Raw genomic sequence first — 71,571 nt, forward strand, 5'->3', positions numbered from 1 at the left:
AATAACAGCAGAGGTATGGATGAGGTCAGTTACACTCTTATAGTAAGGGTTCAACCTGAGGGGCTGAGGTTCTGCTCAGAACCATTTGCTTTTGAAGAAAACTTTTTTGATGAAAACTTTTTTTTAAGGATAGTTGGAGGTGTGAGTTTTAAAAGAGAACACACAAATTCACAGATTGTGAACCATGATTGTTGTGGGTTGCATTGCATCACATCAGCCCCCCTTTAGGGTTCTAGATGAACCCTGGGAATGTAAAAAGGGTTCTCTATAGAACCCCCTGTGTGGGTTGTAGATGAAATCCTTGCGATACAAAAGGGTTCTTGGATGGGTTCTTGTTACCACCCTTAGAAGATGGAAAGGTTCTGGATATAACCTTCCAGGGTTATGGTTTGAAACCTTAAATCATAGAAGGGTTCTCTGTAGAACCTCTCATAGGGAGTTCTGGGTGGAACCTTTCACAGATGTGTCTAGTTTTAACCCTTGATGTTGGGCTCTAGGTTAAACCCTCTGGAAGGGTTTAAGGTGGAACCTTTATAAAAGGTTATACCAGGAACCCAAAACAGGTTCTCTTAAACTGAAACACCCTATACAGTTCTAGTTAGTATACCTTTCTTTTTAGAGTGTATACACAGCGTCTCTGATACAGTTTGTCCACCAGAGAGCACTGTACATGTTTTGGTCAGTCACTATCTTGGTCACATTTGTTTTGTTAAAAACACCTAAAAACAATAATCCAATTTAAAAGGTCAACGCAAACACAAGTTGGTCCTGTCTGGGCTTTTCTGCTGTCCACCCTGTTCACACAGTAGATTCGGTAAAGACCCGTCTCTCCTCCCTGTGTTGGTGTGTGTGTGTGTGTGTGTGCTGTGTCCTTGCTACATGTGGAGACTCACTCATGTGGAACAGATGGGCTATTTCATGTAAACCATCAGAAAACAAACAAATGATCATCAGATGCTCCGTCCCCACCATCAGACGGCACACTACGGCTTCCCCCCCCCCCCCCCGCTACACCCAAACAATTCCCCAACTGCTGCTCATTCTCCCCTCTGTGCATCTGAATCTGTCCATCACACCGTCTTCTGCTCGAATGGCCTTTTCTTTCCCTCTTTTTCTCCTCTTCCTCTTCTCCTCCTGGCGCTTTCAAACTCAGAGCAGCTCTGGTCGATGTTCACTCAAAAACACTCTGTTTGAAATAAAGTCTGTTTGAGTAAAAGAATTGGAAAATCATCAGTGTGGGATATTACTGGAGAGTTTGGATGTCTCATCGTGGCCTCACTGCTGTTTCTGACTGGACTACATTTCTTCAGGAAGCATTTAGGTTGAACATTATATGCCTGAATGGAAAATCAGCCTCTTCATTACTCCACTTTGTCACCTGTGGCTCTTGGAATATTGTCATAAGTTTTTACTATTTCATCACACAATATAGACTAAATGAGTCAATATTTTTTTAATGAATTGTTTAATGACCAAACACAATAATCTATAACTGAAAAAACATCATTAGATGCAGCCCGCAAGTGTTTAACAGCAGCTACAACATTGCAGAATTAAGTTCCATTTGTTTATTGTAATGACAAAAATAGTTAAAGTACTGCAAGGGTTCCACTCAGAACTGGGTCCTTATCACGACAGCATCTAAACGCTGGAATTATAGGATAATTCAAATTCATTCAACTTGGGTGTATTTTCAGCATTTGGGCCATCATTTGTGATGGTGATAATAACATCATTTTCACTTTGCTATTATCTGAGGACTGGGAACACAGTGACATAGATTTTAAAAAAGAAAGAAATCCAATGGGGGCGCAAAACAGTCAGTCAGAAGACCAGACAGGGTTCAGACCAAAACCCTGCCAACACTTTAAAGGGAAAGTTCACCCCAAACTCAAAAATACATAATACGTACCCTCCTAACTGTAGCGCTATTTATCAACCTAGATTGTTTTTGTGCACGAGTCTCTCATCCATGAGCAGACGCATGTTTCCATCTGATCCAAAATAATCACCGTCATTTAAAGAACACATCAGAGGTGGATGACACCGGCTGTCGTGTGATTTTTTTAATCAAAAGCCAACAAACTGATGCATCAATCTCCCCCTAGCTCACGCATCATGAGAAGAACTCCCAGCATTCATGCTTCTCTTCCCTCCTCCCTCCCACAGTGCCTCTCTTTTCTCACATACTTAACTTTCCTCTCTTTCTTTCCCCTCTCTGGTGTCTTACAGCACTTTTACTTACACTTTTTACTCTTTCTGCACATTGCACTATATGTCTTCACTGCTCCCTGGCTTTCTTCCAATCGCTGCTCCCCCTCCAGTGTTTGTGGAGCTCTTCTGGACCGTATAGCTGTATTAATGGCCCCTCCGGCTTCAAACCGCTCCGTGCTACCTGTCACCGCTCCGTTTCTGCAACCCATCATTGCCGAAGCATCCCACTGACACTGTTACGCTCATTATCGCAGGGCCCGGCCACCCGGCTCAGCTCAGCGTATTCACAACAACAATCCTGCCAGTGTGTTTTTGAGAGCTCAGGTCTTATGGAGCCTATTTACTGTATGTAAGTGTGACACATATGCGGCGTGAAGAGGGTGCACTGAGGAGATCATTAGCAGCAGTCTGTGCAATGACAAAAGTAGCTGCCTCTTCGCCTGACGCCTGGCTCTCTGTTCGTGTGGGTTTGAATATGTGTGTGTGTGTGTGTGTGCGTGTGTATGTGTTGCAGAACTCGAGTGCAGACCACCGTGTGAGGCTGGACCTGGGCCTGTGGGACAAGTTCAGCGAGCTGGCCACCAAGTGCATTATCAAGATCGTGGAATTTGCCAAACGAGTGCCTGGCTTCACAGCGCTGACCATCGCGGACCAGATCACGCTCCTGAAAGCTGCCTGCCTGGACATTCTGGTGGGTGTTGGTGCTTTTATTTTGGAGGCATTATTGTTTCGGGGATGAGACTGTTGTTGAAGTGGTTACACGATTACATCAATTTCTTTACCAATTAATTTCCAAAATGACGTCTTTTAGAGCATTGTTGCAGACATCTCAAAACGTGGCATGCATCATCTCTGGGTAACTTCAGTTTATTCTAATATTTATTTTCTCTTTTCCCTGTTGTTCCTGGTTGTGTAAGAATCCATTAATTCATTTGAATGTGTGGCGAGTCGATAGCCTGGGATCTCTGGGGGACTGGTGGGTTGAACCTGCTCTCACTAGACCAATCCCCAAACCTTATTGGATGACCTACTCAGCTGGCCAAATGGGCGCAAGGAAGATCCGATTAATTGATCGTGCCAGTCAACTCGATTCTTCACGTGGAGTAGCTGTCTGTAGCGGAGATTAGATTATACGCACGCAGGAACATTTTTCAGCCTCTAATCTACAGATGCAGAATGATGCAGAAATATCTGCAGAGTCGGCCGGCTGCCGCGGCTGAATGTTTGTTTGTTATTTAGGAGTAGTTAAGTGGAGCAATGTACTGTACTAATGTAGCCGCAGTAATGAGATGGAAAGAAAAAAAGGCAAATGGCTGCCTCTCTTCCTCTTCTGTCTCCCTCATGCATGCTTGGCTGTTGGAGGGGAGGGGGGGGGATTTGATTAGCATTCATTGCTCAGAGGGAGAGGAAGGAAGAGAAAGTGATGACAGGCTTGTTGTGTGTCATCTGGTCATAATTTGTGACCTGGAGTATAATTCACAGTTCAGCACCCAATAGTAGTTTTGAGCCCAGGGTGGCTTTAGACAGCTGGCTTAAACACTTGACAGAACTATGACACTATTAACTGTAGTAACAACGAGCGTAGACTGTCAAGTGGGCGTCGCCACCGTGACCTCACCCATTGGTTTGTAGACTTCCTTTTTGAAGCCAATAATTCGTCATTTTAGCCATCTTTACAATATAACTTATTTTTGCAACCAGAGGAGTTGCCCCCTGCTGGCAATTAGAAATACTGCAAGTTTAAGAGACTTCCACACTGTCTTCACTTTTCAGAACCGAAGTGTTGCCCCCTGGTAACAAGGTACCCAGTGTGTCCAGCACACTAAAGCTGAAGATAGCACACACATGTTTGTACACTATACATGAAGCTAGAGCAAGTAGACGATTAGGTTAGCTTAGCATGCAGGTTGAAAGCGGCGGAAACAGCCTGGCTCTAGTTATTCAATTTCAATATCTCAGTAATCTGAGAAAATGAGTAGAACGCTAAACCTTGATTGTTTTTTAGTCCACTACTACGGTCACAGTCTTTGCAATGGCAAAGTTACACTCCGACCATCCTGCTATGTTGATTTGAACGTGAATGTCCGCTTTACTCTCATTCTGTTTCTATTATTGTAACTAATGGCTTTATTAATAATTAATAAATCATTTGCTAATGCTTTATAATCAGTTTCTGTTATAAGCCATTGAGAATAACTACTTTAGAGGAGCCGGGTTTTGCAATGTTCGTCATCAATTGCTTATAACTGAGTTATAAAGCATAATGAAATGATTTGTTAACAGTATACAGACTTTAGTTACAACTAATAAAAACTTTATAATGAGTACCTTATTAGAAGGTGGTACTTAAACCTGCCACGTCTGTTTCTCGCTTGTTCTATATTTTGGACTAAATGAAGTGTAACTAGTTAAAGTAAAGACAGACTGCAGTTTTTGCATAATGATGGAGCTCGCAGCAGCTGCTCACTTGTCAGTTGCTAATAGTTCTGTGGAGAACCAGCCAGCATGCTGTAGTCCAAACACGTTCTCTCCAAACAGCTGTCTTACATTTTGAGCCAATATAGCAGTTTTCTTTTCTCTTGTTCTCCTCACCTCTTTATGACGAACAGAAAACACGGTGGTTAAAACAGTTAGTCTGGAATCGGCAGGTTTAGACTTTGAAAGAAATTGGAATCGGCCAAGAAAATTGCAATCTGTGCCTCTCTGTTATTGCAACAGCATGACAAAAAAACAGCAAAGGATAAACACAGTCGAAATGGATTTATTACAACTTGGCAACCCAAATGTTATTATTTTTCCTGGCTTATTACTGATATATTCAAGTAACATGCTAGTATAAGTATTAGGGAATTATTTATTAACCATACATTTTTTTATAAAAGGTACCTTTTTACAAAATGGTAAATGCTCCCTGCAGCCTGGTGTATGTGTCATTAAAGTGACAGAGAGGAAGTGACATCCAGGTTCATCTGCATTTTGGTAAGGGAATGCAAAATCAAGGATTTATGCATGAAGATGCATATTTATGTGAGTTGTAAATGCAAAGTAGCTTAATCATATCCGGACACAACCTGGATAAATGAATGCTGATGAAAGTGAGCATTAGTTTGCTGTACGTACACTATTTGTTATTCAGTGTGTGTGTGTGTGTGTGTGTGTGTGTGTGTGTGTGTGTGTGTGTGTGTGTCTGGCTCAGATTCAGTGGCAGTGCCATACTAATAGATGGATTTTTGGAGTTTGTATTGGCTATAAGTCACATTGTCACAAGTGACAAAGCAGTGGAGGGGAACTCCCAGGGACGCAGAGGTGAGAAGTTGAAGGCCGGCTGTGATGACATTCTGGCTCTCGCTCAGCCATCAACATCCGCTCACCAGCACATTTCTATGGTGAAGGGCGTAGATATTGTGCACGGGCCGTGTGAGGGAGTGTCAGAGGAAAGATCAAACACTGTGTGTGTGTGTATATATATATATATATGTGCGCGTGTGTGTGTGTCTAAGCGTAGGCCTGGCCAGCCGGTGCGAGTCACCGCCAGTAGCCATGTTTTATTCTGTTTCATGTTGCAGACACGCCTGCCACTCACTGTCAGAGCCAGCCCACTCAAATAGCTTCAAAGGCTACTGTCGGCTTCACATCCACCATCAGTGGCTTCATTAGGTGTACACACACACACACCACACACACACACACAAACACACACATGCAGTGCAGCAGGAGACTCAAAGGTTATTTTCTTTGAGCGTGAGGAAGGTCATTGTTTTGGATATGCTTGTTGTCTCTGCTGCTCTTTATTATAAACTTGTTGTGAGCCTGTTTAGGACTTAAGAGTCTCATTCTAGAGTCTACCTGCCCAGGTTAGCAGGTTATCATCAGTCATTGGTGCGGTTACAGTGATACAGCAGTTAAAGAATGGTGTTTTTTGTGCATTTTTGATTAAAGGGTTGGTCCACCCGAAACTACACAGCCTATTTACCAATATTGTCTCACTTTCAAAGCTACATTAGCTGATCTTTTTGGGCCACTTGGGGGCTATGTAAAAAAGCTGAAAACATATCACCTGATATATTGTCACCAGCAGGGTTTATCAGATCGTTTTCAATGAAAACAGCTGCCTGCTGCTGGAAGGAACATACAGGAAAACGAACTAAAAAGAGGCTGCATGAGTGATAATTCCCTTTGGGTCTGTCACCATGAGTGACACCTTAGACATTACACATAGTTCTGTGATCAATTGTTATTAGAAAACTATTGAATAGTGCAGCATTACATTTATTTATTTATTCAATACAAACGAGTGGTGAAGGCAAAATCTCAAAGACCTGGAGAAATAAAATAAAGAATTTGTATGGTTAGCTACCTTTACTAAAACTGTTTCTAAAAACATGAACCTATTACGTATTTTACAGCTTGTGATGTTAAATTTGAGTAGAAGTTGGATGATATCACTGACTGTATCTCTAGTCTTGTTAACATCAAAAATACACCTTTCTGATCTTGAGGAAGTCCAGAGGGCAGAAAGAATGCAAATGAAACTACAGTGTGGGGTTTTTTTTGTTGAAACTTAAGTAATGGCTTTGTTAATGGTTTATAAATAATTTATTCATGCTTTATAGATGAGTTATAAACAATTAAGTTGTTCTGTGTTCTTGTATTTGGTTCAAATCCATTAATAATTGATGAATAAATTGTTAATAAATGTACTTCCGCGCAGATCCTCTGCAGCCCTTTTCGGAAAGTACATGGCCATATGGTCCAAACAGTGAAAGGGATTCTTCACAACCTGGCAACTGATGATTTAGTGCTTTTCTGGAACATTTTCCACACTGACAATAGCCTTAGGTAGACACTCAATCTGTCAGTTTTTGCAATAAAACTGCTCAACTTAAAGATGTTCAAAGCCAAACTCTATAAATCAAGCCCAACTGTACATCACTTAAAGTTTGCTGCACACTAAATCCCTGCTGACTAATCTTTTCCCTGCCTTCCTTCCCTCCATATCAGATCCTGCGCATCTGTACGCGGTACACCCCCGAGAAGGACACCATGACCTTTTCAGATGGGCTGACTCTCAACCGGACGCAGATGCACAACGCTGGCTTCGGCCCGCTCACCGAATTGGTGTTCACTTTTGCCAACCAGCTGCTGCCCATCGAGATGGACGACACGGAGACAGGCCTCCTCAGCGCCATCTGTCTCATCTCCGGAGGTGGGCGAGCCGGGGCAAGGCGCTGGGCATTTAGTGAGGGGAGGGGAGAGAAGGGGAGAGCAGCTTTGTTAAGGAAAGGAATAAGTAAGGTCTCTGGGGATAAAGCAGAAAGTTCGCCAAGCCTCTGAGTGGGCGAACATGAATACATGGTTGATTGACAACTGAGCTGGGAGGGCCAGGGAGAGACAACTAGTGTTGGTAGTGTTGTTTAGGAATAAGAACCACATCATTTAGCAAGTGAAAAGACAGCCGTCGACCTTCGCAGGTACGTTCTAAAGCTTTTCAATGTGCTACAGCTGACGAGCTAATTAGCTACCTGACGTGATGTTCTTTTGGTGGCTTGTTTGACGAGCTGAGGTGCAGGACAAAGGACAAAGGACGTGTCACTGAGGCATTAGGCTCTTCTTGTGTTGTGTCACAGCTGTTGGCAAAGATAGAACGATGGCCAGGCAAGAACTTCAACAGGATACAACCCAATTTTCTCTCATTAATGAAAAGACAAATTCATAAGCAATCAAATACCCTTGCTCTATGTTGCAGTCTTACTTTTACGAGCAAACTTTGGATAGATATTCTGTTACATAACATTTCAGATGAATATAAAAAAAGAAGAAAAAACCTCACCAGGAGGAGACATGTTTGTTGTTTCCTGTATGTGGTCCCACCCCACTTGCTTTGTCAGCTCACCAAATAAAATTTGCTCACCAATTAAAAGGAACTGATTAAAGAGAATCTTGGGACATGATGGGGTTTTTTTCATTTGTGGCCAATGTGGCAGCTGTTCAGCAAATGTTACATCTACTTGCTTTAAGTTGAAAAGACTTGATTGCCGATATGGAAAGAATCTGCTATATGCACGGACAGTGAACATTTAAGAAATATACAATTTAAATCAAATCTGTATGTTATACCTGAATTACAACATATATTTAGCATAAATTCTGATTTAAAGATATAAACAGAGTTGATAGTGTAATCTTTGAGTACATCAAGTGGAATGAATAAATTGATCCGACTCCACATCCAAACCATGTTTGACTGCTTTCCATTTAACACAGTCAGCCCGTACTCATTCCTCCGGATAATTATTGAGTGCAGCCCAGTTTGTGATGAAAGTAAGCCAGAATCCACAGGAGTCTGAAACCAGGTCAACCACAGGTTGCCATCAGTGAGGAAGCACTATCCCGTCTGCCAAACATGGGTGTGTGTGTGGGGGGGGGGAGGGTGAATAGCGGTGACGTACAGGTATGTCACAACAGCGTCAGAGCTGAGTGAGATGTTTGAACCGCCTTCCCAGAGGAAATAAGCCCACTCTGGTTGTTTTCCACGGAGATACCCGAGGCATGACTAACTCCCTCATGTCAGGCTACACACACATTAACACACAAGTCTCTGTCCTCTTCCCCCTCTCACACACACACAAAGTTTTACTGTACATTATATGGCCAATATAACGATACATTTCGATATGAAAATGCCTATCTTTGATCGTTCTTTCTATATCAATGTGGAAAACCCAGCAGCCGACCTGCATTATGGCAACATTTTAACCTCAGTTGGACGACGCTTTATGTTCTGAAAATAATCTATGGAGAAGCCGTGCACTCCCCGGATAGTAATTAGACACTACAAGTCCATTACACGTACAGTGCAATGACACCGAATGTAAAGAAAGCAGGTATCAAATCTGTCATGAAAACTACTTTCTACACATTCTAACCTCAGTTATTATAACCAGTGATATAATAATCAGTGGGTTATATACACCTAACACACAGTTCATTCAGATCAATCAGTATATGAATTATTATGGACCCTGATGTCCGCCACCTGTCCTGTAAAATGCATCAGCTGTTATTAATTAATATCACATTTGGGTTGTTGGGTTCACTTGAAACGGTTATGTTAATTTCTCAAGTACTTAAGTCACAGAGGAGTATACAAAAAATTGGTTTTACCATGTGTTCATGGATACTATTTATTTATTGAATTACCAGAAAACATGCTATATCGTGATGTAAAAGACCTATATCGCCCAGCCCTACTGTATGTCCACCACAAGTTACACCGTTCCCACTACCATGCTCCTCTCTCCCCTCGACCTTTCATTGTCATTGTTGCTCAGGCTCTTTCACTGCTGGGGTTTCATTCAGCAATATATATTTATATACTCAATCCCCAGAGGCTTGGCAAATATTACAGGCTCTTGCATAATCCATGGACAGTGCACACCTTTGATTGCATCCATTATCACACAGCAGCAGCTGATCTCATGTGCACACACTGCCACCTCGTGGCTCCATGGTGTAGTGCGTGTTCCTCAATGTGTTACTGGCCATTCGCATGTCTAACGATCTATCTGTCTCTTGTCACTTTGAAAACTGCGAGAACATCAGTCTACTTTGTCTAAAGAAGGGTTGTAACCAACAATTATTTGCACCATGTATTTTACCTGCTGATATTCTTTTTTTCTATTAATTAATCCTGTAGTCCATATGTTTAGAAACAGTGAAATATTACCAATCACAATTAATCAGCTCCAAAGGGTGACGTCTTCAGTTGTCTCGTTTTGTCGAACCAACAGTCAAACACCCCGAAATATTACAGGTTACAGTCAAACAGAGAAAAGCAGCAAACAAGCTAATGTTTGGCATGTATGCTTAATAAGTGACTGATAATATGATGACTTAAGGACCGCTTAGTTTGTCATTTTAACTGTTGTTTAAACCAACAATTCCCTCAGTTGTGGAGGAAGCTTACAATAAAAAAAAGGTAGTTTTGCACTAACTTTGGAAGATACGCACTTGATTGGACTAACTCGGACCGCTGAAGACTCTTATCGTGAGTATCAGACAAAAGACTCAATTGCGAAGGATCACACGAGAGTAAAGTGAAGCCAGTTTTGCACTGTGAAGTACTGCAAAAGTGAGGCTATATGACAATTCTAGCTCTGAAAAAACTAATTAAGACACTACTCCAGCATAAGCAATTCAAAAAGCATCTCTAACAGCAAAACAAAAAGCAGCTCATTTCTTTAGCAAAATGCAAATCCTACACACAAATAGTCCCATCATCACACAAACTGTGTGTGCACTTCAGCGGGATGTGTTCACAACGTGCTGGGGTGCAAAGCCAACCCCACCTAACACACAAAACCAACAACACTTCATGTAAGCCTGCCATAATACATCCATGAAGCCTACACGTCGTGACAGCACACAGCCAAGCTACTATTAGGGACAGACACTTCAGAACCACGGACAGTGAACAACGAGCATCGCACTTCGAATCCACCACCATCACAAGCGAGCAATATTGTTAATGAATAATAGGCTGTTATTAGACTGGCAAAGCGGTATTATGTTATGGTATATATTTAGGGAAACTGTCATATAACAAAGCGCAAACATTTAGAGTGAAGGTATGATTGGTTCATTGAACTGGCCACGGCAGCTTTTTGCTGTGTCGAGCAAAGCGTGGACGCAATCTGCGCTGAAGCCAGAGGTGAGCGCTGCGTAAACCGCGTCGTCTAATAATCCTTGATTTCACAGTGAAAACTTTAGTGTGTACAAACGTGGCAAGTTGTAACAGGAAGTCGGTCTGTAACACTACCAGCCTCCTTTGTTTTTCTCTTCCAGATATCGGATACTGCTCAGATGTCAGCGATTACTTAGGTCCTTACAGTACTACAGTGCTATACTGCAGGCCTGCCACTATGCTATTGTGAGGACTGCTTGAAGATGTTATTTTGCCTCAAGGGAAGTTTAAAATGCACACACCTGCAACAGTTAGCCAGGTTTGTGTAATCACCTGGACTCTGTCAATAGTAGAGAGATTATCTTGTACAACTCAAATTAAGTTTGGTCTTCTCCACGTTGCCAATGGCTGAATACAATATATAATAAAAGCAGATTAAATATATTGACAAAATGAATGCACAAGGACTCTAAGAAAGCTGGAGTCAAAAAGAAAAACTGCCAACTACAAGGTCCAAAAAAGATTATGGTGGATCAGAGAGGAGAGCCGCTGGTTCAACGAGTCTTCCTAATAATCACTGAGTGCAGAAATGTGGTCTGTGAATAGATGCAAAGCTTTGAATATCACGTCTGCTGATTAGTTTGAATGCGTTCAGTTGTTGCTTCCCTGCTGTGTGAGACTTTTAAAAAAAAAACGTTATCAGAGCTTAACACTGCGACTGAAAAGAAAGGATTCAAATTAGTTTTCTGCTTTAGTTATCTTATTGTAACCATCTCTGCAGTCTCTTCTCTGCAGCAAATGAGTTGACACAAAGAGATAAACTCTTCCTTCTTAATCAAACCCGGCTTCATGCTGTGATACATGTATTAGCCTCTAGCTTGTCTACATCAGATAAAGCCAACACATGGATTTGTCATAGCTGAGCCTTAAGTCTGACTTGATTTGTGTGTTTGTGTGCGTGTGTGTGTGTGTGTGTGTGTGTGTGTGTGTGTGTGTGTGTGTGTGTGTGTGTGTGTGTGTTTTCGTGTGTCAGACCGTCAGGACCTGGAGGAGCCCTCAAAGGTGGACAAGCTCCAGGAACCGCTCCTGGAAGCTCTGAAGATCTACGTGAGGAAGCGTCGGCCCAGCAAACCGCACATGTTCCCCAAAACCCTGATGAAGATCACAGACCTGCGCAGCATCAGCGCTAAAGGTAGGAGGGGATATCAACTCAAAGTTATGGTATGTATGTCTGCTGCCTTGACAACTCTTGCTATGGAAGAAGAAGCCAGTCAGAGGCGCGAATCACAGCATCAGAAAATTAAAAACGTTCACTGTGGCAAAAAATGGATCCAAAATGGAATCCAGCATGTGAAAGTGAATTGTTTTAAGATGCAGATCATCAGATGTCGGTGTTTTCTAACACTGTTTTTGCACTGATGATTAAAACAGGAGAGTTTCAGTGCTCAACCTGTGAGTCACCTGGAATTTTCAAAGGAAAGAATGACTATGATACTTCCAGAAATAGGTGTCCCCGAAATAGCTGCTCCCAGAGAGTTGTTTCAGACGCTGCTAGACGAGCCACAAGTGCTTCAGTTGATGCACACTGAGGTTTCGCACAGCCGTGTTCTGCCACGAGAACCACAATTCTTGTATATTATCCTCCTTCTTCTTTTGTCCATCTCAAGGCAGCAGACACGTGTATCAAGCTGCAGTTCAGGTAATGGCCACTAGATGCTGGATCCAAGAAAGTGTGATGAAGTCAATATATAGGAAAATGCTCTAACGTCTATCTTGAAATACATGATCGGTACACTACTTCAAAAAGAAATTCAAGTCTCAGCTGCTAACTTCACTTATTCTAATGTGTGTCTGGAATAAGATAATAAGTGTTGCATTAACAACATACTGTGTGTAGGCTACACTTCCTACCGAGGAGGTTAGCGACTAGCTGGTGAAGAACGTGAAACATCTAGCAGCTAAAGAGCCAGATACGTTTTCTCAGGAGTTAGTGGAGACCAAAACAGAGCTAAAAGGAGAGAGAATATTGCACTTATATTCATCAGGTGAGCTGAAATGCGGCTACATGAATGCTAAAGGCCTCAGTGTGCAGTAACCACACAAACTAGGTTGTGCGGCACGTCGCGGCAAACAACTTTATAAAGCCATTTCATGCCAGATGAGTTCAGTTGTGTTGTGGAGTTCTCGGTCCTCCTCAGCTGACGCAGCATAAGAATGACAAGGAACAGGAAGAGCGAGCACACTACTCGGCTTTTAACTTCTCAGCTGGCTGCCTGCAAGTTCCTATTGATTTCAACTTTCTGAAGCTAACTTTTAAAGCACATCGTGAACTGGCTCATAGCCTGAGTTTACTTTATGATCCTCAAAGGCCCTCGTGCTCCTCTGCAGACCTTGGCCCCTTGACTTTGGAATAATAATAAATCCCATCTTTTAAACTTGCCTTTTTGTGATCTTGCATCGGGCTATCTGGTTGCATTACAAGCTTATGTTCTTGCTTCATGCTTTTACTGTTTGTCCTGGTTGTATTTGTCTCCTAATCCTTTGGGGTTTTTGAAAGTATCAATTCTTCTTGGTTTTACTCTTTTGTTTTATTTTCTCCTCCTTATCTGGTGTCCTCTAAAGCAGCTTAACACTTCTTTTAAAGTGCACTACATCAAATAACTGACAGAAAGTTGATATAGAGGTCCCTGCAGTTTAACTTTTTTATTCTTCTACACAAGAGTTTTAACCAGAGGAATCATGTTGATTGTCCTCAGTAGGGAGGGATCGTAAAGTACAGTCACATGTAACGTTGACGTGTCAACTATCATGATGAAGACCGTGATGTGGTCACAAAATAGCTAGTAAGTGGACCACGTCAAGAACGAACTGTCACGCTCCGGTCTTAATCCTCACGTTTTTGCCCTCGTCAGGAGCAGAGCGGGTCATCTCTCTGAAGATGGAGATCCCAGGTTCGATGCCGCCGCTTATCCAGGAGATGCTGGAGAACTCGGAGGGCCAAGACAGCAGCAGCAGCAGCGGCACTAGCAGCAGTCGTAGCAGTAGTGGCAGCAGCGGAGCCAGCAGTAGCAGCAGCAGCAGCAGCAGCAGCGGCACTTCGGCTGAGGCGGGGGGGGCCAGCCCCAGCAGTAAGGGCAGCCCCAACGAGGACGCCGCTGCCGCTGAGTCGCCGGAGTCGTTGGACACCGAGGGGGCTGCGGCCACGCCGCCCAGCGACGAGCCCTAAGGAGGCTCTCTATGACATTCCTTGGCACAAAAAAGGAACAGCCAGGCAAGGCCCCCGACCCCCTATAACCCCCCTCTACCCCAACTCCTTTGCTTGGTATTACGTTATATCCTCGCCCTATTTCTTCTTCTCCTGAAATTCCCTCCTTAAAAAAAAGAAAAGGTCAACACGGAGGCCTCAAAAGGATCAGTGCTTTGTGTATAATTCTGAATTCAGCTCTTATTTGGCGTGGTGTCTCTGGGACAGGGGCTGTGACAGGAAGGGCGTGGCCCTCGCAAACCGCCAGAGATGATACTCCTCAGGTCTCCTGTGTAAATTCTTATCTGCATGACGGGAGTTTGATAAGTGGTTTTACTCCTCTCTCTCTCTCTCTCTCTCTCTCTCTCTCTCTCTCTCTCTCTCTCTCTCTTTCTTACTCTGTCCTCATCTCTTCTCATCTCTCGTATTGTCGGCATACGTACATTGTACATACCATTGTATGGTTAGATCTCTGTTTCTATGATGAATTTTGTGGTGCTTTTTTCATTGTCTTAAATATTATCTTTGAGGCGTCACGTCAAGGTTAAGAGCGGGACTGAATTGTAAGTCCTTCAAAACAGTTATCTAGAATGTTATTGCATATAGACATTATGGAAGTCTAATATTTTATATTTGTTCCTATATTTAAAACGGTTTCTGTCTTTTATAACACTTCTCGGTTCATGTCGCCACATGAATGAGTGTACATCCACGCCGCCAGAATGCGAAGCTTCTCTCCATATCGACAGCCGCGTCTGTTCAACTGTTTCCTCGAAAGGAGGGAAGCACAACAGCAGAAGCCTTCGATACACACTCATCAGATTGACCGCGTCCGTCTGAGTCTCGGTCTCGACATGAATCACAGAGACCCGACGAGCGAGATTAGATTTAGCACGAGCCAGTCTATGAAATCAACTCATCTGGTGGCTGTATCTCCTCACTAAATCAGTTTACCTCACTGTCAAAACAAATTGGGAAAATGAGGTTGCTGATAGATGCCAGAGATTTCTTTTTTTCTGCAGCAGGCTGTGATCACATAAGACGCTTTCTTTGTATCCATTTCCCTGTTAGCTTATACTTCAGCTGGACTGTGATTCAACTTAAACTGTGTCGCACTTTATGATCACCTGGTCAGTTGAGGGGTTTAACAAGTTTAACAAGCCAATGTTGTGCCACAGTTTGTTTCCCTTAAAGGAATCCTATCCCCTACTACGGCATCATCACGCTTATGTTTTACTGCTCTCAAACCACAAGTCACTGAGTCTGATTAAGAACAAGTCTGGTTCACATTAGTCTACTTATTTGTTAATCTAATTTCCACCAACATGATTTCATTGTTCAGTGGAAAAGATACAAGTAAAAAAAAAAAAAGAAGGTCTGATTGGCAGGGAAACTAATTTATCAGAGAATGCAAATGTTGGCACAACAACTGAGATGAAAGTAAATCCTTGAAGCAGACGTCTTGTATCCACATTCTCTGCTTCCAGACTGGCATGTTGCCCTCCTGTTAGCGAGCGGAGCCAGCACCCGCTTCCTCTTGGTGTGAAGAAAGTCTGTGTAGCAAGAGGCAAGAAAGGGAACACGCTGAAGTAGTGCATTGACTTGACGTAATGTTCTTCACACGCAACAATCTAACGTAAGCTAACATTAACTACGGTCATACAGAACAAATAAGGTTATAGCAGCAAAAAAAAAGTTGTTTTATTACAACTTTGGTCTTTTGTGGTCGTAGTTTTGTCCATCCCTTTTAATCAGTTATGCCAATATTGTTCTTACAACAGTAACAGTAAGTTCAAGTTTTCTGAAATTATGTTTAAATAATTTGTTTAAATATGCAATGAGGCATGATCTTATATGTGCTCATTTGTATACATTTCCAGAGCAGAAATTGGTTCAAACTTCTTATCTCATTTTGTTGACATAACAGAGTCAAAGGATTTTACTGAGAGAATTTTGGATATCTCTTTTTATCACTCCATAAATCAGAAACTACTGTCAACAGCCACAACAAAATCCGTTTTTGCCATCTGTTTGGGAATAACATGTTATATAAATTAGGCTATGAATGATGTATGAACAAACCCCCTCAGTATAATCATTTCAGAATATAGATAGGAATGAAACTGGAAAAATCTCATTTAGAGAAAACAGCGTTGCTTCGTTTTGTATTCAAGCGGTCAGTCTGATCACAGCCTTTGATTTTTCTCTTTTTTTTTTTTTGAATTGCCTGACTGTCAACCTAATGAGTGTGTATCTACCGCTAACAGCATGTACTACAAACCGCGCTCTACAAACGCACATGGGCTCTGTTATGGCCTTATGAGCAGAGCTCCTCAACCCGCTTTTCTCTCCCTTTTCAGAAGTGTCTTGTTAGAACCGGTGGAACACGGGGGCAATGCAATCCTTAAAAACACACTGACATCGTGACACTGACCGTGTGGGTCGGGACGATTGTACACTTAATGTAGAAAGCACACAGTGGGGTGGGATCCACAAAACCCTCTCTGAACGTTCGCCTTGCTCTCTCAGACTTGACGGTGTAAGCTACATTCAATGATGCAAAACGAGATTCCTGAAGCTCTCGAGAAGCTTCTCTTTGGACGGTAGATCCGACTGATCTCATTGGTGGGGAAGCAGTGTCTCGCATCGGACGAGGTGGTCCTAGAAAGCTGCTTTTTCTCCACAGCTGAGGTCACTCATGACACTGAACAATAAGAAATGAACTCCATTATATCCCTTTTATAAAGACCCAGATCCCTCACTACCCTGCTGGCTGAACAACTTTTGGGCATAGTGATGTTTAAATTTGAGCTGATTGTGAGCACTTTTAGGACTTCTCGTCCATATTCATGATATATTATTAAGTTTGATGACGCTGAGCTCCTTAAATCCAGATCCAAATTCAAAACCTGGCACAAATATCTTCGCATTCATCTCCAACACAGTGATAGAATACTGACGCTGTTGCAGAGACTAGATGAGTCATTCAGCTCCTCGTATTTGATCCCAAATAGAAACGTTAGACACCCCTTTAGGGCGCTGAAGGGTTCTGGGTCTCGGCAGCGCACAATAACAACACATCTGTATTCCATCCCTGCTGAGAAATACATATCATAAGGGAAACCAGAGCTGTTTCAGTTTTTCGTTTTAACGTGTTTGAATGTGAATAATGTCATGGAGTCTGTCAGAAGAATGATATGCAGTGTTAAGGAATACTTACTTCTATCTCAATGTAACATAGGAAATGCTCTCCCTTGGTTCTCTCTCTGTCCTGCTCTCCTGGTGAGAGATGAAGGGAGGCATCTTGGTGTTTTATTTTATTTTTTCTGTTTTTATTTTTAAATTTTTTTAAAGCTGGAAAACCTTCACAGCCGAAGAATGTCCACATCCACCTCTGAAGCGCCCAGGACAGCCGCCAGGCGCCTGGCCGCGCGGCAGGGACCGTTATCTGCTCCTTAAATTCACAATGCTGAATTTCTCTTGTTCGTTTCTGTTGAATGTTGTACCGACGTAACTGTAATACTCTACTATCTAGCTCACTGCAGAGATGTTATATAAATGGTGTGTGCTTTGCATTCCAATTGGCAGCTCTGTGGAAAAGACGCTCTGTTATGTGTCCTTGGGAACATCAACATCCAAGTGTAAAAAAGAAAAAGAAAAGGAGGAGGAGGAGGAAACACAACTTGGTTGGCGGATCTGAGCATCCAGGTCGGACTCCACACAACACACGAGTATATATAATTTGGGACAATGAGTCAGAGGAGCCCACGAACGGGAGAAATGGACGACCAAGTCACCTCAGCAGACGATATCGTCAGTATGTTCTGTTCCTGTTCCATGTCGAACAACAGAGCTGCTTGTGTTTCCCTCCTGGGCCACGGAGCCAATCAGCTGTCGTCAATCAATCAAACCCAATCAGTCGACAGCTGTTTGGTTAACAGGTCAACTAGTGAACTAGGGTTGGACCGATATGGGGTTTTAAGAAACTGATAGACGTTTTTTTGGATTGAATCAGCTGTCGTCGATTTATTTTTGTGTCAATAATTGGTCAAAGGAAAAATTGATCTTCCGATACTCTTAAACAGTTTGACATCAGCCTGGGTGTTGAGTGCATGCAGGGTTTTCCCAAGAAAGGCTTTCAACAACACCCACACAACCTCCCTTCGCTGGGAATATCTCAAAGCTGCACTAATCAATATTTTTCTATGAACAAGGACGAACTATCAACAAACTCTGCAGTCCTATGGAGTCTCTTTTTAGCCTCTTTTAGTGCTTTGGGTTAGTTTTGAAGCAGAGCAACATAACAGTTTTAACCTAGTTTCCAACTGCAACCACCAGCTGTTTGCAATCTAAAAGCTCTGATACACCCACTGTACACTATACCTGGTCAGAGCTAAACGAAAAACAGACAGAGTTAGCAATACGCTAACTAGCATCAGAGCTAAAAGAGAGTGACTTTTGCTTTACATTTGTCAAAATGGCCAGAAACACGACTCAAAATGAATGCTTATGTTGCTTTGTGTGTGCTGGACGTGTAATATAGACGACTGTATGCTAACACGTTTACCGTAACGACCTTATGATGTGTCAATGTTGTGTTCACATGCTTGTTCTGCTGCATCCAAGTGGCCAAACAAAAACGTTACCGCAGCCTTAAAGTGTGGTTACATTGTTCACATTTTGGCAATTATATAAAGGAATGAAATGATAAATCTATACAAAATTCAAAGTTGCTGCAAAATCTGAAATTTTATTGACGCTATGTTGGCAGAGCGGGAAAAGTGATAAAACTCCCCGATATTCTGACTTGGAAAATGTTAATGCATTATTGGAAGATGGTTAGCCTCCTTTGCTAACCTTGAAGACACAACATATAAACCTAATTAGCAATTTTTAACATGTTACATATTTTTTGTGACTCGTTAACACGTTAAACCTTAATTAGCTGAATCGACTGAATTATACTCAATATTGGATTTTATTACTTATGTAATTATTTTCACCGCGTGTCAGAAATTTCCAACATTTGAGTAAGAGGCTGACTTAACTTTTTATTTTTCACTCGGGATTGCGGTCTGAACAACTTGAACTTGAGTGCAGCATTAGCTTACTTGCTATCTTGCTTCTCAACTAATTAAAACACAAGAACATAGCATTACGGGCGTGAAGACTCAGGCCCACATATCGGTTTAACCCTAGATAGAACAGCCAGACGACATGAACCTCAGTATCAATCATCCACCGTGGGTAGCTCTGTTGTCCGTCCTGGAGGTGTTTCCTGGTAGGCATCACAAACTGTCCACAGTCGCCTTCTTTCCCCCCCATCGGTGTCAAGAGAACCTCACCACCAATCATAATGCAGTGTTGTATATTCGTGTTAATATGAAACATGATGGTCACGAGAGTGAAAGTCGACCTCACGAGCGGCTCTGAGGTTTGAGCCCAAGTCTGTTTCAGCTCTCCATTTTGAATATTGTCTTTGTTTGTACATTAACATATGCTTTTTATGTTCATATACTGTTAAACTTTACCATGAACTGTCCTGGCAAAGTAATAAAATATATTTATTTTAAAACACTGGTGTGTGCATCCATAATATAATGTACAACTAACTCATTAGAGAGAGAGAGAGATGCACCGTGATGTACAGTGAATGTGTAGTATTCACCGCAGCAATTAGTGCCGACTCATCCGTTCTGAATTGCTTTCAGAAGGATCGATTTAAGTTGAAATCAGAGTGGCTGCTGTGTGCTAAATTGTTCATTACAAAACAGTCAGAATAATGATGAATAAAAAGTGTTTTTGCTGTTCTTCAAGCCATACCAGTAGTGGAGCTTAAAATAAAGTTTGCCCCGGTGGTGCTGGAGGTAATTCCATTAACTGTCATTTCATTACTTGTGGAGCATGAATGTTTACAGAGCATATTCGTATCTGCTCATTTTGGTTTCACAGCCTGCAACGAGCCTTACATAACCTCACCGGGTGTGATCCCATTTTGTTTAAAGTGCTTCTACGTGTACTGCTGCTCAGTCATGAAAGAACCAGGCCGGCGAGAAACCCACGGATATTTCATTGTTTACTTTCAACTTCATGTTCAAAAAGTTACATCGTATTTTAACAGTTAAAATGTGCTAAAGCACAGCGTTCTAAACTTCTAAAAGCCGCTTCGGACAAATACAGAACATTTCAATGGGCAATAAAAAAAGAAACCTGTATATGTATAATAAAAAGTGTAAAACACCTACACAATAAAAATCATTGAACATCACCATTAATGAAAGGAAAATGACAGAGGAAATGTACAAAAGTCTGTGGGAACACAGAAGGGGAGGAGGAAACTTCCATACAAGCAGGAGTGTGTCTCAAAGTGTGTCTCAAAGTGTGTCGCTTCAGTCGAACATGTCGTCGTCGTCGTCTTCTTCTGCGTTGTCGGACTCGACGAAGTACTTCACCTCCTTCTTGGCCCGGCCCGGCCGGTCACGGGACGCGGCGCCCAGCGCTCCGAGGCTTTCGTCATCCTCGTCGTCCGACGGCGGTTTCTGAGGTTTCTGCAATAGAAATAAACATTATAGTTACCATTCAGGATATTACTGCACTAAAACTCAGAACACACGTTGGCGTCTAAGATACATGGGGCTACATGTAGAGGAAGTAGAAGTGGCAATACAAAAATACTATATATGATAAGTATTATCAGTAAAGTACACTATAAGTATCAAAAGTAAATGTACTCTTAAATGCAGCAAAATGGCCCATGTGAGTGTATAAGAAACAGAGTCGGTCCCTGTAAACCTCTTTCCCATCACTGAGCAGTGGTTTATATATCTCACATGTCAAAACACAAACATCGCATCTAATAAACAAAAGAGTCAGATGGATACTCACTCTGGCGACCGGTTTTGCTGCTTTTTTCATTGGACTGTACTCATCTTCAGAGGCTGAGCCCTTCCTCTTCCTCCCTCTGCCTTTACCTGCAAGTCCACACAAAGGGACCGAAGCGTCCATCATCAGCTTTGAACATCGTATTCATGTATTTCTGTCGGGAAACACAGGATCTGTGCTGTACCTTTAAGAGCTGACGCTGGCTTCTTGGACCCGGTGTCGGAGTCAGAGTCCCAGATGGATTTATCTGGTTTCTTTGCCTTTGGTGCTGGTGGCTTCTTAGGTTTGGGAGCTGCATCAGAGGGCTTCTTAGCTGCTACACATCGCAGATTAAAACGCTGACATTACACACGGCTTACACATGGTGAGTTATCTACCGTTATGACTCATGTTTTACCACTATTATCATGCTTTGATGAGTTAAATCCACAACGTCCTCTCTTTCAATCCGTCTTAATGATGATCCTGCTGATGTGTTAGCTGTGGTGCTGCATTAGAGCTCCCTCTGTTGAACGCAGTGAGTCATTACCTTTCTTTGCCGGCGATAGTTTGTCAAACGCAGAGCTGCTGGAGTAAGTGGAGAACACGGGGCCGACGTCGTCGTCGCTGTTAGACTTGGACCCATCTACAAGACAAACACAGGCCAACGCTCACCTGCTGCTCACTCTGTACGATCACTCCTGCATGTAGAGGAGGGTACCCTTCAAATGAGCTTTGTGTTTGTTACATACGTCTTCAGGACTTGTTTTGTTTCTTACGCTACGGTTCTCTTCTTTATGATTGTGTCTTCTGTTCAGATGAGAACTTCTCACAGTACAAGATCTAACTGACCGAGAGCCAAAATGTCTTATTGATTGCAGTGGTCAGAGCAATTTTCGAGTTTATTTTGTTTATCTATTCGACTACGTGGCTCAGTGGTAGAGCAGGGTCGTCCCTTCAATCAGAGGATCGGCGGTTCGATCCCCGGCTCCGCTGGTCCACGTCGACGTGGGTCCTTGGGCAAGACGCCCAATTGCTCCCGTAGCTGTGCCTACTGCGCATGAATGTTACTTTGGATCCTGATGAGCAGGAGGCCCCTTGCTATCAGGGTGTGAATGAGTGAATGATGACATGGAAAGACTGAAGTACAGAAAAGCTAAACTAGTATCAAAAAACAATCACATGACCAAACCCTACGTTGCATAACATTTTAGAAAAATGACTGCAAATAGGTTTGACTGCACACCGACACCGAGCTGTTACTCACCGCTGTCATTGCTTTTTTCAGAGAAGGCGGACTTGGACGATGAGAAGATGCTGGGTGTCTCTTTCTTTTTAGCTGCAGGTGCAGCAGACCTTCAGAGAAGCAGAAACAGTGTTCTCAGCATTTTCTCTGCTAGATACGCCTTTACGCCTTTATTGGCTGGAAGACGGTAGAGACGGCTGACAGGAAATGAGGGGAGAGAAGGGATGGACATGCAACAAAGGTCTGTTTGAGACATTATGGTGAGGTGATAGTCGCCTCAGACAGCAGACAGCAGATGAGCTCCGGACTGTGGTTCAAATCTTACGTGGTCGTTTGCTTGGGAGCCGAATAGGAGTCTTCTACGTCGTCGTCATCTTCGTCGTCGTTATTGTCGTTGTAGGGCTCCTTGGTCTCAGAGGAAGGGAAGTCGTCCTTCAATGACCTCACCGGAGAAGAAGCCACATCGTCGCCGCCGTTCTCCTCTTCGTCCGCCTCCTCCTCTTCCTCCGAGAAGTCAAACGTGTATTTTGGCTTGGAAGCTGAAAGACAGGAGCAGAGTCGGCGTCACGGTTTTTAATCGTTATTGAGTGTTGCGGCTGCGTTGCATCAGACCCGAGACCTTCAGACACTTGGAGCAGACGGACGCTAATCAAACTGACGACACGTAGACCCGGGTCACAAGTTATTTTGGGCCCCGGGCCGGATGAAGTGGGTGTAAATGAAATGTTAGCAGTCAGTCTGTCACCAGCTACCCGACGCTGAAGGGACAAAAAGACTTCGGTCTAAAACTGTGTCTTACAGAAGGTTTTAAAGATTTAGACTATAACAGCTGCCATAAACTGGACAGATGGTGGTGCTGGTGTCGCCAGTGAATATTCATACTACATTTAAAGACATTTGGCTCAAACTTACCTGATGCCCTCTGGGACTTGGTCTCTCTGGGGATGATGACGGGCTGACTGTCCTCCACGTCGCTGTCTGACTTGGACTCGTCCTCGGACCAGGGGTTCCTCTTCTTCACCTTCTTAACGGCGGTGCCTTTGGGTGCTGGAGGTTTTCTCACTCTGGGAGCTCCTGCAGCACAGTGAACACCATCATAAGACCGTTTGTTGACAGTCGGTATATTCTCACTCGGGGCTGAGGAGCTCCTGCTTGTTCAATAATGGATTATGGTTTTTCTCACAGCACTGTGAAGCATCAAAGAGGCCCAACACACAGTAAACTAGGAGAAAACCGCCGTGTCGTCTCTGGGTTCATCTGTCTGTCTGAGCTGATGAATCATTCATCTACTGATACAGAGAGGCCATCATTTCTGAAAGCCTCCATCTCAAAAACATTTGACCTTTTTAATTCAGTACTTTTTACATTTGGACAGAAATAGCAAAAGCTAAGAAAATTAAAATGAGAAAAATAAAATAGATGAATTTCAAATGTTTGACGGAATAGTTGAAGTTCAGTACTGACCGGGCTCCTTCTTCTCTCTCTTGACTCGCGGGGCTTTAGGTTTGGTTACAGCGTTTTCTCCCGTTGCTCCCTCACCGCCCAAACCGTCCTCCTCAAACTCCAACTTCAGCGCGGGATCTATGTCACTCTGAGGGAGAAAAACACAACCTGTAACCACCCCGGATCCCCGATGTCGCTCTTTCTATTTTGGGCATTACATCGGCAGGTGTTACCTTCTTCTTTCTGGCTGACAGTTTCTTGGCTGCGTCGGACCGGATCGCCTGAGTTGGAGGCTCCACCCTGCGACCAAACGGTGAGGGCATGGTCTCCTCCAGGTTCAGCTTCTTCGCTTTAGGTTTGCCCACCTTCCCCTTCACCAGTTTGATGGCCTTTCCTAAACTCTGGTCCTCTCGCTCCTGGTGCTCCACTTTCTGGCAGACGGAACACAGCAAGTCTTCAGTTACATAACCTTCTAAATAACTATCAGATGAAAAGCCAGTCTTGAAATAATGGGCTATATTCAACATAATGAACGTATTCACAACACTATTCAAAACTTACATCCAGTTCCTCAATGAACACAGCCAAGTCCTCCTTCCACAGGTCCTCTGAAAGTTTCTTCTGGAGATCATTCAGCTCTGCTCTCTGCACGTTAAATAATGCATAACTTTGTAATGTATTTAGGGTGACTTTGTAACATCTGTCCAGGGACGACAGATGAAAAATAGCCTCTTGGCTAACTTTTACAGGAACATTTTATTAAGGTGCACTGTCCCACTGTCCCAGAGTTGGGTAATGCTGAATAAATACAATAAATGAATGTGTGAATGGTGATAAAAGATTTAAATATTTAAATATTTGATACCTTGTGGTCCCTCTGTTTGAGCAGGTCGTCCACCTTCTCTTTAGACAGGCACCACAGAGGCATGTTGAGGATGTAGTTGAAGTTTGGCCCTGACGAGGAGCCCGAGTCCACCGAGCCGTCGCTCTCATTTCCGTCACGGTAATCTTCTTCCTGAGCCTGTTGGAGAAAATAAATATAAATATATATATATATATATATATATATATATATTTATAAATGCTGCTTTTTCAACCTTCTGCCATGATTAATGTGGATTTACTGACACGCTGTGCAAGAAAAGCTCTCTCTAGTGTTTGTTGACAGCTTTGGCAAAGATGACATAATGCATTATATTACTTCATATTTCCTAATGAATTTCTACTTCTGGTGGTGTTGTTGTTGAGTGAACTTATATGTGTAGCTGCACCGTTAAAGCTACTGTAACAGTACCTTTTCCTGAGACTTGGACCAGGCAACCACTGGATCGGACTCAAAGCCTTTCTGGACGAGCATGCGGATGAGTTCACGTTTGGTTTTGTTCTCTGTTAGGATGAAAAAACATGCGTTAGAACCAAGCGGCCAATGTGGAAGCGCCTTAAACGTGCATTCTCTCAAACGGCCATCAGGGGGCGACTCCTCTGGGTGCAAAAAGAAGTCCGATTGTATAGAAGTCTACTTCTCTCTTGATTTATTCCCTCAGTAAACATTGTAAACATGAGTTTATGGCCTCAATCTCTAGTTTCAAGTTTTCTTCTATACAGCATGATGTTCATTTCGTAAATCATGTTCCCATTTAGAGTAAAATAGACCATAAAACAGGGACAGAACATATTCAACCACTCACACTCACGCATAAGAATCTGATTTAAAAATCGGCATTCTTACCGATGGAAATTTTCCCTTCGATCTTCTCCAGGACAAAGCGAGCCTGGTTGCTCAGTTTGGCGGCCTCGGCTCCCAGGCTGCCCAGTAACCAGTCCTTCCTCAGCTTGTAGTAGTGCAGGCGGAGCTCATAGAACTCCCTGAGGATGTCTTGGACCGAATCGTACCTCTTAAGACAGCCCATGTGGTCAAACAGCACCTGAGAAAATCAGTTAATGAAAAACTTAAAGAAATGATTTTAAAATGGACAAACCAAGCCATCCATTAATCAAGACAGAAAACACTTTCCATGATTTAAACTACACTTTATGTTGAATTAATATCAAAGTTCACCATCGAGTTGCAGGTAAGGCTGGACTGCAGCTTGAAGACTTTGTGGAGGCCGACTGACTCGGCCTGGGCCAGTTTCTCCTCTGACATGCGAACCACAAACTTGACTGTAGTATCAGTGTGGTATTCCTTATAATCATGGATGAGCGGTGGTGTTTTGTCGGAGCCCTGCAGCATGGGCTCCAGCACAGACTCCTTATACGCCTGCACACAACAGGGAAGAAACACAGTTATATATTGATATACGCCGCATTATTGTTATATTATTGTATCTTATTACTATCATTAAATATTCCAGTTCTTCATACAAAGACCAGTTATATTTGATCTCAAGTGAAACAAGAGAAAAGAAGCGTAACCGTACCTGTGTCCATGTCCGAACGGGAAGCTCTGTGATCTCGATGGTGTTTCTGTCGATGACCGACACCTCTCCACTGACCAGGTACTGGTTCTGACCAAGTTCATGGATCACCCCTTTGAAGTTTTTGTACCTGGGAAGCTGTTTGGGGACAAACGTTACACAGGGAGATTAGGTCTAATGTGTCATACAAACAAAGATTTAGTCTCCTGTCTGCATCCACACTACAAGCAACAAGCCATGAGGCTCATGAGAAATGTGGAAAGCACAGCAGTAGATAACCTGAAGCACGTGTGCCACCATTGGAACTTGTTTTTATTGCTAATGAACAAGATTGGTGGAAGGTACCACTCATACCACATGAGAAAATAATGATAACGCGAAGAGCTGAAGTCAAATCGGCTTAGATTGATGTTCTCAGATTGTTTACCATCGGCAGCGGGTCCTGGTGGTTGAGCATGCGGTAGATGTTGTTGACGATCTCTCGGGTGTCGTAGTTGGCGATCTTACACGCCCAGCCTGTTCCGATGCCCTCGGCTCCGTTGACTAGCACCATTGGAATGATGGGAATGTACCACTCAGGCTCCACCTTCTGGTTGTCGTCGTACAGGAACTTGAGCAGGTTGGAATCCCCAGATGGGAACAGCATCTTGGCAAGTGTACTGTGGGGAAAAGAGACCGCCGTTATGAGACTGACATATTCAAATACATTCATCTCGACTTTAGACATAAACAAAAGAATCCAACTATTATGTCCATTGCTGCGTTACCTGAGCATGGTGAAGATGTAACGAGGGCTGGCAGCGTCTTTGCCTCCATTGATGCGAGTACCGAACTGACCCAGCGGCTGCAGGATGTTCACGTTGTTGCTGCCCACAAAGTTCTGGGCCAAGTTCACGATGGTCATCATGAGAGCTTGCTACAGGGACAGATGGGGAAGTGGGTGATCAGTAATAATAAAAGAATAGAGAATCTCTGAAATAACTTTACACACACTGGCTCACAGAAGTAGGCGAGTAAATAACCTTAAGATTCAGTAATTTGTCCTGATTGGCCGATTCAGGTGTGAGGATATAAAATACCAAATAAACATGTATTCCTATTTTAATATTAACATGCCGACACCAAACTACCACTGGAGGCTCATCTCGCTACACAGCATGGAGACCCGTTCGCACCTGAACGAGACGTCTTTGTGAGTATGAAATAAACATAAATAGGCCTATATAATGTGTTTTATTTTTTGTGTATTCATAATATTAAATATAAATATCACATAGTATAATATTGTTAATATAAGCGGATGTTACGCAGAGCTTTGACATCATACCCGGGGGATAACATCAACTAATTTTAGTAAAATACAGACTTCAATCATCCCCTGCTAATGCGCCGCACTAACACAGATGAGGGGGATCATTCCTAAATTACACGAGGTCCTCTGATGATACTAGTCCCCTGTGAATAGGGATTTACACAGCTAACATTCTGGTCAGTATGAATGTCTGTCACAAAGCAAACAACAGCAAAAGTTAACTCACTTCAAGGTTAATTATTTTACACTGGTTGGTACATCCTCACTGTTGTTGTAACGACTCTAAACAAACTGCGTCACGCGTCTGGAAGACATTGAGCTGACCGTACCTCTCCATGATGGTAGGCAGACATCTCTGCAACTGAACCGGCCAGCTGTGCTACCTTCACTTCCCTCTTGTCATTCCTCTTCAAGCAGGTGAACAGCACCTTCCTCTGGCCTGGCTTTAAACCTGGAAACAACACACAACATCAATACATGATCAACACATCACGGAACAGGAAGTGTTGTTCTCCCTCAGGTAAACACTGTTATTATTTATTAGGAAAGAGATGATCTCTACAGAGAAGCAGCACACAGAGATGGAGTGGATGTACAAACCGTCAACCAAGGATGGGATGGATCTCTCATTGTCAGAGTTGGAGAACAGAATCAGCTCTTTGTTGATGAAGTCATTGTAGGAGAGGTGCCTGGCCTGAGTTCCATACAGGTATTGCTGAGAAGAAACACAAACAAATGAAATAAAATTCAATACACACACACACACACACACACACTGGTGTATATATCAGTGGTATACTGATATATCCGAGTGGTTAAAGCCTAGTTTAGCACATAAACTAGCCTTCTGAAAGCTGTACAATCATCTATTGATACATTTCCAATTGAAACAGATCACATAAATTATCCAATACCACCACAACACAAAGTGTTGAAGCTTGGTCCAAAGCAGCACACACAAATTAAACATCACACACACACACACACACACACACACACACACACACACACACACACACATCTTGACTTTCTTTCTCTCATTGCTGCTGTCACAATTTTGAGCAAAGCCACAAACCTCCGGCAGGCCGTGCATCCTCCTCTGACGTCTGTCCTCCATGAAGTTAGTCAGCCACTCCTTCCGGTCATCTGTCTTCTTCTTGCTGAAGGCCTGGAGCGAAACGCAGCCGGTCAGCCTCCATTTAATAGACTTTAGGTCATATTTATAGTATGGACCATAATGTGTTTAAAGCACAGATCATCAAAATACCAGTTTTGATGAAAAACTGAGGTACTGATACACTCTACACTCTGATGTCAGGTTAATACATGTACAATGTAAAGCAATCCAATGAACAGCGCTGCCATCTTACCTTTAAGAGGCTAATACTAAAGTCAGAGAGGAGCTGATTCAGTTCTACTAAATGTTTGACGCTGTACTCGATGGCAGTGTTTGACTGCAGCCTCTTGGACGGTATGTAGAGAACAGTGTGTAACTGCAGCTTTAGACTGACCAGAGTAATGGCAGCGTCGTCCTCGGCTCCGCTGTATCTGAATGAGATGCGATGCTTCTCCATGTCCGCAAAGTATTCCTTCGCCTCTTTGCTTGTACTTGTTCCCAAACCTGGAACACAAATGTAACGTTTTTAATTCAAACAGAAGGAACTTTAGCTTTTATACGAATGTTCATCTGCGAAGTTTATATTGATATATTTAATACTTGAGTATCAAACCTTTGTAGTACTTAGTATGCCAGGTTTTAAAGTTCCCTGTGTTTTTCTTCCACTCATCAAATTCTGGAATGCTGTAGAAGGACATCTCCTGCTTGCTCTTGGTGACCTGCAGACAACAAATGAATCAGTGAGGTCCAGCTTTACTGTAGGTTTGTGTTGAGTGTTTTAATAGTTATAATCCGTGTGTGGAGATGGTAATGTGCATTGTGTGTGTGTCTTACTTTGACAATGGGTGTGATAAACTCCTCCAGGAATGTGTGTTTCAGTAGAGACGGCCAGTTGTGGTGGAAGAAGTTGATAAGCAGACCCTTGATGTGGGATCCATCTTGATCCTGGGAACAGACGAGAAACGTTAGAGCTGCTGGTTTAGCGGCTGCTAATAATACCAACGCCGTGTGAGAGTTCATGAGCTACTTCACCTGATCGGTCATGATCATGATCTTGCCATAGCGAAGGCTCCTCAGTGACTCTGGGTCTTCATAGCTCTTCTTGTATTGGAGGCCGACGATTTTGATGATATTGTTAATCTCAGCATTCTCCATGATCTGTTGAAAGAATGAAGCTAAAGTCAGATAATGCATCGTATCCCTCACATTATCATGGGCCCATGTATCGAGACACGTCTTGAGAGGGAAAGGTGCACACCCATACCAACGCATCATTTCACAATCATCCAGCGTCATACCTGCTTGTGTGTCGCCTCTCGCACGTTAAGGATCTTTCCTCTCAGTGGGAACACTCCGTAGCGATCGCGCCCGATGACTCCAAGTCCAGAGACGGCCAGAGACTTGGCCGAGTCTCCCTCCGTGAGGATGAGCGTGCATTCAGCGGAGTGTTTGCCACCTACGACACGGATGTGGAAACGGTTAATAATCTACTTACTATGTATATTTTATGTCTCCTGACACCTTGTAATGCCGTTATAGCAAGACTTCATAAACAATATCGTGCTCTGTAAACCCTTATCTCTACTCCAACACTCGTGTTTTCTTTTAAGATGCAACAACATCATCTCTGCAGTCAGTGGCTGACGTTGGAGGAGACACATTAATACATAATCACACTGTTAACACACCGGCGTCATTGGCGTCGTCCAGCTTGGGGATGCCTTTGATCTTGCTGTACTTCACAGATGAGCACTTCTTATTGAGCTGTGTCTGCGCTTTGAACTTCACCCAGTTGAGTATACTCTCAACGATCCCGCAGTTGGTTGCCTGTGGGAGACAAAGACACAAAATTTGTTTTCATGACTGACATAACTTTTTTAAGATGAGAAACCAAAAGTGAGGAGTGTGTGAGGAGGTGAGAGCGAATGAGAAGTGTCCTTACAGCTCTGACGAACTTGTCTGACAGAAGGCACTTGGACCCGAAGCTCTTGGTCTGGAGTGTCATGTTCTCCTTGGTCTGGGAGTCAAAGGTGGGGTTCTCGATCAGTGCGTTCACAAACACCCAGATGTGGTTCTTCACCTGAAGCACAAAGGAGAGGAGCGTCCATCAGTTTGCAACACAGTCGCCTCGAGTTAAAAATGCCGTATAAAAGTCCCTCATCTGCCTACCTGGAAGGGTTTGACGGTCACTCCAGCCTTGTTCTTCTTCTTCACCACTTCAATAAGTTTGGCCACTATCTGGTCCACGACATAGTCGACGTGTCTGCCGCCCTGAAACATACACAACCCTCCGTGTTAGAAACCCATTTCTGCTCTCTGCCTCCATGTTCACTTCGACCAGTCTCTCCCGGTGGGTATTCAGACACCTTGGTGGTGGCGATGCTGTTGACGAAGCCGATCTGTTGGAAGCCCTTCTCGCTGAGCGTGAGGCAAACCTCCCAGCGGTCGTTCACAGTCTCATTCACCACCTTCAGAGCGACGCCCGTCTCGTCCAGTTTGTCCTTCACGTACAGATCCACATAGCTGCGGAACCCGGTCACCTGTAGTGACCGAAGAGACGGATACAAGTTAAGCTCAATAGGTAATATTTACCCGTGTAACACCAGTTAACATTAAAGTAAGTCATGGACCATAGCAGCAGACATTTTGTTGGTGATCCATTAAAAGTATATTTTATTATGTGTTATATTTTTGTCATTATGGATTTCTGTCTGTCTGTCACAGCTAAGCTCATATCATTTGACCCCTAAACACAAACTTTAAAGCTACTTCAGTGCAACAAAGGAAAAATAAAATCCGTAATAAGATGGAAAGACTTACAGGTAATTTTTTCCCGTTCAGCGTGACTTTGACCCCCCTGCAGGATCCGGCTACATCATATGCTCTGCGGGTAACAAGTGCTACAATATCCTTGTCCAGTTTCTCCATCTGGAACTTGGCCAGGTCCGGCTGGAACGTCACGCAGGTAAAATCATCCCCATCAAAGAACTTGATCTTGGGCTCAGAAGCCTTGCTCATGTTGTTCTGCCACGTCTGAGGACGATAGAAAGAAACACATTGAAACACACAAACACAGACCAGGCTTTTGCCATATCCACTTCTACATTATTCTACGATGCTCTTAAACCCACCTTCACTGTATCGAGTGCAGTTAGTTCTTCTCCCAAACAACCGTGATATCAAACACCCGGTGACTTACGAATGTACCCACACAACCCTCAAGGGTGCAACCACAGAAAGTGATAACATACACACCCTTACCTCAGATATGAGCACATCTCAAAACCCTATGAAACAGCAATTACATATTTCAAAGATCACGAAGATTTTACAATAAAATCTGCAACAAATCAGAATAAATCGATCACTACTGTCTGTAAACACACAAGACCTTTGGGGTGAATGTCACCGAAGTTGCAGTTGATAGATTTGGGTCGATTTTCTGGTTTTGTCTGTTCTGGTGAACGAACTTCAACGGGCATTTGTCATTACGAGACTATCGGGCTTAAAGAAAGTAGCCTACATCAGCAGTCTGTGACGACGACGACGTCGCAGCGATGAGCCTGCTGAGTCAGCAAGTTTGAAATTCTTATATACAGGCCCGACTCTAGCAGCTTCTACAGCTTGTAAAGAAACCTATGTGCTCCTTACAGGATATCTGCTGCACCTACTTTATTTATAGTACAAAGCAGAAAATGTGCCGTTTGTAATTGTAGGAACACAGAATACGTTTTCAGAGGGAAGGAGACGATGAAAACAAGAACAAAAAATATTGATTACAGCCGACTAGTTTATTCTTTATTATAGTGAAAAATAAACATCCTCTTTGTGACAAGCAACAGGAACTGTACGTAGTCTTAATTTAAATCAATGACCATGAACGGGTATAATTTGTTTGGTGGTTTCACTACATATTCAACACAAGAGACACCCTCACCTGTTTGAAACTGTGTCTGTATTCCTTGCAGGCGGTTTCTACTGTGAACTTGGTGCTGAAGATGTTGCAGAGTTTAGCTCCGTACCCGTTCCTTCCACCTGCGGACAAACAAACGGTTAGCAGTTAGTAACAGACCAGCAGTTAGCAACGTTCACCTTTCCTGAACCGACTTCAACAACCACTGATAAGGACGTGAAGACGTCGCCGCTCACCCGTGACCTTTTTCTCGTCGTCGTCGTAGTTGCTGGAGGTGAGCAGGTGGCCGAAAATGAGAGCCGGGACGTACATCTTCTCGTCCTTGTGCTCCACCACAGGTATTCCTTTACCGTTGTTCCAGATAGAAATGGTGTTGGACTCACTGGTGGAGGCAGAGTAGAAAGGATGCAGGATGAGTTACAGAGACGACATAAATAGAACCTGGACTCTGACATATGTTCATAGGACGGGTACTGAAACATGGCATCAAATATCCAGTCGGATTCTTATCGTGGTTTACTTATTCTTTGGTAAAAACACGTATTATTTATTGTAAAAGATTATGGGATTTAAGACTGTACATTATTTAGTCTAAGTTCTTCTAAGGCTTCTTTGTTTTAAGAAGTTTAATTTGGTAAATAAATAAAGCTTTTTACAGAAACACATTTTCTTTTTGCTCAATTTTGTTACAAGTACTAAAAGAACAATTGATTAAGTTTGGCCCAGTATTTGAATTTAAAACACTTTATTACACTATTCATTGGTTCTCGTCACAGTCTACAGCTTTCATTGAAGCTTATTGTAGTTACTTGCTTTTTTCTTTGCGGAGTAAAATGACAGAAAGACAGAAAAGGCCGTGGACAATATGTGATGTTGTTCTCTACCGAGGTTATAAAAGTTTTCATTTTATTTATTTAGTTTTGATTTTTCATTGTAAAACGCACTCTGAAAGAAAGACACACAACATATTGTATTTAGCTAATTTGCGTTAAGTTATATTTCAGTTAAGATTGAGATTATTTACTGTGATTTGATCTCATTTATTGTGACGCCAGTTCTCCTGTCTCACCGAGGACTGGGCTTTACACACATCGTATGTATGTGTGTGTGTGTGTGTGTGTGTGTGTGAGAGAGAGAGAGCAGAGAGACGACATCCATACTATTTATACTATTACGTTAGTTAGTGGTTTGGAGGATATACATTTTAAAGGTGAATATAAATCATTCCTACCAATCGTTAACATCACTATTCAATCTCTGTCTCTCTGCTTTTGCAGCCAGTATTCACGTTAAAGTGAGTGTCAGAATGTAACTCAGGTTCCAGGGAATTCTGGGTGGCCGACAGATGTTTTATCTCTGCATTAATGCGGCTGAAGAATGCGCCTGGTTTAGACCTCGTTAGATAGATAAAGGAGCAACGATCTGTCAGTGGAGAACGTCACCGGTCATGAGGTCGCAGACGGGGGGCAGTTCTGTGTCTGGGAGTCAATGCTTTAAAGCAAAAACAGGGTGTCAAATAAACACCCATCTTCACTGTGATGCGGTTTAAGTTTGCGGTGACTCGAAATATTGACACCAGTACTTATTAATAAGCTCAGCCACAAACCTTTGGGCGAGGAGCTTTAACGTCTCCGTAAAACTACATTAGCAGCCGAGCCCTGAGCGCGGCGGAGCTAATGGTATCATTTATACAGCCGGGGACATTAGGGAGAGCAGCAGCTCGGCTGAAGGACGCGCCGCTGCTTAAGCAGTCAGATGTTGATGCACTTGGCAGGCTGAAGGTGAACCGAACATAAAACAAGAGCTCAGTGCATTTCAGCACAGGCTCATTATACTGCAGTTTCCCCAGGATCCAGGTCTCCAACCTCATCCATCTACCGCGTGTTTTCACCTCCGAGCCCTGGTTATGTCCAGAGTATAAAGGAAACAGGCAGCGACATACTGAAAACAAAATCAGTCTCTGACAAGAGAAGGGACATTTATTCCAAAAGGAAATCAGTGTTACGGTTGTAATGAGCTCACGATAGTCGTGAATAAATTTACATTTAATTGTATAGAACAGCTGTTCATGGCACAAGAAAGAAATGATGAACATGTCGAGGAGATCTAAGTGTGCACGGTTTACTTAGGACTCTTTCTCGGTAATTGTATTGTAACATTGTACTCACGGATCGATGGTGATCTTTATTCCATTCATGTTCTTGTCCCTTTGTTTGTTGTCTGCTGCGTTGACTGCCAAGAAAAAAAAAAACCATAAATATAAACAATTATACACACAGACACATTCAACATGATGCCTTCAGAAGTTAACTTCTGCAACTAATTATTATGTTCATCATCAGGAATGTGTTCGATCAATTGCTTAATCTGTAATATTAAATACCAAAAAGGTTTTCATCAGGATTTCACAGATCATAAAAGGTGACATCTTCAAATGTTTGCTTCTCTCATTTGAGATGCTGGAACCAGAGAATGTTTTATTAACAATCAGCACGTTAATCAATAATAAAGATAAGACCATTAGTTGCAGCTCTAGTGGGCGAAATGAATGCTTGTTATTCCAAACATCTTAAAATAAGATAATCCGTTATTAGTCCCGCAGCAATATATATGTATATATATATATATGTAACTTGTATTTTTTCTGAGAGCACTTCTGCCTTAGATATCTGCTGCCGGCTTGTGCCCCTTGTGTAGTTCACCCCGGACACAGAGGTAATATCCAGACACAGAGACCGTCATCATTAGTCAAACACCTTTATAAACACACAGGCTAAGAGGTGAGCGGAGATGGAAGCAATCACCAACAACACTCGCATGCTGAGAGCACCGTGTTGAGCATCGTTTTAAAATCCGATTACACCGGTGCACTTTACCAGACGAGGCATCGAGCAAGGCATTACTCCCACGTTGTACCGAGTCATTAGAACTAGCTTGTCACAGATAGACGGCTTTATCAACCCGTTATCTAGCGGGGGCACGCTGACTTCAGCACGCTTGCTTCTTCACCGGGTGAAATGACGAAAGACCGCAGCTCTGACCGTGAGCTGCCACAAACACTGAAATGATTTCTCAGTCAACTTTTCATTTCTCAGGGAAACAAATCTGCACAGACGGTTACAAATGAACAGTGTGGAGTCACTCACCAAGAATTTCATCAAAGATTTTGTACAGTCCAGGAACGTAGGTGATCTCTCTCTGGTTCATTCCGATGTCTTCATCAAAAACCCACATTTGCTATGAAAAAAAGAAAGATATAAATACTTTTGAGTTGGGGGTGGACCACTTGTTGGTAGCAGTGATCATGAGAAATGCTGTCAAAGCAGCAAAGCAAAGAGTATGCAAATGAACAGAAAGGTTAACACAGTCAAGTGTAAACGTATTAGAAGTAATAGTTTAACAAGTTTTAAGCTTTAAATGATTGAACTGGCGGATACAACAAATGCCATTTCATTAGTATTCTTTAATTTCATCATCAGACTCATAAAACCTCGTGTTGATTCACGACTAAAACTGTGTGTGTGCACGCAAAGACAGACATATACAGACACATCGGCAGATTTATGAAGATGAACGTATGCCGGATTTTCTTTTATAAATCTCAAGCATTGCGGAACTGAATGAAATTCATTACTCATGATTTAAATTGTTTTATTTGTGCCTTTGGTTTTACAGCTGCATGTAATTTATCACTCTTAATTTAACATTTATTTGATTTAATAACAGGATACGTATTTCCTGAACATATTTCACACAGAAGCTACGTGTTAAAATGTGATTTTAATGCCGTAAGATTATTTTAGCTGTCTGTCGGGAACAGCTGAAGCGTCGAGCTGACTAGTTTTGATCACAGGTGGGCTTAAAGGGGCTCGTGTGTCCATCCTTGAAGGTCCGTTTGCTCCGGACTCACCTGGGTGATCGGCTCCACGGTGCCGATGTACGTGTCCGGGCGGAGGAGAATGTGCTCCAGTTGGGTCTTCTTCTGGTACACTCGCTCCACCGACAACTTGGAGGCCGCCTTGTCTTTCTTGGCACCTTCCATCTTGCCAGCATCGCCTCGACCATTCGCAGCCTCCTGTTTGGCAGATTTGTTTTTGTTATTACACAAACACACAGAACTATGTGAAAAGTCTCTGAACCTGCAAGACGATTATCAGTGCACACCATCAAAGGGAAAACAGTAGACGTCTCTTCTAAATGTTCGAGAGCATGTGGGATTTCAAATAATCAGTAATAATGGATATACTTGCAATTAACATTTAATATGAAAGACAAGAAAAGAAGCATTTGCCAGCCACTGAACACACACACACACACACACACACACACACACACACACACACAAGGGTTTTCAGTTTATCCGTCTGATTAGATTAATTGATTGACATCTTCCTGTTAGCCTTGTTGAACCTTTTAGGACGAGAAAAATTGCAGCTTTCTCATTCATATTAGTAGACACATAAATCTTAAATTAAAATAAATCAGGTAGAATATTCCACAATACCAGCCAATGTTTCTTCAACGTTTGCAATGCTTTTCTGCAGGGAGAGTGGTGGGTTTAAAAGCTAATGTTCCTCCATCATAAGGAGCTATTTACTAGTAGTATGTACTTTACTGTGTTGTTACAGTCGCCATGTTTTTAGTGATCATGTTCATGAAAGTGCTGTGAAGGAAACTATGCTGAGATAATACTTTGTAATCAAAACCTGGTACGTTCACTTCCTTTTCAATGTAATGAAATAAAATGAATTAATGAAAGAGGAGCTTCACTGAGAGAAGACGTCTTCCATTCATTGTACTTATACTGTAATTACGTAGTACAATGTTCCAGTGTTTCCATTTTATGCTACATTATACTTCCACTCGACTACAGTTCAGTGGGACATATTGTACTCTACTGTAGCATATTCTTAATACAAAATATACAAGTACATTGGGGTATATTATTATAGGTTAGGATACCCAGCAGTGTATACAGCGAACACAATCTGCCCCATCTTTATGTACACAATGCATTATGCATCACTATTGATAATTCAGTGATTTAATATATAAGATTCTGAAATGGGCCATTCAGCACAATGTATATTTTTTACTTCTGGTACTTAAAGTATACCTTGGCGATACTACTTCAGTAGGATTTTGAATAAATTATCATTTTGCTTGCTTTTAAATAGTATAGTATATTGCAGCACTGCTACATAATGAAAGTAGTAAGTTAACGCCATTAAGTTTTATTGTGTATTGAACATGTACTTACGAATGAACGAGACAACTTTCAATTGGAAGTTTTGTTAAGTTTAATTTGAGTGTTTTTGAGGATAGTAGCTATGGACTCTTTGGTCCGTTGTATCTCGTTGTCCTCGAGATAAGATGTTATTACACATCTGTATAAATAACGGTAGCGGTCCTGTATCAGGGCTCACGCCTTTGAGACATAAATCAGGGTTTAAAACCCCGAGACACCAGCTGGCTGGTCTTTAACAAGCGTATTCTGGAAATGAGAATACGTTAATAACGTTAGAGGCTATTAACTACGTTAAATATGAGCTGAAGCAAAAGGTGAACATAGCAGTTTTTATGTGATACAAAAGCAACCATTCAGGTTATAAAACAGAGTTTATTTAACGATAAACTAGCTCACCATCCACGCGAGACCGCCGCTTCCTGCTGCTCCGTTGGACATCTTCTTCCTTTGTGGTCCTAATTTTTTTTAATGATGCCCCTCGTAAAATGTCTTCAATTCCGGTGGAATTTAAATGTCCGTCAGCATAACACATGAATCAGTTGCTGAAAGGTACCCGGACCTGTTTATCTTCCATGTTCTTCCTCAGTTTGCGTTAAAGGTAATCCTTTGAATGTATCAAAACAAAGCGGAGCAGGGGGGAGTGTATCGCGGCTATTGTTAAAATCGACCAGCGGAGGCAGTTAGGCCTAAACTTCCAACAAAGATGCTAGCGGGGCTACTTGCTTTACAATAAATACGGTAAAAAAATGCTCGCATTAAATAAGACTTTCAATTACATGAGATAACACAACAGAATAAAATAGGAGTTCAACTCAAAAAGCTAAGAAAACGACGTACTTAAATACATTTCATTTAGAAATAAAAACGGAGACTTGCTAGCAGCGGCTCAGCTGTCCGGCTCCGCCATCTGCATGATAGACGGCGAATCGTCTCTCGCAGATAAAGCGACCAATCAGATGGCGGCTTTTCAAAAGCGCCGGTACCTCGACCAATAGGAAACGTCAATATTTAGTGGCCCATGGGGCTTTTTTTTCCAACGCAAGATGGCGGCAAAAACGCCGAGCTTCATCATCAAAAGACTAACTAGACGTAACGAACACATTGCTACCAGACTACAAAAAATATCTTTATTATCCTGTACCTAGCATTCGGCCCTTTCCACCACACTTACAACACTTAAACTGGCATAACACGGTGTAAAGATGCCATAGCCAAATATTAAATGACACTCACCAACATTAATGAGCACAAAGCAGGAGAACTGGAGCAAACTAAGCTGACAAGGGCATCAACCAGGGTTTGCTGTGTGGAATGTCTCCATTTATCACAAATTAAAGACACATTCACAATGGCTTTTTATGTTTAAAACCCTTTACATGTATATTTTAGACTTCATGTTGCAGAAGGTTATTTGGCCTTCAGTCAAAAATAATGTCTAAAATATGTGACAACATCTGTACTCTGTGATAGGTACAGAATTCATGTCTTTATTAGGTCATGAATATTCAATCATCCTGGAGGTCTGACACACATTTAAATATTGCACTGATTTGTCATACAAAAACTCATCCAGAAATGTTTGCGCTGAACTCGCCAGAGTGGTCGACACTGAAAAAGACTTAAAACAACTGTTAAGCATCTTCCAAATGGATGAGGATTTCAAAGGAGGACTCCTCCGTCTCCTTCAAGCTTCGTCTGAAGAGCTGGGAGTGCTGCCATGACGTCTCCTCCTCTCCACCACTGAGCGCCGCTACAACCATGAACTCTGAGGAGCCGGAGAGACTCTGGAACGACTGCATCTTCCCGTCTGCGGGGGTTCAAACACAGGAGAGGAAATCATTAGGAGGGATCGCGTCGCACATTGTATTCAATCAGAATATCTATTACATATCCATACCTCCGGAGAACTCTGTGGTACTCTGGCCCGCCTGCAAGTGCCAGCAGACTTTCCCAGAGTGGAAGGTCTGACTACTGGCCATGATCGAGACCGACTTTATCCTCATTCCCGCCGGAGAAAAGTCAAACTTCCAGCTAATTTTCCCCACAGAGGAGCCTTCTGTTCGAGTGATGTACACCTGAAGAAAGAAATACAATCTGGTCACGTTCAAAATAACATCAAAACAAAAGCATCATCATCAGAGTGCTTGTTTTGGTGCTGGTGGGTCGACTGGTCTGTGACAAACAGAAGGTGCCTTCTCTAAACATAACCCCCCTCTCTTGTCTCGGTGTGGTTCTCACACGCTCTGATTAAATCAAACAATGACTACAACTTCTTTGAAAATGCAAATGTCACCTATTAGCATTCTAATGGGTCAAACAGGGCAAGCATCATTAAAGACTCCACCCCCAACACAGGCTTTTCACACCTCTGTCCTTTGGCTGAAGAGGGAGTGAAATGCAGGACATCCAGGCTGAGGGACGGCTTTTATCTTCAGGCTATCAGACAGTTTCACATATCTAATCCACTGTCCCCTCCCACCCGAACCCACCGCACCATACAGGAAGCTTCACTTAGCATGTCCATGATAGCATTACGCTAGTACTAAATACAGCCTCAAAGAGCAGCTAGTTTAGCTGGACTCTTCTCTTAATCTTGTTTTAATTTGTTGATCACAAATACCCAAACTTTATGGGAGCAAAATTATACATTTTTTCTAAAGTAGCCTTTTCTGAGTGATAGCTTACCCTTGTGTTTAAGTTAAACATCGCTGAACCTGTTTTCTGTGCCGTTTAGAACTAAATGAGAGTTATATAACATTCCCTCTATTATTGTACATTTACCAAAGATGCATGATGAAGGTCTTCTTATACAGTACTTTGTTGAGTGTTTCCATTTTAAGTTTTCACTCCCCAAAAGCATTAAGAATGTGTCCTATCCTGAGCCATAGAATACTAAAACCCATGGGTTTGTTAGTCAGACGATAATAAACGTACCATCTGCCAGTCATCTTCCACCTTCCTGAACACCGACTCCTTCCTCCACACACACTGATCCCAGCTCTGAACGACCTCAGAGTTGTTGGACACTCGACAGTACTGGTCTTTGGTGGCACTGTAGCGCACATGCAGCAACCGGTCGCTCTTCTCTTTCTCAGTAGGAGTGAACACATAACCTGTAGCCTGAGAAAACACACACACACAGCAATAAAGATCATGTTGCTGATGAGAAAAGGCTGATTGAAATACATATAAAGACATGAATTATTAGATACATAATGCTGAGTGGAGTAAGCTCAATTATAACACCATGTATAACAAACTGTACCTGTGTGGAGGTCCCTGCATCAGCCTTTCTGGTCTCCCCCCGTGCTATCCTCCAGGCCAGAGAGCCAGAGTTGCGTCCGCCCAGCTCTCCTTGTTTTGGTTTTTTGGGGGAAATAAACTCCACCAGCTCGACAAGCAGCCTCTCTGTCAGCTCCTTCTTCCTGTCTGGACTGAAGGTCTGCTGCCTCTTCGGTAACAGAGCAGATGGAAAGTGCTTTACTTACTTATCAGACTCAACGCGACAGTCAGTCTTACAAGTGGAGTTTAAAAGGGTCAAGCTTTACCGAGACATTAAGTCCAGTAATGGTGTGCAGCAGCCAGGCCTCCTGAACTCTGGTCCTTCTCGACAGAACCTCTGGATGTTTGCAGGAATACCTCCACGTCACATCAACCACCTGCATCACAAACACATGCAGAAGTATGAACGGTCTGATCCCGCTGGAAGAGTGTTCAGGCCTAAACTACAGTAAACAGTGCACAGCTCTTAGCTTACTGGCCCAAAGGGAATGTTAAGCATTACAGGTGAAAATAAACTACCACATAAAATAAAATAAATAATATCAAATGACAACGTTTTCATTCACACCGAGCATCAGAACAGCCGCAGTGTTTTATGTCCAGACTCAAAACAATCCATAAAAGAAAACACCATCATACAGGAATTCTGTAATTACCATCTGCATGACATATAATCATAAAAAAAAAAAATTGTTGGCAATTTTTTAAACTAACCCCCAGAAATAAGACCAAAATCTAAAGTGAAAATAAAACTGGATTGACACCGCTTTAGATTTTAACGACTGATTAGTACTAACAGTTGTAGTAGAAGCAGTGATAATATGCATTTGTCTGACCTGGTCCTTGGAGAAAGCCAGAACGTAGGCCAGTTTCTTCCCCCAGCCAACCTCGTACAGGAGAGGATTATCACAGCCATTCTCACACGAGTCACAGTGCAGCCAGCGACGCTGAGAGACCGAGTAGATCTCTGTCCACACATGGTCTGAAACATCACGGAGAACCAAACTCATGTCAATGAGCCTCTCATACTACATTTTGTGATGTAGTAAAAATGTGACGACATGTTCCTAATATATGAAACTCAAGTGTGCAATACAATTAGTATTAAATATCTTAAATGTGTACTATTTCAATGGTAAAATAATTGGTTTCAGTGTTTCACCGAATCTATTCTTGAAGGCAGAGTTAGCTCATTCTAGACCTTGTGAACAGGTCAACTATTGGTTTCCATTTAGCTTGTAAACTGGCTATTTCCATTATTGATGAATCAGTTGATTACTTTTCGAGCAACAGTTCAACCTAAAGATATCCAGTTCACTATCACTAAAGACCAAGGAAAATCGTACCCGTGCTGTCCCAGATATATCTGGCCTCAAGGCCAAGGGCTCTGCAGCACAGAGTGAAACAGTTAGCCCACTCCCCACAGCGCCCCCTCCTGGTTTCAAGAAGCTTCTCAGGGTTGTTGTACCTGGTATTAACAACAGAGAGAAAACAAGCAATCAAAGCGTTCATTATTCTCCATATGTTTTGTGGTCAAGTTCATTCATAGTCTTTATAACTGTTTGCAGGAAAAATGTTCCATACCATTTAAAAAACAAAATAAAAGCAGTAAAAACCTGCCTACCTCTTTTTGCAACTTAATCCTAATTTGAATATTACCTCAAAAGCTGATCTTAAATTCCTTTATGAGAGTAGTAAGAACTAACCACACACAGACCTGGGGAATCTGGTGGAGAGCTGGCAGCTCTGACAGTAGTGGTTCTCCACTCGCTGGGCTCCCCAGCGGATGTCATCGGGGGTGGGACTGAGGGCCGTGGTGTTCTGGGTCTGACCTTTGCATTGGCTGCAGGGCAGGCAGTCCACCCAGGAGAAGAAGTCCTGTTTGAACCATCTGAGCAACTCCAGCACCAGGAAGTCTTCCATTCCAAGTTTACATTCTGCACAGAGGAAAGCAAATCAGAGGGTCCCTTTGAATCACTGTTTAATACGTACATTACAATCCATATATACAACTGATTATTTTGAGTGACTAAGGGGACTTCACCTGGATCCGCCTCTTTCGCCTCCTTCAGCTTGTGTTCAGCAGCAGAGGAGAGCTGCTGGTGAGGGATGTGGCTCCTGGCTTTCTGCTGCAGCTCAAGGTTTTCATAAAGCATCACGTGTTGGAAGTTTGACTGGAGGGTCAGAAAAAAGCTCATACTGTTCTCCTGACAAGACAAAAAAACATCCAGATTACACAACTGCAACAACCTACACCCAAATATCCTAAAATAATAAAACAGTATTAATATTAAAGAGTGGCAACACATTAAGAAGTTACGTTGAAGTTCCCTAATTTAAAACCCTAAATCTTGTTTATTTAATGATAATCACTGTAACCACCGATGAGCATATTTGAAGCGGAAATACCAATTTCAACATAAAAAATGGAGAATATTCCAACCACGTTAATGAAGAGCATATTATTTTGCAGTGTCTTCAGGCTCCCTGTGACTCTGCTACAGTAATATTACAGCGTAACACTTCAGATATGTTCAATCACAGTTCCTGCCATTTAAACCGGGGAAGAGCACATCTTTACCAAGGATGAAGGCTGCGATGGAGGTGGTATAACTGGCTGGCTGGAGGCAGCAGCGGAGCTCTCTGGTGCTGAGGATGAGGGTGAGACTGAGGCGGAGGCCAAGGGTGCGACAGTCTGAGCAGTAGGTTGGACAGGCTGTCCTCCACGCTGTCTCTGATCCCTCTCTGCTGCTATAGAGTCCCTGATGAGCTTCAGCTGTTCCACGGATGCAGAATTGGGAAGCACCAGGTGTGTTTCAGCCTGAAAAGGAGGTGCAAGAGGTCATACGATTTACTCACAGTTGGGCAAATGAGAGACGAACAACTAGACCAATGAAGCAAGTGGTACAACGTCTTTAACTCATTACAGCAGCCACCTGGCAGTTACTTAATTAATTACCTCCTCAAATCCCATCTCAAAAAGGCATTCCACCGCACCTTTGATGGGCAACAGCTTGGTGAAGAATGTGGGGTTGCCTATGCGGATTGACCTGTACTTTTCCTCATTGGGATACCTGTTGGAAGATGACATAATATGAGGAAGTACAGCTGTTCTCGAGGCCTTTCAGAAAATATAGTTTGTTCCTCTCAGGCAGAAAGACACATATATACAAACCAATGAGGTATGTGTTCATGAATGAGGAATATACACACAAATCATGAAATTGGTCTCACTAGATTCACTTGTGTTGTTTATTGTACAAGTAACGTTACAGCTAAGTTAGCTCTACCGGCCGTTGACACTATATTAACAAACCTTACTTCATTTGTAATGCACAGAAAGCCAACACACCGCTGTTGTATTGCCTTGCTAAATTCACAAACCTTACCTTAAAATGTTATCCGCGTATGTGAGTAACAACTTCGCAACGTCTAGAAAGACTTCGTTTGGATTTTCACCTAGTGTCGTCACTGCTGGTGACAAAGCCATACTGGTATTTCCTGAACAAACTAAAAAGTCCTTTCCCTTTAGAGTATCAGGGCTAGCCTTAAAGCTAAAGTAGCAATTTTGGCTAGTAGATGTTTCGGGTCCTGTTTTTAGCTGACCCATCAGCGCCTGAATACGTGTTTGAAGCTTTAAATAATGTAGATAACGTTTATTTTATTTGACCATGAATTGTGTTTCATGACATATAATCATCTGTTTCCGTCTCTGTTGGTTTGATTATATTTTAAAATGTGATATTTACGTGTTAAACAAATCCGGCATTCAAAATTGCTACCTAAGAATCGCTACGGAGTGATTCAAAGATAGATTTTCTCGCTTTACGAATGCAATAAGAATTGACAGCTAACTTTGAAGCGGTGCTCGGCCGGGTAAGTAACACACTTAAGTCCAGTTGCGTCTGTAAGCACGTTTAAACTTTGATTTTGTACATTTATTCTTCTGTTATTAAGAGGGGGATTCACCAAAGCTGCAAGCAAGCTGTGTGAAACTTGACAGATACAGCAGCATGTCTGCTCTATCACTATCCTGTTGGACTAAACTCCAGCTGAGGCCACATAACATAAGGGCACTTCTTCAAAAGACCGTCTGTGTTTGTCCAAACCAAGACCCCAGACGCTGCAGCTCTGGAAAGCACAAGAGGAGGGTTGTCATAACTGGCATAGGGTTAGTGTGTCCTCTGGGCACAGGGACTGCCCTCACCTGGGGCCGCCTCATTAAAGGTCAGAGTGGGATTGTTGCCCTTCACTCAGAGGAGTACAGATCTGTTCCCTGTCGAGTGGCGGCACTGGTGCCCAGAGGAAATGACCAAGGAGAGTTTAAGGATGAGATGTTTGCCTCTCGTGGGGAGATCAGCAGCATGTCTCCCGCCACTGTGATGGCCCTCGGAGCTGCTCGGTTGGCCCTGGAGGACTCAGGATGGCACCCCAAAACCCCAGAGGAACAAGTCAACACTGGGGTGGCGGTTGGCATGGGCATGGTGTCATTGGATGAAATCGCTCGCACCGCCGTCGCCTTCCAAGAAAAGGGCTACAAAAAAGTCAGTCCCTTCTTCGTGCCTCGCATCCTTGTCAACATGGCTGCCGGACACATAAGTATCAGACACAAACTGAAGGGTCCCAACCATGCAGTGTCCACAGCGTGCGCCACAGGTGCACATGCCATAGGTGATGCCGCCAGGTTCATTGCCCACGGGGATGCAGATGCAATGGTCACAGGGGGAACAGAGTCCTGTGTGGGGCCTCTGTCAGTAGCCGGCTTTGCCAGGGCACACGCCCTCGCCACCAAATGGAACGACGACCCCACGCAGGCGTCAAGGCCCTTTCACCCAGAGCGAGAGGGCTTTGTGATGGGCGAAGGAGCGGCGGTGCTCCTCCTGGAGGAGCTGGACCACGCGGTGAAGAGAGGAGCCAGGATCTACGCAGAGATCCTGGGTTATGGACTCTCTGGCGATGCCAGCCACATCACTGCACCCACTGCAGATGGAGATGGAGCGTTCAGGTGACTCTTTTTAGTTTACTTTGTTTGTTCAAGCACGCAAGAGACAACCTTTTGTGCTTGCATTTAATATTCTCAAATATTTTATGCCACAAAACTAGTGTCACTTATGTGGTTCGCAGCCTGGGGATCGGGGTCATTGATAACGCAAAGGGTCACACAAGATGATTAACAGAATAGGAATGCAGTCATGCATGTGTACTTTTTTCACTTTTTCCTCCAATACTTGTTGCTTTGCTGCTGCTTTTCTTTTGTCATTTAAGTTTTTGTTCATTATGTGTAACATTGTACAAATGTGTTTTGTATTGGACACCGTACAATTTCAAGGAGGGAAAAAGACAGGAAAAAACACCACAGTGGACAGTTATTAAAATAAACAACCCTGGCAATCAAACATAGTACCCCAAGAGATGTTGCACTCCAACACCAGATTTGGCTAGTTATACATGGGGCATTATTATAAAACCACATTTTCAAAAGCAGTAGTCTGTATGTGGGCTTTTCCAATTACGTAAAATAAACCTGGCTGTAACAATAAATCCTGTTCAGTTGGGTGGTATTTCGTTTTGGTTTGTCACTACAAGAGATGCCTTTCACATTACACATAGTCATTTCATTCGTAGTTTCAACTTTGTCCACTGTCTTTACAGATGCATGTCTGCAGCCCTCAGAGACGCCGGCGTCTCACCGGCAGACGTGACGTACGTGAACGCTCACGCCACGTCGACGCCTTTGGGCGATGCGGCCGAAAACGCCGCCATCAAGAGGCTCTTCCAGCAAAGAGTTGACAACCTGGCCGTCTCCTCCACCAAGGGAGCCACCGGACACCTGCTCGGGGCCGCGGGGGCCCTGGAGGCGGCGTTCACCGCTTTGGCCTGCTACCACGGAGTCCTGCCCCCGACCCTCAACCTGGACCGGACCGAGCCGGAGTTCGACCTGAACTACGTCCCCCGCACTGCGCAGCCATGGCGTGTTCAGGGCCGGCGGGTCGCCCTCACAAACTCATTTGGATTTGGCGGCACCAACGCCTCACTGTGTCTCACCAGCATCTGATGACACAAGTCTTTATTGTGTATTCTTTACAACTGGTAGAGTTTCACTGATGGGATATCTTTCTGTAGAATTGATAAGAACTACTAGTTGTTTGTGTGTTCTTATGAACTGATTTAAGGAAAATGTCAATGACATTTAAATGTTTCATGAAAATGTTCAAATTTAAAAATGTGAGTAAACTGTGTTATGGATCTGGCTCGTGTGTTTCTCTGCTCCACAATATTATTGTCAATATTTGCAGGCTTGTGACTGGAAGGATCAATCTGGGTGTGGAAAGTAACCAATCCACCCTTGTTTCTCACTCATTACCACTACCGAGGTGCCGTGGAGCAAGGCTCCAATGAAGCCGCTCAGTGGCCAACGGATTTACAGATTAAGGTGTGGATTATACATTATTAAAGGAATAGTTAAAAATGCTCGGTATAATTTCCTAAATCCACAGGTTACACTTCCTCTGTCTGACCAACTGCCTAAACATATTTAATTTACAATTATATAAAGCAAAGCAGAAAATCTTGAACTTTTCTTTCATTACTTTTATAATTATTTGATTTTCAAAATAGAAATAGTTGCTTATTTATTTTCTGGTCAGCGATTCCAATAATTGTTTTATAACCACACAAGCAAAAAAGGTTGAGAACCACTTGTTTAATATCTTCAACTATATGTTGTATTTTATAAAATATATATATATTTTTTTTAATGTAGAATCTTAATCTGAAAAGTAACTAGTAACAGTAGCTGTCAAAGAAATGTAGTGGAGTCAAAAGTACATTATTTCCCAGTGGAGTTGAAGCCTATAAAAAAAGTACCTCAAAATTGCCCTTAGGTTCTGTACTTTAGTAAATGTACTCTTCCACTTCCTACAAGTATGACCCATTCCCGATACCTTTGTTAAATGAGTGTTTCACCATTGGACCTGGAATATAGACTGAGCTCAACAGTCTATATTCTGAAACAGACGTTCTCTGTATTCCAGCAGGTGGCGTTGGTTCACAGCGAGTCATGCGTGTTGCTTTCATGCACATTTCCAAAGCATTTAGCGTTTTAGACATTCAGCAGACACTTTAGTGCAACAGAAAGATAAACACCACATTTACAAGCAGCACAAACTGACTTGAGGTCTTCCTCTGAGATCCCTTAGAGCTTTTCCAAGTGCTCTGAAGAGACGCAGCAAGAGAGACTCAGAAAGCTTTTAGATCCATTAGATTGAGAGGAAATCATCCAATTTAAGAGGTTGATATGAATAATCATATTAGGAAGATAATATATGATAATTGCCTCTTGTTAGCTTCCTATATCCAAGCTGTGTTTTCTTTAAACAGGAAACCAGACGCCTCAAATCTTGGACAATTTATTGCAATTAGGAAATAAGTGGTGCTATAGGTGTGTGCAGCCGACTTTAATAACATCCTAATGGAGGCCAATCTAACAGTAGTGCCTTTTGTGATCACGTATGAAGGCACTTTCAAAACCAAGACCTCTGACTCTGTGTTGTTGTCCTTTGGATTCGGCCTTTTATTTTAATTTTGCGATTCACAACTTGTGAAAACAGCAAGGGATGACACGAGCAGAGGGTAAAAGAGGTTAAATAGTACCATTATATCAGGGTTGAATGAAAGAAATCCCCGAAGGGAAAAGGACAGGTTTCCAGGTTAACACTAACATCGTTAGTGTCTGGCATCCTATAGGTGAAACATACTGTATAATGTCTATGAAGGGACAAAGAGTGGCCATTATTGAGACTATATGTGTGTTTACATTTTCCATGACGATTTCGGGCGCTGTGAGAGTGATTTAAGTCATAAAATTAAAGACAAATCTCACATTTTATGTATTTAATTTAATTATTTTGAACATGTAACAAGTAAAAACTAAAATAACAAATAAAAAGAACGTTAAACATGTAGCAAACTCTTAATATACAAATTATAATAAAGAATATAGAAAACAACGTAAATATATATTACATGTGCAAAATGCTCCTACTTCCTCAAGCAATTAACTTACTATTTATTTCACAATTCATAAACAATTATCCCAGTTCTATTATGCATATACCCAAATATGTTCATCCTACCAACCCTTCCTCATCCCTAAACCACTGAGAGTAGGAGAGAAAATGGTTTTAGGATATTGTTTTTGAAGAGGCCGTGGCCATTTCAAGTATTTCTGTGAGATCACATTGGCAAAGACACACAAAATCACTACAAAAAGGGGAAAAACAACCTCAAAGAGTCACAAAACGACAACAAAGACACACTACACTACAACAAAAACAGGCTAAACACCTTTTAAGTCTGTGGCTTGCTCCTAGGAGAGGTGATGGGGTCTTTTGCATGTCTGTGCAAAGGGGCTCATTGTCTCATAATCCACCCATGATTCTGTTAGTTGATATTACTTATTCCCAAACTCCCAAAGTTATAAATAAGTTATAATTAATCAAAGTACCGCAAACTTGATGGTGGTGCTTCAAGAAACATTGGATTCATCCTCTGGGTACCATGAATGTCCGCAGCCAAAGCCTTGGAACAAGCCTAACAGTTGAACAGATAGCCAGTCATGGAAACAAAGGTGTTTTGAGCCTGTAAAATATTTGACTTGTTACATTAAAAGGTCAAAGGGTTACCAAATCATCATGATTCATCTTCTGGGGACCATGAATATCCATCCGAATGTTGTGGTAATAAGGACAGTAGTGGAAATATCCTGATTTGGACCAAATGGACTGATCCACAAACCAACTAACTAAAACCAACATCTTAAGATCCTGCAGCCAGGGGATGAAATAAACATAGATGTTGCATGGATTTATTTTAATCATGCTCCTTATATATTAAATATACCTTCAATTTGCTCACACTGTCTCTCTGTTTTGATGCCTATATAAGTAGTGCATGAAGTTTCACACTGAAACCTTCGCCTCCTGATCTGTCTGTGGCAAGCTTGGATATTTTTCTCTACATTTCACTTGATGAGTAATTGTACTGTCCCGACTGAATTTAGTAGCATGATGTAAAGCCGGACCCAGATGATGAATCACTGTACTGGGGAATGTCGTTCCAGACCCATTTTTAGAGATTACGTTGTATTAGCTCCTCTGGATGTCACATCCAGCTAATGAATAAATCAATTATTCATCCATTTTTTAATTTGAAATAATCTGACATAGATGAATGAGTTGCAACAAAGCTTCTTTTTTTTTTGTTCGCGTAAGAAAGGAAAGCCCGGCATCTTCATGGGGAATATTTTGGCCTCGGGTCTCGTACATCACTCTCTGTCCAGCTCTGGTTTCTTACCCTGATGCACTGTGCGTGAGTCGGTGTTATTCAGCAGTTTGTGACTCTGCATCATTGCAGCGAGAGCTAACATGCTCCATTGATTCGTTACATTATGGAATAAATTATAACCACTGTACCGTTACATGCACGAGGTTTTCAACCTTTAAATAATAGTGAATGGACATTTATGGCAAAAAAAATATTACAGCATGACACGCACAGACTGGAGGACGATGATTTTGCAGCAGCACTGCATCATGATGATGATGATGATGCATGTTTCCTCCCCTGCCCTGCGTACTCTGAGAGAGCTAAGTGTACCCATTCCACTAAACTCCATATCAATAGTGCCGAAGCTGGGCAGGAACTATTGATTCCTGTTGCCGTAATGATGACTTTCTTTCGTTCATGTTATTCCTTCTTCTTCTTCTCTTCTTTTTTTACATCCCTGCCTCCTAATTAAGGAGACATCCAAGCTGAATTATGATCGCCATGGCAACAGAGTCAGCATGCATTCCCTTTGATATCACCCTGTCCCACATGGAGCACAGTTTATCACCAGGTTCTAAAATTAGACCTCTCTCTCTCTGTCTCTCTTTCTCTGTGTCTCTCTCTGTGTCTCTGTCTCTGTCTCTGTCTCTGTGTCTCTGTGTCTCTGTGTCTCTCTCTCTCTCGCTCTCTGTCTCTCTCTCTCTGTGTCTCTGTGTCTCTCTCTCGCTCTCTCTCTCGCTCTCTGGCTCTCTCTCTCTCTCTCTCCCACTGGATGGCCTTCATTCCTCTGCTGTGGTCATTATGCAGATCCAATGTCTTGGCCTTTTGTTCAGTTGTGGAATGCTTTGGATTTTTTAGCCGATCAAATGGACTCAGGATGTTGCAGTAATACTCTTTTTTAAACACATTATAGTGCAATTGAATGTATACTTATCCGATTAGTTAAGGGTCGTCTGAGTGGTCATGAGATGATTAACTTTAATTCAGCCACCTGGGGTCTCCTTCTCTTCCCAATGACTTCATATCATTGTTTTCTGTTTTAATCAGTGCTTTTTTTCAATATCAATGTATTGACCCGAGACCAGTTCTGCATAGGAATTGTTTTTGTGATCAACTTTTTATTGACTTTGTCACATGAATCTCATTGTACATGAAGTACCTTAGACAAGGATTGTTGCACAAACAAACAGTATTTAACACAAACTACATGCCTTGCATTGAACATTTTAAATATATAAAAAATAAAATAAATAAAAAATCCTCAATTCCTTACCTATGCATTTTTAATAGATGGAACTCTTTATTGAGGTCATGTTTGCTATGGCTCCTCCTAATTTAAAGTGTCACACTATCAGGGGGTTTGGCGTCTGTCAGTCATTTTGAAGGAGACAGGTTCTCGCATGTCTGTCTATTTTTGTTTCAACACAGTATGCAAATTAATTGTAACTTTGCTTAAATAATAATACCCTTTTTTATATTTATATTTCTTTCAGATGACATTGATTACATAGCTGATAGCGTTTTGAGAGGATATAAAAATACATTTTTATGGTTGTTTCTGACAGTAATTTATTCTTCATCTGTACATTATTCCTTGAAAATGTGTTGCTAAGACGAGGGTTAACAAGAACAAAATTATGTGACATGAAATTATATATTTTTTCTGTTTACTTATTCTTCAGGGTTTTAAAAATGAAGCGCACACGAGTGTAGCTGTTGACAATGAGTCACGAGTTGAGGGTCACACCCCTGAACGGTTGGGAACTATGTTTCCGTTGATTCATTACCAGCCTCATGTTACTTCACACTGCTGCTGACCTTTCCCCAAAGAATCAAACACGTCTCGTCCCGGTGAAATCTGACGTCGATTCTGGTTTCTTCGAATATAAACTGTCTCACTGAGCGTTTAGACCAAGAACCGGCACTGCGTTACACAGATAGAAGGAGCATTTGTGTGTTGATGATATTGGTGAGAGGATGAAATATCCAAGAAGGCCCATTTGACTAATAATGCTGTTGTTGTTCCTGAGTGTCACATCACTAAAAGAGTGGGTCAGTGCATACGGGAGAGGTCAAGGATGGTGCCACACATGTCTTTGTTGAATGTTGTTGCATCAGTTTGTCCTTGAAGGTGAATACAGACAAAGTATTTTATTGCGCCGGTGTCTCTCTCATACTATCTATCTTCTCTTTAGCTCTTGTTTTAAATTAATTGCTGGTAGTGGAGAAGTGATTGCTGATTGACACGCGTACGGTATAATTAATCAGCTTCTTTCAAATGCTAATGATCTCTTCACAAAGCTGTAGTAATAACTGACTCCACGCCTGTAATTATCACTTTGTTTTTTATTCAAACCCATCTACAAACTTTCTCTCTGGTGAATGTTTTTTTTCTACCGTAGAGGAATCAACAGACAAGAACACAAACTTCACCAAAGGCATTAATGTGAATTCACATTCATTAGAATTCTATGGAAGATCACAGCGACTGCCATTCCTCCAGCTCTCAGGTTTTGTGTGAAAAGTCTAGTTTAACATTCGCACTACTCTGATTGCTCATAATTTTAAATTCCCACACATAAAATTCACCTCTGCAATGCCTTTTGACTATTTATCAAGACATCTTACATGATAAACGAAGAAATCTGCAGACTGCAAAGAGTCAAAATAGAGTCAGCTCATTGTTTAGCTGTTCAGCCCGCAACTTTGTTTTGGTTCACGTAGCTGCTATCAGTAAATACTGTGTTTGGTTAATTTGCTTTCACACCTCAAACAAACTGAACCACAGTCTGCTTGGAAGTAGACCGACACCCACACTTTTCAGGCAGTCTCGATTCAGTTGTTTGGGCCGCACCAGGGTTCGATTGACAGCTTTCACACCAGCCCAAACGAACCGGACTAAGCGAGCAAACGGAGCTGAGTTTGTTTTAACAGCACCGAAGCCCTGAACACTCACACACTTTAAACGTCTCATGTGACATCGCCGTCGGTGTCTAAGCGCAGCAGGGTGTGAGGGCTGCAATGCTGAAAATGCTGTGTGAGGAGCGGGACAGCACTTTGTGAAATCACTTCACTTGAAGAGACGCCGTTCTGTGAAAAGTAAAGTGTGAGGCTGATATTTCAGACTAGTGTGATGAGTGTTTGTTGTGTTCTCTCTGTTTCTAAGCATCAGAACCAGTTCTGTTGGACCAAAGTTACATATTTAGAAATCACTATTATGTCATCATCAGACAAGTAATTGCACATGGTCCTTGTTAGTATGTTAATAAATAAAAGGATCATCATTGGGCACAAAAAGTCTTTGAGGCACTTACACAAACCGACCTATAGAAGACACATGAGGGGAACATAGTATATCCCCCCCCCCCCCCCCCCCCCCCCCATCCCCACTTTCTGTGGCAGGTGTTCGGTATTCTCCACAGGCCAGTTATAGGCACTTAACACTCAGTGCATTTACATGGACTTAAAGGTGACCTCCACCAATTTGACACATCAAAAGTGTGTTTCCAGGTGTTAGGGAGTACATATGTGGGGGGAAAAAAAGTAGTTTTAAGTCTTTTGTGTCTCCAGAGGGAGCGATGTGAAGTCTGATAAATGTCCTCCAGTCACTTGAGTCAGCATCAGTTGGGTCTGAAGACTACAGGTCTGACAATTAAAGTGACAGGTCACCCCAAACTTAAAAATATCCGTATTTTGCTTTATATCTTTGATAATCCACAGACCTTGTGAGCAGTTTCATGTAGGAACAGTGGTTGAAAGAAAAATAGTTCTAACATGAAATTGCTCAAAACATAAGAGATATAGTCTAAATGAGACCTCCTAATTAAATAAACAGTACAATAAATATGAGAGTGCAGTGCACTGTGTAAGGATCTTTCATCCATCGGCCCACTGTTACTTTCCCTTTCTGCAGTCTTTGTTTATCTAGCCGAGGAAATGAAGTTGCTCGACATGGATTACAGAAGCAAGGTTTCTCGTTGACTTGGTGGCAGTTGTTACTGAAGCACGCCAGTTACGTCACGAATAAATCTCGTTTCACAAACAACGGTCTCCTGGGTGACAGTTATTGTGTGAGTCATCCACCAGCCATCCTGCCTGCCCAGCGTGGGCTTCATGACCACCTGGATTACATACGATTTAATTTTGTGGGATATGTACGAATTGCACGCATTATTTTTCCTATAGCTATGAATAACCAGCCTGTCGAGTTACATTTGTAGCAGAGGGAGGTGCAAGGTGCTGGATAGCTTTACACTGAACGAGCAAAGACAGCTCACACTGTTACTGCGTTTCGTCAGGCTCTGTGATCAATACTTTGGTGACTAGTTTGACGTGTGTTTGGCATCAGTTTGGGGCTCGGTGACAGCTCGATGCAGCTGCGTATTACTTTTAATGGAAAATGCATCACGTTATTACGCTCAAAGGTTTTCAGAGAGAAAACATAATCAAGCAGGTGTGCAGAGCCTCTTTTCATAATCTTGTACGACCAATCAATAATGCCTATTAAATCTGTAATGAGTTTGTTATGAGTGCTTTTAATGGTAATCAATAATGTTGGACACAGTTCGTTTCTCTCCACCTGTAGAGATACCTTCGTGGTTTGTCTTGATTAGCATTAATGCTACTAGCGGCCGTTTCAGACTGGACTGTCAAGTGCATTGGTATCAAGCCAGAGCTGACAAGAGTGTGGTAAAAAAAAACACGCAAGGACAAGCGCCACAAGCCTTCATACATTATCTTGACTGGTTTCCAGCAAGTTGCTTCATTTTATGCTACATTTAAAAAATAGCAACGTCCAGTGATGTGTCCGTGACATGCAGGTTAAATATTGCTTTTTGCAGTGACAAGTAAGTCTTCAGTGTATTTGTATAGAACATTTCTTTTGCTGTTCATCTTAAAACTGAACAGGACCATCTTGCATCACCAAGATTACAGAATCAATAGCTGCATACCTTCTCTGACCTTCTCCCTCAGAAAGCAGAGCCTCGTTGTTGAAATGTATACAAAAAGATGTTTCGAGAGATTCTGCACCCGGTAAAACGAACAGCTTTGACGTCCCAAACGAAAAAGCCTTTTGGCTTTGAGGAGTCAAATAATTGCATCTCATTCATTCTTTCCTTGCAAATTGTACGCACCCAACACAGTTTGTTTTTTTCATTAAAGTGGCAATCATAATCCCAATGACATTCACATGAGCTTTCTACAAGCTATAATCATGTTTGGTGATTATCAGTCATTATAAAGCACCCGATGTACTATAATTAGCCAATTGAAATGTGTTGGTTCTGTACTGCATTCTGCCGTAGTCCGCGTAATTATCTTCCAAAAGAGAATATTCTGCTGTGCACAATTACAGTCAAGGACTGCAGCAATCTCTTTGCATAATGTGATGAGTCTCTCCATCCTGGTTCGAAAAAAAAAAAAAAAAAGGTCATCAGAGAAGCCCCCATTGTTGCACTCCACATTATTATCAAACAAATTACGTGTAAATGACGGTATCAAAAGGTTCATAGTGGAGCATTTGGGACAGCTTGGTATAATTAACATGAAATGAAAGCTACTCATTCATTCATACATTGTTCTTACTGTCTCACTTGTATTCAGGGTTATTAGCTGTTCACACCTTTCACCATCTGCTGCTGCAGCACTGAAAACTTCAGCTCTGTTAGTATTTTGTGGCATAAACAACACAACACTTTCCCACCAAATCTGATCTATTGTTAGAGGGGGGTTATACTAAAATTTGGGAATTCAATACCAGTATTTATATATTTTCATATTCAGCAACAATACAACAATACAAATACCAATAATGTATATGCTTCTCACTGGTTTTAACAGACGGCATCTCTTCACCCCAATCCTGGCTTCTCTTCATTGGCTCCCTGTTCATTTTAGAATTGATTTTAATATTTTACTGATCACTTAATAAAGCACGTATGGGTCTGGCCCCAAATTATATGGAGGAAATGTTGACCACCTTTGAGCCAGCTCGCAACCTAAGATCCTCGGATGGGGCCCTTCTGGCTGTTCCAAAGTCAGGCTCAAAACTAAATTTTTTTTTCAAAATTATTTTACAAAATTATTTTACAAAATTATTTTACAAAATTATTTTACAAAATTATTTTACAAAATTATTTTACAAAATTATTTTACAAAATTATTTTACTAAATTATTTTACTAAATTATTTTACTAAATTATTTTACTAAATTATTTTACTAAATTATTTTATTTTTATTGTATCAACTGATTTTTTTTCATTTCATCTCTTGTAGTGTTTTATCCGGGTATAACTCTTACCTTAGTTGCTTTGTTGGGCCTCACTGTTGAGCTTTCTGTTGTTGTTATTATTGTCTTGCTTTTGCTGCTCTGTCTGTCAAAGCACTTTGTAAACTCTGTTTTTAAAGGTGCTATATAAATAAAGTTATTATTACTTAAAGAAAGAGTTTGATTTGGTTTGTGTGTGTGTGCACGTTTACTGAATGAACATTTTTTTAACCATACGGTTTCTTACTTTGATTCAACTTTGTTTGAGTGAAAATACCACCTGCTTCAAATTCTGAGGTGTATCACATAAAAAGTCAGGGTTGCCAGATCCTCAGGTTAGTTGTCCTGCATGTCTCACTCTTACAGGAAACACACAAACCTGGCAACTCTGCTAAACCTCACTGGTAACTCTACGTGACAAGAGATACACCATCCTTACCCAAATCTACGCCTGTGGTGTCTGGCATCACACAATGTATAATCAGTGTAAAGGCTGGTGGAGGCTTGTATGTGTTAAAGTCTCAAAATGATTTACAAATAGTAAAACACTATTACACAGCTTCAAAAGTAATCAATCTCTGTCTTACAGAAACAGATGGTAGTTAGAGTATTTTATGTCATTTGTCAGATTAATGTTTGAACCATAACATAAAGGTAAAGCAAAGGTAAAGATTGCCATCTGTTCGTCACAGCTGTGGATTCTCTCACACATGTATATTCGTCCTTCACTCGGGGACTACCCATTTGTCTTGCCACTAAAGAACACATGGTAAAACACGACAAACCGACCACACAATAAGCTCTCCTCATGAGCAGCGTCGCTCTGTAAACGCGGCCTAATTTTCTGCTGTAGATTGTGAGAGTCTGTATCGGTTAATAGCTTTTGCGTGACGCGCTTTGTCCGGGAAATCACCGAGAAACTTCTTCTGTGTGGATCCCTCGACTGACAGATTGCAGTGAGTAGCGGGATGGACGAGAGGCCTCCGCCATCTGCTCTTTTTTCGTATACACAGAGGGACTCAGAGGGACACAAAGGTCTCATGAGATGATGGAGGATTGTTGAATGACGTCCGTCCTGCTGCAGCTACTCTCTCACTCGTTGTGAATTATCGTCTTCTCCGCAGGTTTGGTGACAAGGTCGTCCGCTTTCTTTAAAATGACCTTTTGACAGTGTTGATATTCATGAGAGAGGGTGAAACTGTTGGAGCGGCACCATTGTAGGGTGGACGTTTAGACCGCCTCCTTCGGGCTGTCAGGACTTCAACAGACGCTTCTCACGAAGCACAGATGGGAGCATTTCTCAAAACACTGAGCCACAAACCTATATCACCAAAAACGCGTCTTCAATTAATGCAATGCAAAGGCCTGTCACTTATTCATTCACATTACACAAACAACCATCGTAATCTAGAAGGCCTGTAGTCGCCATTGATCACAATACCTATTACTATTGACTACCATTCGGTACATCTGTGCACTGCAGGGAGCAGCCAAACGAACAAGCCATGTCTCATAACTTCACCAGTATCTTACAACGAGACAGAACATCTTGACATCTACAAAAAAAATCTATTAATTAGTTACAACTGAGAAAATAGAAAAGCTAGGCAAGCATATCTTTATAATCAAGGGTTTTCTTTTCTGCTATGAACAAACTTTATGTTTATGAGTGTGAGGATTTTGCAGCCTTCTGTCACAACAAAATAATGACAATTAGGGCCATTATCTACTGTACCGTAATTAAAGAGCGGTTTGTGTGGGTGTTTGTTTGTGTGTCCCACCATTCCTCCAATCCCCTCCAAATTCAGATGAACGATTAGCCATTCAGCGTCACAGGGCGGGAGTAAAACCACTGTTCTCATGCTCTGTGCGTTCGTAGAAGGCATTATCGCCCCGGCATCGTAGTTTGTATTTACTTCGCTCCACTCCACTCTTTGCCTGATATCGTGGGTGTTACCCGAGGGTTGTGCTGGAGGAAAGTTCATGCATCCAAGAGGAAAAGTCCTCTGTGGACTGTGAATATGCTTGGTGAATTTAATTGCAATCTGTCCATTAGGTTTAGATTAGAGTGTTTAGAGTGATTAGAGTGCCGCACGGCCTGCTTACATATTTTTAGGCCAAGGTTACGTTTGAATAGATTTGTAACTACATTGAATGAAGGAAAGCTTTATCGGTTATTCAAGGTCCACAGCGGGTATTATTAATGTATCTGCTATATGTTCAGTATAATAGAACGAAGGTTGAACACACACAAGATGAACCTGGGAAAGGGTTGTATCCATCCATTTACTGTGTTACCCAGGTAACTAATGTCTCTGCATCGTGCATTTTCCATTTCTCATCTGCACTTGATAAACTTCCACATTGCGTACTTGACATCGACCTCGGCATTGTGTCCTCAATACACATCTTTTAACCAACATGTTCTCATCCCAACTCGTCACGCCGACACTTCGTCAGAAACTTTTTTGCGTCAAGTTCATCTTTGTGTGACTTTTGACCGTGTGTAAATTACATTCATCTGAATGAATATTAAAAGGCCCATAACTCATCTCAGACATTTCAGACCGGGGCTTTACGTAAATGAACAATGAAAATATAGTTAATTACAAGTAAAAGTCCTTGATTCAGAATCTTACTTACTGCATCTATAGATGTTCGAAGCTCCAGGATAGTTAGTGGATTATGATGAGTTAAGAATATTTGGTCTGCTGTTTGAGCCAGAGGTGTGATACATGAGAGTAATGAAGTTTTTTTTCCATCCTCCACTGTTGATCAAAATTAGGTTATTCACCTCAGAATTCAGGATAAGAAGTCAGAGGGAATACAAATGTGTATTTACATTTCTATTACGTTGTACTTTATATTTTATCTTATCAGATGGTTTCACATATCATCTCATAATCCACTGTGTGTCACTGTATCAGAAAAGGAGGTAACAAAGTAATATGAGTGTGAGAGTTAGTAAAAAGATGTTAAACGCATTTACTTCATCTCATCAACACTTTTCTCCATTTTTTGATTTTCCGTTCGCCAGGAGTCCTGCGAGAAAAACAATAAGAAGTCTTCAATAATTGAAGGTCACACGGGGTGAGATCTACAAATGATCATTTTGTGGGTGAAGTATTCCTTTAAAGTAGAACAAGAGTTTATACAGTGTACAACAACTATAGTTACATGCTACATTAGTTCCTTGACAAAGAAGCAGTCCTTCATTCTCAATATTGAATATCAGTGTGACACTGTTTGACTGTCTGATAACAAATGTCTTCATTTGTCCCGCACTGTTGTGTTCATTTGAAATATTGAACAAAACTGTTCTCCCAAGACAGATTTTGGAAAGTGCTGATGAAAATGTCATTATGACAGCTGATTAGTGGAATCAAGCACCCATGATTCCAATTTGAGTACAGTGATTGATAGTAAATATGTGAGGAGGTGGATGGAAGACAGATGCTTTTCATATTGGAGATGTAATAATGGGGGGCACCAGCGGTGAGTGGAGGTGGCGGGGGGGCTGTCGCTACAATTAGGTCCATATTGTCTTGCTACGTCCCTTAATTTATATAGTGAACTTCATCATTTTTGATAATCTTCAGTCACTGGGCCCCAGTGGAAACCTCTTTCATTATGTTGTGTAACTGTTGTTTCAGAAGCTTTTGAAATTGTAGATAAAGATAATAATTTAAATCCCAAAGTATCCTACTGGCTGAGGGCAGCTAGTAAAATTACAAAGGAAAGGAGTCACCTTGTAGTAACGAACTCACGAAGAATAATCGACTGTGCTCTCATCATTAGCATTTCCAGCAGCAGCAGGCAGCTGTTTTCAACAACAACAAAAACTCTGATAAACCCATCGTGTGGTAGCTGTCCAGCACCAAACAGCTTGAGGACAAAATTAAAAACCAGCTGGTAAATAAGTTCCTGGATACCAAAGAACAAACTATAATATACATTTTTGTTACACGCCTGTCACAAATAGTTAACTGACAAAAGCACTATTTACATATCAATGGATTATACAAAGAAGGCCAACTCACTTATAAATGCTTTAGCAACAGGTGGTCTTAAAAGTCTTCATTTGAGTATATACTTTGCCAGACAAATCAAATTGTTGACAGGATATTCTACCTATGTTTCTTTATAATGCATGTGATGCTTTTTTCTTTTTCTTTACTGGTCCTGTATAAAGGCAATACAGTAGTCCATGAATATGAGATATGAGTTTACAGATAATTACAATCCCTCCTCGGCATTGTGGAGGTTGGTTCATGGCTTTTTGCCAGTTACACCTACAGTGTATATGGGTTACACTCGTTGTCTTTTTTGATACCTCACAGTTCATTTTGTTTGTACGCCCCCTGGCGTTTCGGAGAATAATGCAGCGCGCAGCACATTGGGTAAAAAGGCCTCTTGTTCATGCTTGGAGCTCTCGCGCCTGTAGTTGAACTATCTCTTGGCAAACACCCGGGTTCAGTGACTGTGTCTGTCCTGGAGTCTGTCGTCACAGTGAGGTTACCAGGTGTGCCTCGTGCCTACAAAGACCAAAACCTGTCTTCACCGTCAATACGGACACCCTGGACACCCACGCTATAGCTGATGATGCTGCACAGAAGCGCTGTGAATGGATGCGTACTTTAACTGGAATAAAACAGACTGAAATAAATATGTTATTTTGCATATAAAACAGGCACAAATGGTCGGATTCAGTGCAACCTTTGTCTTCTCTCTGCTGCAGTTTTATGCAATTATCATCCATAATGTGCATTGAATCTTCAAACATAAATATTAAGGCTTGCTTCTAAATTTAGACTGAAAAGTTTCACCCAGAAGTCTTTTATAGTTTTTCCTTGCAGATCAAAATGTGACCTACAGATCCGACTGTATTTCAGTGCTGTGAAGTGTTAATGAACTGTAAATGACAGTGAGGGTTTTCCTCATTCTTTCACGCTGAAGTTCGGCTGAGGATGAATGTGAGAGTCTTCCCAGAAGGGCAAGAAGAGAAGATCAGAGGCTGAAACGGTTGGATAATCATTTCCTCTTCATATTTAATTGCTGTATGAAGGCAGGCCATTTTTAGCCCCTTTATCTGCAGGGCAGGTCTAGCTGGAGTGCTTGTCTTCAATCTATGGGGGTATCAGTGTTGCATTACACTTGCCACCATTCAATAAGTCTTGTCTTTGTAATATATCTATTAAGAGGCAGCAAATCACAGATGTTTTTTTTGTTTGCGTTAGTGTAGTTGTCGTTGGCTTTTATTTAACCAAAGACCCTCCATTTCTAACCATTACATCATGCAGAGTCAAATGCCAAAATGAATGCAATATCTTTATTGTTATTGTCCACATTTGAGACAAACTGATGATTTTCAGTTTCTTTCACACAGCATTACTCGTAGTTGACCTACAAATGTAAAAATTGTCCTAAGGGTGGCACTAAACTAGGCCAATGGGGTCTTTAAAGGATAATTAAAGCCGTCAACATTTATCATTTGTACGTATTAGGAGCAGCCGAGCGGGAAAAACGTTTCATGTCAGGCTCCTTGTTGCAACAAGTATCAGCAAACCAGTGGGAAAATGGCAGCTTTGTATATAGTTTCCATTGTTAACAAACCACTACAAATTTGCAATGCAACCATAAAACAGGGGTGGAAGCACAGGGGTTTGACACTCCAGTCTCTGGTTAGGTTGAGGCAACAATGTACTTATGTACTTATCCATAGTGTGTTATGAACAGTTGATGGCGGTCAACACGCCCCCAGGAGTATCATCATGGGAGCAAAGCAATGTACCACTGTGAACGGGGCAGCAGCTAAGCGTATTTCAACCACCTGAAAGAAAGGCCCATCTAAAAGAATCGATATCAGTTTAAGTGTATGCTATATTTCATTGCTTAATTTCTGCTGTCAGACTGTTTTCAGAACTAAAAGTGAAACTTATGCTCTCTTCAAAGCCTGCACATGGGGGAAGTATACCTTCAGGGGCTTTCTGCCAGAAAGGGTTTATTTGAACCCAAACCATGACCTTTTCCTAAACCTAACCAAGCTGGTTTGTTGCCTAAACATGAGGGCAATTCTGGTGTTGAAGGAAAACCTCTATCCGTCCATGTGCAAAGACACCAGCTCCATTAGCAAAAAGTAAAAATAAGTTTTACTTTCAATTCAGTACCACGTTGGATAATAGCATTGATTTTTCTTAGGTAACTAAAATACGTTTTGCTGCTGCCCCCGTCCACAGCATTACGTTGCTTTGCCGGGGGCGTGCTAACACACTGACTGATAAGTACTGCAACCCCACTTTAAAACACTCAAACTATTCCTCTAACCAATTCCATTCCGTTTGAAAATAAGTAAAAGATTTTATCCAATGATTGTTGTAAACTGAAGATCAGAGAGGCACCAAAAACATTGGGAATCATCCTGATGGGGACCTTGAATATCCATAAAAGTCATTGTGAAAGCATTCAACAGACAGATGGATTGACAGAGTAAACGATGGATCAATAGATTTAGAAATATTTGGGATTAGGCGTATAACGGCGGAATAAAACAATGCATCTATAAATGAACATGGACTCATGAATGAATTTCTATCCTTTTAATCTTCTCTGAACGCATATAAAAGGGAGGACATACTGCCTCAGTTCAGCGCCAGTTAAAGAAATCCCTTCATCTGTGCTCTGCTGTTAAACACTCCTCCATCAAGTATCGACCACCGAGACTCTACTTACCCGCAGCATCGGAGCGGCTGACCTTTCCATTAGAGCATCACAGTAAAATAATAAATGAATCAATAAAACGTTATTTGATGGTCATGTTGATGTTCAAAGAAACAGCGAGGGCCCGTTGCACCCTAATGCAATATCATAATAATTCATGAATGATTCATGAGTAGTTGATATTCCTTCTGTGGGGATAAAAAAATAAACAAATAGTTAAATTTTTGGCCTCTCAGACAAAGTGTTTCTTCTGTTAGACTTCAGTGTGTGTAAATATTTGTAAGATTACATCGCCAAAAATAAAAACATTTGAGTCGTCCCGTGACATTTGAACAGGGAGTTTATACCTCACAACAGGTGAATGGCATAATGAGTTGTGTGCTGAGCAGATAAAAGCCTCCCGAGCATTTATTATGCTTCTCTTTCCTCTCTTTATCTCACACAGCCCATAATCATCTCCAGGCTACGGGAAGACTGACCACTTACTAAAGGGTTAGGGTTACGGGAACAAATCAAGACCTTGTTTCCTGTAAGTTACATAGAATTACTGAGTGTTGAAGGAGTGTTGAAGGAGTCTTGCGGGCGCAGTGGAAACGTGTGTTGGTCCTCACACTGTGGGATAATGACTCATCTTGCGCTAATGAGCCTTTTGGAGATGCACTCGTTGTAATAAATGACCAGTTCGGTTCCTCGTGACAACGGAGTTGCCAAGAGTTTTAAAAGACAACGCCAAGCATCATCATAATCCGTCTCATTAATAATGATAGTATCAATATTTCAGCGATAATAAGAACAACAAGAATCATTTACCATAAATCCCTAAAGTTAGAAAATTGTAAAGATGGATGTCCAACAAATTGGCCCCAAAGCTCCATGCTTGTGTTTCAAGTGGTTGGCATTGTTAATTGTTGGCAACAAGAGTCGCAGTTCATTCCCAATGTGAAAGGACAAGTCGATTTCTTTATGACGTGACTTGCGTCCTTCAGCAGTTATTACGTAGTTATTTTAACCAAAACGACGATTTTCCAAAACCAAACCAAGTAGTTTTGTTGCATCAACCTAACCAAGTAGTTTTGTTGCATCAACCTAACCAAGTAGTTTTGTTGCATCAACCTAACCAAGTAGTTTTGTTGCATCAACCTAACCAAGTAGTTTTGTTGCATCAACCTAACCAAGCACTTTTGTTGCATCAACCTAACCAAGTACTTTTGTTGCATCAACCTAACCAAGTACTTTTGTTGCATAAACCTAACCAAGTACTTTTGTTGCATCAACCTAACCAAGTACTTTTGTTGCCTAATCCTAAACTGAGTTGTTTCCCTTGACGACAGAAGTTAATTAAAAAAAAGGCCGTGAACATGTAACAAACGCAAATTAACACGTGTTGCTGCCAGAAAAATGAGGAGTGACTTTTCATAAAAAATTATACGGAACGTTGCATGTGGATGTGTTGTAATTTTGCAAACCGTTTTCAGTCCCAACTCGTCAAGTACTAATATTTGGTCATTGCTCCTCGGCAGAATGACAATGTGTAGAATTTTTGGCACTCATTTTTGATTTAGTTTTAGTTCACACCAGCATTTAAAACGGCAAATGTGATTTAAAATGCAATTAGTGGATTTGGCAACGTTGAAGTGAATATGCGAATGGAAATCTTCCCCATCTGAAACTTTAACCACAGCTAAAGGCAGGTTTTACGAATATAAACGATTTTGGTAAATAGTATTTTGACTGCCCCTGTGGATCAAAAGTTGTAGGACAACTGTAAATAAAACAGATTAATAAAACTAAGCAAACACAAAATCTATGTAGATCTCCCAGTTGTGCTCGCCTGCCTATGATGCTGTCTGTTGCATCAAAAGGTCTGAAGAGATAACATCAGAACAACAACATCAGTATCATTTACCTTAATGATAAATACTGTGTTTGTGTAGGTGTACATAGTGTACATGTCACATGTCACATGACATCATTTTCCCCAGAGGTTCGCCTTTTATAATTAGTATTCATGATGTCACCTCAATGAAACACCAGGTAGAAAACGTGTGGGGAAGTCTCTCTCATATCTGCTGCAGTGTGGACTGTCACTGTTGTTCACGTCGATCCCAAAACTTATTCAGTTTATGGAGAGAGTAACTGAGCACTCGGTTTCCATAGCAACCAGCCCGCCAGAGTCCGCCAACTGAGCCCGTTGTCAACGATCAAGAGTAAAGATCAGACTACGATTGTTTGTAGAATTGATACGTGGATTCAGTCAGCCAGCTGTGATTTTAACATTTGGTAAATTGCCTGTTAGTTCTCTATGTCACGGTCTGGATCTTTATCAGTTCTGTTTTGTGTAGAGGGTTTAGGTTTGTGTTTTCTGTTGTGTTCTCTGGTCTCATTCATTCGTTTAGTGTTTCCTGTTTTATTTTGATATACTCACCTTCCTCTTGGGTATTTGCTCTGTGTGCCTCCCTTGTTACATTGTCAGTTGGTCATCGCTCCTTGTGAGAAGTCCAGCCTGTTATTGGTGTTAGTTTACCAGTGGTTTTGTGTTCCCGGTTTGTTTTCTGCATTCGTCTGTTACCTGCCTGCTCACAACACAACCTGAACCGGTATGGACCCAGCATACTCTTTCGAGGTTAAACTTAATGATTTATCATACTCTCTCATTTTTTAAACACCCCTGATTTCCAGCCTTTCTCCAAACAGTTTTGATTGATTGATCAGAGCCAAATCCAAGTCAAGGTTTGTTAAAGCCTCTAGAAGAAAGGGAACGAGCACAGATTCACTGCCGAAATACAACATTTGAGAAGAGAAGGATTGGCTTTAAAGAAGAGGAATGCTTTGACAGCTATCGGAGCGACTCTCTGGTAAGTGTGTTAGGGGACGACAGGACATGCAAAGCCATGACTCACATGGAATGGGATTTTGGGACCTAATACGTCACAACACTGCACAGGACCTGTTCCAAAGATGGATCAATCTGATGTACAGCAAAATCACTCGCCTGATTCACTGGCCGGAGCGTAAATCCACGACGAGCACAATACGACGAGTACGCATCCACCGCTGAGGAATGTATGAGTCTCCAGAGAACTGTAATTCTTCATTTTGGCAGCAGAGTAAATTCCTTTTTTGATGACAATATTAATAACCATGGCTTTCACACTAAGATTTGAGACACATATGATACGTGAATATTCACTGTCGGTGTGGTAAATGGGGAAATGATGCTGGTGACAGTTACTACTGATGGATAGCTTGAGTGGGAGGCTGCTGCAGTACAGTCACACAGAAGAGCAGCAACGGACTGTCGTCTCCAGCTCAAGTCTCAGCCTCGATCAAACAGTTGGTCATTTACAGACAACACTTAGCCTCACGATACCTGGTGATCAATCAAAAATGGAAAGACGGAAGGGGCATGACGGCAGACTGATCAACCTGCATTTATTATGTATTGCCAACACTCAAGTTCAGGCTATGTTGTAAAAATAATGATTAGATGTGTCTATAAAACAGACGTTTGTTTAACAAGAAATAAAGGCATACAAACTACACACAAATAATCCAAACACACGTTGCACTCCAACATCACAGCTCCAGTTACACTGTGTCATACCACATAGCAAGACCGTGTCCCATTCTTCACAACAAAGATACACAAAAAGACCGTAAAGAAACCAAAACAGCGACAAAGACACGCAAAACAGCTGCAAAGAGACAGAAAGACTCTACGACTATGAAAGGGGGCAAGACAACTACAAAGAGACACAAAATGACTACAAAAAGACATAAAACAACTGCAAAGTGATGCAAAATGACTAAAAAAATACGTTAAAAAACTGCAAAGCCACGCCAAATACAAAATGACTACAAAAAGACAACTACAAAGAGACAGAAGATGAAAAAGGGATGCAAAATGACGACAAAGAGACACAAAACAACCACTAAGAGACACAAGACAACTAAGAGACACAAAATAACATCAAAAAGACATAATGCAGCTACAAAGAGATGCAAAATGACCACAAAGAGACAAAAAAACACAGAGAGATGCGTAATGATTACAAAGAGACACTTAACAACAATAAAAAGAAGCTAAACCACTATAAAGTCTGTGTGTCTTGCTCAGTACAAGGTGAAGAATGATTGGCTGCCAGGCACACGGCCGTGGCCAGGATTGGTAGGAATGTGCGGTGCTGTGACCTGGTTCTCTTTGGGTCGGTGTGACCCGCTGAAACACCAGGACAATTTATGAGTGAATACCACTCATACCTTTTAATTTTTCCCAACACGGCTTTACATTCAGCTACAGGAATAAAGCTGTAAAATGTTACATTATATTATTAAAAAGTCGTAGAGACAGCATTTATGTACTGTAGGCCTATAGATATAGATATAGAAAGTCTGTCTGTAATCCCTGGTATGTTACAGGGCACCACCAGCAGCTGTTGGTCCTTCAAATAATCCGCCCACCCCCAACTGCACCACATGACACACACACAATACTCAAAAATAATAATAGATCAGTACAATAACTGTCCTTTGGAAATGAATTGTCATTAACACACACAGGCAAATGCAAGATATATTGCCTGTCTGCCACATGATGACTTCCCATTCATTTCATCTGCTCTCTACATGGTGAACGCCACAGCTGCATCAAGCTGCTGCATTCAGCCACGGCACCACCAGGAAACAAGGGGATTCTGCTTTCAAAATAAAAGCAAAGCGTTTGTCACTTTGGGGAGCGTTGGGAGTGTTTCCACCACTATTTATCTGATAGACAGGTCAGCTATCTTGTATAACGTCTTATCTCATATTGAGGATTGGATGACAGCTTGATCGATTGATTGTTTGGGCCTTTAAAGTGCAGTACTGTGGGATGCAAGGTAAGAGTATTTGTATTTTTAAATCACAGATGTAATTTAAAGTGCTTGAATAAAGAAAACAAGCTGAGCTGCACCTCTCTCTTCCCATGTTTCCTGTCCATTTTCATGTCTCCACTGTCACAATTGAATAAATGTCTAATGCCAAAAAGTACATTTTCAAAATATGAAAAATTCAATTAAATGACGTAAATAAAATAAGATCAACAAATTGTAATGGACCGACTCCACTATTATTATAAAATCATCTTGTCTTTCAGCCACTCAAACCTTATCTTGCCTGCTTTAAAATCATATTTTAAGACGTTCATACATTGTTAACCCAAAGGTTACAGGGCTCAGCATCTTACTTTTACTCTAGAGCCTCAGGTTTATCCGACCCTGAATAATGGGGATGAGTTAAACAATACATAAATAAAAGTCCAGTCCTTGCACTGGGTTCCTTAAATCTTTTCCATTTGGTACTGTTTTCAGTCGCTTCATATCTTTTTACAAAGATCCAGAACGAAACCCTCAATGCACTTGTAGTTATATTTCGTTGATTCTCCCTTAATTATGAGTCCATATTTGACATTACTTTCCAGTTATTTCCCTCTAACATCAACTTGCATTTGAATGTTTTTACACTGAAAGTTGAGACCGGACGTGGTGTTGTCTTCGTTACCCGCTCGCTTCACAAGGAGAACCCCTCCCTTTCTCCCCATTCACTCCTGTGCAGTGTTTCATACTGAAAGGTAAAGATGCGAATTCACACTGCGACTTGTTCATCAGTGAGCGGATACTTCAGCAGGCAGGCTGCCCCCACAGCCTGTCTGAACTGCTTCATATGACATGAGCGTTTTCATTTCTTCAGCTAATGACTATGTCTGCAGGTGAGGAGACTTGTGTCGCCTGTTGCTCTTATGCCTGTCTGCCGTATTGTGTTGCGCTGTCTGTCCTCTGCTATGGTGGCTGCCTTTTTTTAAAATTAATTTGTGCATGGAGGAATTGTTTTTTTGATATATTTGATTCATGATGTAGATATTGGATGATTATAAATGGGCACTGGTGCTTGGCAGGTTGCGTTCTGTTTTTCTTCTTCTTCTTCTCACAATTAGACATCAAGCTTTGATATGGTGTCGGCAGTTCAGGTAGGCTGATGCGTGATGTTTTCAGAAGGAACGTCGTGCCAAACGCCATCAAAGACAAAACTATTTCATGTTTTTGGGGTTATTACCGAAAATACACTACATATCAAATTAAATTAAATATGGATCTCAAGTGTTTAAAAGCAATGTGTTCATTCGGCGTAGAAAGAAGCCTCAATCCGTTTTTATTTTTTTTGCAAAATTCCAACTTTATTCCTGCTTCAACTGCAATTTCTTAGGATTTTTTTGCAATAAAACGCACCGCGGAGGGCGGCAGCTACCAATGCGAACCATTTATATATATATAAGTTAAAATGCTACAGAAATAATTGTTGCTTGGTGTGTTCGGTGTATGCCGAAATATACTGTTGCCCCTATAGATTCAGAAGCTGCGTTTTATTTAACAAGAAGTCTAACTGTTGCTTGTCAGTAAAGATTGATATATTAAAATACCATATTTTTGAATGGAGTTTTGCGTGACGTTCTTTCCATTCATGAGGCGTATCGGGGCCACAGTTTATTGGACTGCAAACGCTGATAACATTACGTCTATTTGGGAAGGTAATTGTTCTGTTGTCTGCTGCTGTTTGCTCAGGTCATAGACACGACAGGCTGTGTTTGCAAAGCCATGTCATATAAAAGGAGAGCTTTGAATCGAATGCATTCGGCAATGCAATAGTTGTATTAAGGCAGGGAGGTTCTCCACATGTGAGGCAACAGCTGGATTCTCTAAGGATTCTCTGTGTATTCCCTGCTGTCCGTGCAGACCTCAGGTGCATCCCGGCCAGAGGGTGTTGCGTTGATTCATATTTGGTTATTCCGCCTGTCACATTCTCAAGGCGTCAACCCGACTCCTGACGGACGAGGAAAACCCCACACCAATTATGGAGTCCTGTCTCATTGGAATAGAGAAAGCGTCTCAGACAAGCTCGATTAAAATTGCTCCTTTAGGCCTAATGTCTTATTTGTTTGGCTGAGTGTCAATTGCTATTCAAACCCAAACAACCTTTAGAAATAGCTGTCTTCTTATGGATTTACTCTGGTAGGAGAACATTGTTGGAATAACAGGGAACCGATTCTAAAAGCTTAAATTAAATGAATAGCAGTGCTGCTTGCATTTGATATAGGCCAAACTGAAGATGTTAAATCTAGTTAAATGTGTCCAAGCATGTTTGCCAACGTGGAAGGCACTTTACCTCTATACGTGCATATTGCTTATTCATAGTGGAGTTGTTGAATTATTTATTTGCAGATAAGCCTTTAATGAGGGGACATCCAGGTGTTGTAAGTACAGATAAATAGAGAAGAAAAAGTAAAGAGTAAGAAATAAGAGGTGTATACCAGAAACTACACAAGAATCCTGTGCTTGAGTAATCAGATCTCTGCATGCACACATGTACGTGGAGCTGTCCACTTGCCGGATCCCATAGATGTCACCTATTATTTTAGCCTGTTAGCTGATGCACAGCATATAATCCCTCATTCTCACAGGTGAGGTATTGTGACCTTTCACAATCCAACCCTGGAACAGCAGCGAAGCAGCTTTGCTGTGAGGTGGTGGAGGTTGAGCTATGTCGGCTCTGCCAGCCCTGCCTTGTAATCAGTCTTGCTGTAAAAAAAAGACAGAGGGACAGTAGGCGCTTCTCACCAGTAGGCAAATAATTCCTTGATTGCGAGCTCCTCTCTTCTCAGGAAAAGCACAGACATTGTGATTGCAGGCAGTTTTGATGCAGGTAGAGACCACCTTATTCTCCTAAAACTTGCCTCCTTTAAAGGTAGCGCTATAATAATCAGCTATCACCAAGAGGCAGACACCATGAATGACTGCTGTGTATGAATCAGACCTGTTTATTAGCATTTTCACATGTTGACAATATGTTGTGCAAATGATGATGTAAGAGTTTTAACAGTGACATCAGCTCAATGGTAAATTGACAGTTTGATATATTAATCTTGACCCCTGTTACTGTACTATCCGATCTATATGTTTTTGTTACGATAATGTCAAGCTTTATGTTTTTAAGCTGCATTAAGTGTTTTTTTTTGGGGTAGCAGAACATGCTGTTGACATGTTAGAGCGGCTGTGGCTCTGAGGTAGAGCGGGTCGTCCTCTAATTGGTGGCAAAATACTGAACCCCAAATTGCTCCAGAAGTCTGTGCATGAATGTGTGTTAGTTTAGATCTCGATGTGCAGGTGGCAGCTTGTATGGCAGCCTCTGCCATCAGTGTGTGAATGTGTGTGTGTGACAGGCGGCAACCACTGGTTTTGACAAGTGA

At 41.8% G+C, this 71,571-nt stretch overlaps 4 protein-coding genes across 5 annotated transcripts in view; 2 read left to right on the forward strand and 2 right to left on the reverse strand.

Moving 5' to 3' along the window:
* LOC142972075 (retinoic acid receptor beta-like) overlaps positions 1-14,123 on the forward strand; it is an 87,201-nt gene extending 73,078 nt beyond the window's left edge. The window contains exons 5-8 of the mRNA XM_076112869.1: positions 2,729-2,905; positions 7,216-7,420; positions 11,931-12,089; positions 13,810-14,123. Coding sequence (XP_075968984.1) covers positions 2,729-2,905; positions 7,216-7,420; positions 11,931-12,089; positions 13,810-14,123 — 855 coding nt within the window. The remainder of the gene's footprint in view (positions 1-2,728; positions 2,906-7,215; positions 7,421-11,930; positions 12,090-13,809) is intronic.
* A 6,081-nt stretch (positions 14,124-20,204) lies between these two features.
* Positions 20,205-38,649, reverse strand: top2b (DNA topoisomerase II beta). Of its 2 annotated transcripts, none has more exons than XM_076112856.1 (36): positions 38,095-38,649; positions 36,361-36,525; positions 35,597-35,687; positions 34,619-34,682; positions 32,687-32,832; positions 32,475-32,572; positions 31,358-31,570; positions 30,904-31,077; positions 30,707-30,808; positions 30,480-30,617; positions 30,226-30,364; positions 29,836-29,993; positions 29,570-29,695; positions 29,372-29,482; positions 29,151-29,256; positions 28,932-29,041; positions 28,496-28,588; positions 28,021-28,135; positions 27,750-27,871; positions 26,876-27,024; positions 26,536-26,767; positions 26,112-26,246; positions 25,751-25,951; positions 25,421-25,616; positions 24,986-25,077; positions 24,557-24,712; positions 24,253-24,336; positions 23,925-24,122; positions 23,713-23,839; positions 23,161-23,322; positions 22,574-22,787; positions 22,270-22,358; positions 21,553-21,648; positions 21,208-21,336; positions 21,027-21,112; positions 20,205-20,689 (listed from the first exon to the last, which is right to left on the reverse strand). In XM_076112856.1, exons 1-36 carry the CDS (start codon positions 38,134-38,136, stop codon positions 20,531-20,533), a joined length of 4,818 nt encoding a protein of 1,605 aa, XP_075968971.1. In that variant the 5' UTR covers positions 38,137-38,649; the 3' UTR covers positions 20,205-20,530. The 2 variants fall into 2 exon arrangements, with proteins under 2 accessions (XP_075968971.1, XP_075968970.1); XM_076112855.1 differs by having other exon boundaries at positions 21,208-21,339; positions 38,095-38,648.
* A 162-nt stretch (positions 38,650-38,811) lies between these two features.
* ngly1 (N-glycanase 1) lies at positions 38,812-44,536 on the reverse strand. Its single transcript, XM_076112857.1, has 12 exons — positions 44,370-44,536; positions 43,940-44,054; positions 43,562-43,801; positions 43,025-43,187; positions 42,698-42,917; positions 42,327-42,448; positions 41,817-41,962; positions 41,247-41,357; positions 40,964-41,149; positions 40,633-40,818; positions 39,596-39,773; positions 38,812-39,505 (listed from the first exon to the last, which is right to left on the reverse strand). Exons 1-12 carry the CDS (start codon positions 44,468-44,470, stop codon positions 39,330-39,332), a joined length of 1,944 nt encoding a protein of 647 aa, XP_075968972.1. The 5' UTR covers positions 44,471-44,536; the 3' UTR covers positions 38,812-39,329.
* Positions 44,537-44,762: 226 nt separating this feature from the next.
* On the forward strand, positions 44,763-47,231 carry oxsm (3-oxoacyl-ACP synthase, mitochondrial). Its single transcript, XM_076112854.1, has 3 exons — positions 44,763-44,856; positions 44,938-45,985; positions 46,633-47,231. The coding sequence occupies exons 2-3, from the start codon at positions 44,994-44,996 to the stop codon at positions 47,033-47,035; spliced, it is 1,395 nt and encodes a 464-aa protein (XP_075968969.1). The 5' UTR covers positions 44,763-44,856; positions 44,938-44,993; the 3' UTR covers positions 47,036-47,231.
* Positions 47,232-71,571: the final 24,340 nt, after the last annotated feature.

This window comes from Anarhichas minor, unplaced genomic scaffold, assembly GCF_050575085.1.
Source record: "Anarhichas minor isolate MPS153535 unplaced genomic scaffold, ASM5057508v1 ptg000051l, whole genome shotgun sequence".
NCBI lineage: Eukaryota > Metazoa > Chordata > Actinopteri > Perciformes > Anarhichadidae > Anarhichas > Anarhichas minor.

Excerpts from the sequence above, each read along its gene's own strand:
- top2b (XM_076112855.1), bottom strand. The coding sequence starts at position 38,136 with ATGTCCAACGGAGCAGCAGGAAGCGGCGGTCTCGCGTGGATG. Across the intron at positions 29,257-29,371 it reads TTATCACACCCATTGTCAAA|GTCACCAAGAGCAAGCAGGA; the intron begins GTAAGACACACA and ends TGTTGTCTGCAG. Across the intron at positions 28,589-28,931 it reads ACGACGCTGCCATTACTCTG|GCCTTCAGCAAGAAGAAGAC; the intron begins GTCAGTCTAAAG and ends GTTTCGCTCCAG.
- oxsm (XM_076112854.1), top strand. The coding sequence starts at position 44,994 with ATGTCTGCTCTATCACTATCCTGTTGGACTAAACTCCAGCTGAGGCCA. Across the intron at positions 45,986-46,632 it reads GATGGAGATGGAGCGTTCAG|ATGCATGTCTGCAGCCCTCA; the intron begins GTGACTCTTTTT and ends CTGTCTTTACAG.
- ngly1 (XM_076112857.1), bottom strand. The coding sequence starts at position 44,470 with ATGGCTTTGTCACCAGCAGTGACGACACTAGGTGAAAATCCAAACGAA. Across the intron at positions 42,918-43,024 it reads GGCGAAAGAGGCGGATCCAG|AATGTAAACTTGGAATGGAA; the intron begins GTGAAGTCCCCT and ends TCCTCTGTGCAG. Across the intron at positions 41,963-42,326 it reads ATATATCTGGGACAGCACGG|ACCATGTGTGGACAGAGATC; the intron begins GTACGATTTTCC and ends GTGATGTTTCAG.